The sequence below is a fragment of the Perissodus microlepis genome, chromosome 19, assembly GCF_051167445.1.
Source record: "Perissodus microlepis isolate ML-2025 ecotype Zambia chromosome 19, ASM5116744v1, whole genome shotgun sequence".
Lineage (NCBI taxonomy): Eukaryota > Metazoa > Chordata > Actinopteri > Cichliformes > Cichlidae > Perissodus > Perissodus microlepis.
This window is the reverse complement of record NC_140479.1, coordinates 5,300,151-5,372,239: the sequence shown is the minus strand read 5'-3', so window position 1 is coordinate 5,372,239 and position 72,089 is coordinate 5,300,151. Positions and strand designations below refer to the sequence as shown.

General features: G+C 40.3%; 1 protein-coding gene and 1 long non-coding RNA gene across 2 annotated transcripts; both read left to right on the top strand.

Moving 5' to 3' along the window:
* The first annotated feature begins 13,085 nt into the window (after positions 1-13,085).
* arhgap5 (Rho GTPase activating protein 5) lies at positions 13,086-70,567 on the top strand. Its single transcript, XM_084913957.1, has 7 exons — positions 13,086-13,384; positions 18,161-22,104; positions 24,615-24,768; positions 57,016-57,093; positions 60,003-60,134; positions 63,858-63,963; positions 66,164-70,567. The coding sequence occupies exons 2-7, from the start codon at positions 18,370-18,372 to the stop codon at positions 66,480-66,482; spliced, it is 4,524 nt and encodes a 1,507-aa protein (XP_084770083.1). The 5' UTR covers positions 13,086-13,384; positions 18,161-18,369; the 3' UTR covers positions 66,483-70,567.
* Positions 24,778-44,737, top strand: LOC146365227 (uncharacterized). Its single transcript, XR_014798524.1, has 2 exons — positions 24,778-33,647; positions 35,720-44,737. It is a non-coding gene; the product is annotated as an uncharacterized LOC146365227 (long non-coding RNA).
* Positions 70,568-72,089: the final 1,522 nt, after the last annotated feature.

The window sequence follows — 72,089 nt, the reverse complement described above, 5'->3', positions numbered from 1 at the left end:
TGTTCACATCAATAAAAGACTTCATTCATTTGATCTCACAGACTTTGAGATAAAAAAGAGTGAATATTTTGCCTGTTTGGATCTCCTCAATCCAAATGTTCAGATCATTCTGTTTTGTGTACTATTTTTGGGCACCATACCGAAATTTAGAAAGACCTTTAACTGCTCAGATCTGTGGATTATGAAATAACTCTACCAAATAAAATGTTTATTTAATAATTAGAGTGAGTAAGCAGGTGGATATACGGTATTACATGTTTACGTCCCCCTGGTCCCACCAAGTTTTAAACAAATCAAGATAATTGTCAAAAATAACTAATGAATGACTGAGTCATGAAAATAAGAGTTACTTGCAGCCCTGCTCTCTCCATTCAGACACCAAATTTATGTGGAAGTTCCATCTAACTTGTACAATAAGAAGCAATATAAAACCATAATAAAGATAAGATTTTGCTGGGATGGTTTTGGGGTGACTCAGTGCGAAATCCTGCTGGACTTGGCTCGTTCACAGCTTTGTATTGTTGGAGAAGAGGGAGATATAAATACTCAGACAGCTTCCTGCTTCTCCCTGCTGGGTTTCAGCATTACAGCTGTCCCAGCTGAGCACACACCCAGACACAATAGGCCAGCCCAGACCTTCATAAAGGATTATCAAACAAGTCTCCTTCATAGTTCCATTCAGAGCGTGACAGAACAGGCACAAAGACAGAGACAGAGAGAGTGTTTTCAAGGTTTTAAAATGACTTCATGTGAGTCATGTGAAAATGTGTCGAGAAACAGAAAGTCATGTGAATATTTTTCTTTTTTTTAACTTAAAATTAAGCCTAATGCACTTGTAATGAAACAGTGCTGCCACTTCTTACACTACAATAAGTAAATCATCAGTAACAAACTAACTGCTACTTGTTACTATTATAAGACTACTACTACTTATAAATAATACTGTTTGTTAATAGAATCTTGTACTAAATTATCATTATTTGGACTCAAGGCCCTGACTGAACTGCCATGCTATATACACCAGTCAGTCACAGCATTATGATCACCTGGGTAATTTTATGTTGGTCCCCCTTTGCTGCCAAAATAGTCCTGACCCATCAAGGTATGGACTCCACCCCTGAAAGCGCGCTGTGGTATCTGGCATCAAGATGTTAGCAACAGATCCTTTAAGTCCTATACAGTAACCTGCGAGGTGGGGGCTCCGTTTATTGGACTTGTTGGTCCAGCATACCTGTTGTGACATTAAAAAAAACACTCATTTGTCAAACAAATGCTAGCAGGTGAAATTGCTGTGACTAGTCTTAGCTAACTTAGCTAAAGCTAAGAGCAGATTTCCGCATTTTTTTCTGTTTAATTATGGTTTCCATAATGATACCACGAAGTATTAGGGCCACAGAAGAAGAAAAAAGAGAATAAATTCCAATTTCGAGATTAAAGTTGAAAATGTATTTTGGAGAAAAAAAAAGTCGGAACATAATTTTTAGAAAGTGTATTTCAACTTTTTTCTCTGAAAAATAGTTGTTGTTAAAAAACAAACTTAAAAGAGTTGATTTGTACAAAATGACATGGCTGGTAATGGACAGATGCAGAATTACAACTTTACAAAATTTCATTTCAACTTATTAGGTTTCAACTTATTCTTAATGTGGCCCTAATACTCATTCGTATAATAATGAGGTGACATTAATGATGACAATTTTACAGTTTGTTGCACACCAGCAGCCGACAGCAGCTAAAACTGCTGGTGACAAACAAAACAAGCAGATAACCCCAGCTAAAGATATCTAGCTTAGTTAATGCCAGTAAGACTTCACTGCTGAAACTAAACTAAAGTTAAATTTAGCTGAATACCTGCAGATTACAGCACTACAGTGGCCAATCAGTGCTTGCATAGTTATAGCCTTTTTTCTTACACAGTCCTTTTTGTGAGGAAGGTTTATGTTTATAGTAGTGCTGTCACCGTTAATCTCGTTAAAATGACGTTAACGCCATAACTGCATTAACGCGGCAAATCTCAGTTAGCGAGTTATGGCGAATCGCCCCGTGTGTGGGGCTGCACGGCGTCAACGCATTAGCGCGGTTAGCTCGTTAACGCATCAGCCCCATCCAGCCCCACACACGGGGCGATCCCCCATAACTTGCTAACGGAGATTTTCCGCGTTAATGCAGTTATGGTGTTAACGTCATTTTAACGAGATTAACGCTGACAGCACTAATTTATAGGCATATGGAAATCAAAAATAATGAAAACACTTTAATATTTTAACAAAAATGGCAAGCATAGAAAATAACAAACTTCTTAAAAATACATGTCTGATAATACTTTAAGAAAAAGTTATTATATTTTAGGTTGTATGTGTGCACGCAAGAAATAGGTTCACGGTTTACGAGTCGACCTGCTTAGCACCTGCTGCACTGAGCTGTAGGGGAGGAGAGGGCGTCCTCTCAGCCGATCTGATGTCACTTTCGCAGTTCTCACACCCTCAGGGCTTTACTTTCTGACTGGGTTTTAAGGAGATTCTCCCAAGGAAAAAAAAACGGTTTCATAAGCCCATGAGTGCTGCTTTTGAATGATGTGTGTGACAGAAAGAAAGTTAGTCTGACTCTGAGCGAGCTGTGCTGTTTTATAATCTTTAAAGTGCTCTGAGCTCTAGTAAGAGAGATGCTGCAAAGTTCAGGGTGAGGATCAGGGCAGGATAAACCTTGCATTTAAAAATACTGTGTATTTTTGTCAACATTAACTTTCCATTTTTGGTCATATTTAAATATTTTAGCAACAAAAAGTAAAGTATTTAAAGCATCAAACTGTCATCGTGACTGACTGTGATTTTCCTTGTTATCAGGAGGTTGATATTTTCTGACTGTGAAAGTTATCAACAGCTAAACAGTGAATGTCCAGTGAATTTGACTCAGATAGTGATGTGAATTAATTGTGATAGCTTTGGTTATCTTATGTACAAAGAAATGTAAGGGCAGAAGGTCTTTCTACAGGTAAAATGATCAAAATTTGCTGAATTTTTTAATAACTTTCAAGCTAATTAAACATGTTGTGGAATAAAATCCTGCAGGTTAACTGTCCATATCATAGATTACCACAAAGACCCGCACTCATCCACCGACACCAACCATGAACCCAGACCTGCAACACTTCAGAGCGATCGTTGCACCAAACCTGCTGCTGACACCACGGCCGAGGAGCTCTTCACTAACAAGGATGAGTCACAGTGAGATTTGAAGCAGCACAGCTCCACATCTGATGTAAGGGTAACAATCTCTCGAAAAGTCAGCAAGCAACAGGAGACGGCTCTTGACTTGAGAAGGACCTCTTTATATCAGTGGTGCCACCGCTCGACCTCCAGTTCTTCCATTCAGAGTAGTGGCACCAGAGACACCGCATGCATTGTGAGCGCACATCACACAGTGACACACAAGAATCTCTGTTTCCCAGAGACTGTAAGCGGGCGAGCTGTGATTGCTCTTCCTGACCAGCTGTTACAGTTGTGATTCAGAGAGCATGACTTGCTAAAACAAGATTATGAGAATGTAAATAATCTACTATATATATTTTAGTTAAAGCAGAGCTTGCTCAGTGAAAATTATGAGAATTGCAATTTTAAAAGATGTGAGATAAGGCAGTGCTGTGTCTGATTTGGTGATTTGCAGTGCAGGGACTGTGCTGTCTCCTCTTCATCCTGCAGCAGTTGGAAGTTCTGGTGGAGGAGTACAAAGCACAAGTGAATGATTTTGTATAGCAGTCTGGGTGAAACCATCTGTGAATAAGACCAGAGAGATGGTGATGATCAGCTTCAGAAGGAAGAGGACAGTTATACGGTCCGTGCATCCTGGGACAGGATACTGATGTAGTGGAAGAGTACAAGTAGCCGGGCATCCACACTGACACCCGGCTGAGATGGAAGACCTACACAGAGGCAGTATACAAGAGGGGGATGAGCAGGCTCCGTTTCCTAAGACAGCTGAGATCTTTCAATGTGTGGAGCAAAATCCTGGAGATTTTCTTTTACCCCAGTTATGTTGTGATGTACTTTGGGAGATACAAAGTGGATAAACTGATAAGCAAGGCTGGCTTTGTAATTGGCTGGACACTAAGTTGTGGTGGAGAGGAGGTCACTGATCAAACCAGTGATCCATCCTGATCACTTACTGGACTGACTGACACCTTGGAAAAAAAGACTCAATTTTTTTCACCAGGGCAAAAATATAAACATTATGAAAAAAAAGCCCAGAATTACAGTTTTAATGTACACCTTTGCTGACTTTTTTTTGCACTGTTTATTGTATTATTTTGACATAAGTTATGACTTAACATGAATAATTAACTTGTCTTTTTATATTTGAATAATTTTATGTGTATATATGTCCATGCACGAAGGCCTTTATTTATTCTTTGATAGTGGGAACATGGGCTTCCATAAATGCCAGTTCTTGACAACGCAACATTTGGAGGGTACTTGTTATGTGTGAGAGGAAGGACTGTGAGGTCTGAGGATATTCCTGAGCCCTAATTTGCACAATCAGCCATCAACAAAATGCATATGAATTATTATAATCATATATTATATCATATCCTAAAGTCTGTGGACGCCAACAAATAATCTTTATAAAAACGTATGAAATCCCATTTTTAAACACAGCTAATATTCAAATCAGTTATTTCCCATAACTAATCACGATAATCAGGTTTGATGCAGATGTACCTCACCTTCATTTATGAATCACCATGACTCTTATACTCCAGCACATAGTTTTGTAATGCTAACGATAGGAATCATTGCGAGTGCTGGACTGAAGATGCTTTACATTCGTGTCACTAGTAGAGGAAAATCACAAGCTGTGCAGCTGAAGAACAATATATATATATATATATATATATATATATAGATATATATATATATAGATATATATAATTTTTGAAACTTTAATGATACACTGAGATAATGTTTGCGTTTGAAAAGCTTGTATCAGCGGGCCAATTCGCTTACAATTAGTTTTTGTTTTGTATAAATAATTGATCAAGTAGATGTTATCTCTAGTGTATTTGAACTACTAATTAAAACAAAACAACAACAACAACAACAACAACAAAAAACAGGACAGAAAATATTTTTGATTAGGTTTTAAATTATATATTGCAAACAGCTAAAAATCAACCTGAGAAAACTTGTTGTGGCTGTTTCAATTGTAGAATTGCCAAAATAATCATGACCGCTTTAAGGACAGAGGTTGCTTCTCCAGGCTTGGGAGTGATGATGTCGTGTTATGAAATAAAAAAAAGTGAAAAAGTTTGCAACAGTGAGGCTTCACATCATCTGGGCTCAAACTTAATTTAATTCTTGAAATATTTACACAAAGTCAATATTTCTATCAATAGGATGTTCTTTAGGCATTTGTCCAGTGGTGATGTTGTGTGCAGTGAGAATCCAAATCCTCCAAGAAGCTGGAGAAACAACCCCGGTGCAAACTGATATGTTCTTTTTCTTTTTGGTCCACTCCTTTTTACAGAAACTCTTTCTTCTGTTTATTGGCTGCTATCTGGCAGCTCAAAGCTTCAGTTCCCTCTACAGATTTTCTACAAGACTGAGGTCTGCAGACTGGTACATGGCCCCGTCAATTGGCCCCTTAATGTGGTAAAGTTGTGATATTCCCTTAGCAGAAAACCAACACCAAAGCATAATGTTTCCACCTCCGTACTTGACTGTGGGGATCGTGTTTGGGGTCATACTCTTTCTCCAAACACAGCAGGCTAAGTTGTTGCCAAAGAGCTCAATTTTGGTTTCATCTGACTACAACACTTTCTCCCAAGCCTTCTCTGAATAATTTAGATGTCTCCTGGCAATCTTGAGATGGGCCTGTGCATGTGCCTTTTTGAGCAGGGGGACCTTGCGAGATTTCAGTCCATTTCAGCATAGTGTGTTACCAATGGTGATCTCGTTGACTGTGGTCCCCCCAACCTTCAGATCATTAACAAACTCCTCCTCAGGGCGATTGATGGTCATTTTATATTTTGTTCATTTCTGAATAATCGCACCAACCATTGTCACCATCTCACAATGTTTCTTGACAATGGTCGTGTAGCCCATTCCAGCTTTTTGCATGTCTACAAACTTGTCCCTGATTTTCTTTGACAACTCTGGTCTTTCTCCTGGTGGTGGAGAAATTGATTCTGTGGACAGGTGTGTTTTATGCAAATAAAAACTTAAGCTGTAATTGATTGATTGATTGTGCCACATGTGCACACTGCCTGTCTGTGATGCCAGAATTGGGTTGTGGGGGTTTAAATACACATGGCAGCACAGTGGCATGGTGGTTAGCACTGTTGCCACACAGCAAAAAGGTCCTGAGTTCAATTACACCATCACACTGAGGGCTTTCTGTGTGGAGTTTGCATGTTCTCCACATTTTTGCGTGGGTTTCCTCCCACTGTTCAAAGACATGCAGTTTGTGGGGATAGGTTACTTGATTAGTCTAAATTGCCCATAGGTGTGAATGTGAGCACGAATGGTTGTCTGTCTCTGTGTGTTAACCCTGCGACAGACTGGCAGCCTGTCCAGGGTGTACCCCGCCTCTCACCTTATAACAGCTGGGATAGGCTCCAGCGCCCCCCGCGACCCTGAAAAGGACAAGCGGAAGCAAATGGATGGATGGGTTTAAATACTTATTTCATTCAATAACGTGCAAATCAATTTAGAACTTTGATGTAATGTGTTTTACCCAATGAAAATGATTCAGACCTGTGGCACTCACCCCCATTCCCGCCAAATGCCTGGAGAGACTGGTCATTAAACACATCAGGGCTGCTTTTCCACCATCCCTGGACTCGCACCAGTTTGCATACAGGGAGAACCGGTCAACCGAGGATGCGATTGCCACAGTGCTGCACACATTACTGAAGCACTTGGAACACAGGAACACCTATGCACGGCTCCTCTTTGTAGACTACAGCTCGGCTTTTAATACCATCCGGCCATACAAACTCCGTCCCAAACTCCACCAACTGGGACTTAACTCCTCTCTGTGCAACTGGATTGTGGACTTCCTCACTAACCGTAGACAGAGTGTCAGAGTGGGTAAGAACACCTCTTCCACCCTTGTGGTCAACACTGGTGCCCCTCAGGGGTGTGTCCTGAGCCCTCTGCTATACACTCTCTTCACCCATGACTGTATTTCCTCCTGCGCGTCCAATCTCATTGTTAAGTTTGCCGATGACACTACAGTGCTCGGACTTATATCCAACAACGATGAGACAAACTACAGGACAGAGGTGCAACAACTAGAGTCATGGTGCCACGACAATAACTTGGTCTTAAACACCAAAAAGACCAAGGAGATCATTGTAGATTTCCGGAGGAAGGGTCATAACAACCATCTGCCTCTCTTCATTGGCAGTGAGGCGGTGGAGAGGGTGAGTAGTTTTAAATTCTTGGGGGTAACTGTGACCGAGGACCTGTCCTGGGGCAACCATATCACCTCAGTTGCACGGAAGGCCCAACAGCGCCTCTACTACCTGAGGAGACTGCGGAGCGCACACATTCCCAGATCTCTGATGTTGAACATCTACAACTGTGCCATCAGCAGTGTTCTGACGTATGGATTTCTAGTGTGGTTCCCCAGCTGCACCAAGGCCGATCAGCAAGCACTCCAGCGGGTGGTGAAAGAAGCTGGCAGAATTATTGGAACAAGTCTGCCAGAGATTAGTAATATCTTCCCCACTCGCTGTCTGAGGAGGGTGCATAGTATCCTGCGGGACCAACATCACCCTGCGCGCCACCTTTTCCACCTGCTGCCCTCAGGGAGAAGGTACAGGTCTATACAGGCCAGAACATCCAGATTGGCCAACAGCCTGTATCCACAGGCTGTGAGGCTTCTGAACTCTCTGCCCCCCTCTCACGGACAATAACCATATCCAACTTTTTAATAGCACTGAACTGGTCTGCATTGGTGCATCATATCTTTATTCTCTTTCCCCCTCCTGTCCCCCACCCCTCTTTCTTAAATAGATAACTATCATATCTGACATCATATCTCACAGTACAATAATAATATTGTATGGGTTGCATTGTTGTACTTTGTCATGTTTCTCAGGTCTTTGTCTGAATTTCTTATGAACATTACTTGTCATGTTCTCATGTTGTTGCTAAGGATTGTCTTATTGCACTGGAGTCACACTGGGTTAAATATTTACACTTGGGTTTTAAGGGGTATTTATTATTTTCTTTATTATTGTATTTATGGGTTGTACAGAAGCTCCAAACGCAATTTCATTGTTCTCTGACAATGACAATAAATACTTATCTATCTATCTATCTACCATAAAAATCAGAGACTGTTCACTTCTTTGTCATTTCTCTAAGTGAGAAAACTTACAAATTCAGAAGGGGATCGCGTACAATTATTTCCCCACTTTAATAGTGAATTGGTAATGTTCCTTTTAAGCAGGAGTTGGTAGGTTTAAATCACAGGTACTCCAAGATATTCCTGAATATTGACCATACAAGAAGTTAGATTATTTAATTAGATTATAAAATGGAGAGTTTGTGAGAACATGAGTAAATCAGAATAGTTAGCTTAGAATTTAATTTAATAATGCACTTTTATTGAATTTCTTTCTTAATCTGGCACATCATTCACTCTTCTTTTTTGTGGAACATTCTGGTTTGCTGTACTTGCTGTTTAATTATTGTGTGTTGCCTTGTGGTTCCTTTGGAAACTGCAGTCTCTTCCTTGTAAAGTGGCTAGAGTAACTGCGTTGTGAATAATGCTGCTGTAATCTAAAAAATGAAAATCCTGCCTCTTTATATGCCACTACATCCTGCCTGGATTACCCAAACCTCACCAGCAAGAGTCAAAGAGGAAGTACTTGTTCTTGTGTCCCACCCTCCCCCGACCCCCACCCCCAACACAGCCAATTACAGGCCTTTGTTGCTGCAGTCGAAACCTCATGCCAAGTTTGATGCTGTGTTATAGCAACACAAACTTTGCGACTGAGAGAAATGAAGGACAGTGATGCATGCTGAGGAAAAAAATGCCCCGTGAGGAGTTTAAAAAAAACAGAAAAGTGTGAAACATGAAAGGCTCACAAAAAGTGTAAGAAAGTGAAAAAGCTGCACATTCTGTGTGAAGGTGCTGATCGAGCATCAGCACCTACAGCAGGGGTCGCCTGTGGGCAGTCACTGCAAACTTCTCAAAAAAACACACACAAGTCAAATTTCTCAGCAAATTTGACTTTTCCTTATAATAAAGCTACATTAAACTACATTCGCAGCATACTCCCCCGAAAATTATTTCAGGCTGTATCACACTGCTTGCAGTTGTCCAACAACCATAACCTAAAAGAACCTGGTGATTATTTCATATTTGTCATTAAAAGGGTGCAGAAACTGTACATATGTCTTGTTTATGTTCTGTTAAGTATGTAAGTGGAATAAACAGTGAAAGGGGACAGATAGCAATGAAAATAGGTGCACTGATGTTTCCATCATATTTACATGAACATAAAATGTTTGTTTGCACACTGGTGGAGATTACAGGGCTCTCCAGCAGTGTAAATATTGTTTACTCTATATTTTGTTTGTCATAATGGAAAAAAAGGCCTTCCCCTTTGCACCATCATAATTGCTACTAGAAGGTGCTTGAGCACAAATACAGTATTTTGGGGCTCAAATAAAGGCTAAAGGTTGTTTAACAATGAAATATAACTATATTTTTGTAATAAGCTGCTGCACAAACAATATAGCATGATTTTTCTCTATGCGAGGACGACCTCCATCTACTCTGATATCTACTTTGTTAAGTTCTTGAAGTGGAAAAAGATTATATTTACAAGCCTGAGCTTGCAAAATATGGCCTTCAATAAAAAAATAACAACAAATACAGCCACAGAGCCTGTATAATGCCATGCAGGTTGTCTATAACTGTGGACACTTAAAGCAAACCTTTCCACTATAGCCACGTTTCACTCTGGTCTCTGGTGTCCCTTGGGTTTACAAATTGCTTTCAGTGTTTCTTCTTCTCTGATGGATTTGTCCCTGTGGCATTGTTACATCACTGGTGTGAAATGGGAGCTCTGGAAAGGAAGCTTTCAAAATGGTGATGGACTGAACTCGAAACCAAGTGTGTTTGAGACAGAAACGCTTTGTAAGTGAAAGATGAACAAACACCTGAACTGAAAAGCAGGTCATGATCAATGGCATTTTTTCTTTTTCAGGACAAAGGACGGCTTTCCCTGTATTGGTTATAATAAATTGATATGACTTCGCCGTCTGCTAGGTTTTTCTGACCCATCCCTGCTTAGTGTTCACTCCTGTCAGAGGGAGTGTAGTCTTTCTGAGCTCTGAGGCTCATTAACACACCATTTCACTCAAGGGAATTCACTGGAACCACAGCAGTCCATATTGATCCCAGTCCAGAACAACTGAAATATAAATGAAGGATTTTCATTGTGTGGACTCCTTTGTGCAACCGTGGCTCACCACTATCCAACAGTGTGTGCAGAGTTTCCTTTACTTACTGTCAGTATTTACACAGTAACACCACAGAAAGGACATTTGAATTTACTTTGTTGTTTTAAGCACCTAGAGAGAAAACAGTGCTTAATTCATTGACTAACCTCAACTGCTTCCCGAGGACACGCTGCATCCACTCACTGTCTGAACCTGTATTCCCTGTTGGAATAATCCACAGGCACATTATACATGATTAAACAATTTTCACTGGGAAAAAACAATCCCTAATTACATCACAGAGAGAGTGAGAGCGAGAGTGAAATTTGAATTTGTGTTTAGATGATTTGGCAACATGGTTCATCTAACATTTATGCCAATAAAGAGGATTATTGAAATGAATCAGGGACGAGACAGAGGCACAAAGACGGAAAGGTAAAAATGGACAGGGTGAAAAATCACAAAGAAGGGAGAATATATCTCTCAATATTCTGTTACTACAGTTGCATGCGAGTCGTATAAACACTGCAGTTTTATGGATTTGTGCTCATAGCTTTTTTTCCCCCCCACTTAAGTGAATTTTAATTCATTGCCTTATTTTTTTATTGTGCCAGCACGCACGCTTTTATCTGCCAGCTGTGTGGAAACAATTATTTGATAAGTCCGACTGAACTTTTTCATTGAACTGAAAGCCAAATCACAATGAAAACCCCCCTAAAAACTCAGAAAAATAACTATTATATTAGAAAAAATGTGTGGTAGATATTCATCATTTGGTTGTTTTGTACATTTGTAAATGCAAATTTGTCACCCTTCATTAGTACCAAGCACCATGTAATGTCATAGAATAGGTAGAGTAGGTACTCTATGCTACACATCCTTCAAAAACTTCTATTCTAAAGTAAATAAATACAATATGGAAGATATTGATGCCAAATAAATTGATGAGCAGGTTATATAAATAGATAATGTTTATACTGAATGAAAATTACATTGATGTAATCAGTTAACTCAAAATTAAAGTTTGAGTTCTGCATGCAATTTAGCTGCTTTGCTCTCAGTGTCCTGGTATTACTTATGTTGGTTCAAGCAATGGCTGGTTGTTAAAGATTTTGGGGAGTTTACTTTGGTTAAACAATGTAATGTATCTTACAGGGCAGGAAAAAAACAAATCTAAAATCAACACAAAAACTTTATGATTGAGTCTTTGATTCTAGACAGAATGTGGTGATTTTCTGTCACTTCTTCATTGTGCTTTCTTCTGCCAATTCGATAGCCTTTATCCAGCTGTTCTACTATGCTAAGGCTGCCAAAAAGCTTTCATGCTATTGTTCAAGTGGCTATAGCTACTCTTGTGTCTTTCACACTTTTCTTTCAAGTGCTTTAAGTACCATAAACCCACAGTGGTTGACACAGCAAACACAGAAAGCAAAGGACGCATTGCTCACCCCATATCCAGTTAGCCAACTCTGCTTGTCATATAGCATACTGGAGAATTTCTCTTTTTCATCACATAACATACATAAAAAAAACGTGAAAGTCAGATACTGAAATGTAAAAATCTGGAATAAAACAGATGTGACAGGTGAAGTTGAGAAACTCAACATAGAAATAATATAAAACAAAAGAAAAAGATGAAACTTGCAACATAGAAGCAACACAGAACTCAGTGGACAATTTAAAGGCAAAAAATATGAGAAGGATGATAAAAAACAAAAATCAAGATTCAATTTGACATGAAGAGTCAGGTGTGATGCTATTTTATACTTGCCTTTTTATGCTACAAGGAACAAAGGAAAATGAAGCTGATCAGCTTGTTTTACCAGTTGTGTTATTGTGAATTAAGAAAGCAATTGATAAAGCTATCGATAACTTAAGTAAGTGTTAAGTTATCCAAGATCCCATCATTAGTCTGATGCAAATAGCTTCATATTTGCACATTTCTCCTTTCAAAATGAAAGTCTTAAATGTTTTTTTGTTGTTAGTGTAATTATATTTTTCATATGTTGTGTTAAAATCTGAGCATGTTTAACGTTTTATTAAAGCTAAGTTTAGAAATTTAAAGATACTTTTTGTAATCACCCCCTATAGATTTGAACTAAAACATTTACCACCAGGGGGAAGCATTTTACCGGTGGGTGTGTTAAAATATATTTTTGGTTGGTACTGCTGTTCTTATTTCTTTTTAGCCTTGTCACCTTTTCCTCAAGATTAGCCACCAATGTTAACACAAAGGCTAACTGACTAGCTTGGTTGACCCATCTCATGACACAATTTGGTACTAATGATATTATTATGGTATTATAATCTCATTTGATAAAATCCTAAACATTTACATAAATTAATTGTTAACACGAGGTAATGGTGGTCGTTTCTTAAAATTCTGTTCATAATAATATAAAACTGAATGAATTAGCTTTGAACACAAGAATTCCAGTTTCCAATTGGTACCTTTAACTTACTCTGTGCTCTTTTGCATGCCAGTGAAATTGATTTTACACCTCATGTTACATATTATTAATGTGGCATAAGAGAGAGAGAGAGAGTCAGGTGGATCAGTGGAGAGAGCAAGAGAGAGAATGGGAAAGGTAGAGCGACATAGTGTCAGCAGAGGGAGTGGAAGAGAGAGAGAAAGTCGCCATTACTGCCTGGCTGTGCTGCTGAGAGGGGAGGGAGCATACAGAGCCAGGTTTCGGCTTTCAACGCATACCACACTAACAGCACCAAAATACACTAAAATACGGGCTAACCGGGCTTGTAGGACTACAGTGGACTACACCTTCAACTAAAACTGACTTCGGATTTTGGGGAAGTCGCCAGTGACCACGGATTGTGGATTATGAAAAGAGTTTTGATTGCCTTTTAATGTGGGAATGCTTTCTCCTCTTCTCCGTGGTATGTGGATCTGGGAGCGACCATGTTATTAGGTGGGTAGGGGAATGTATTTGGACTGGGATTGGTACTTCATTAGCTAAACTAGCACTCCTTTTTTGTGGGTGAAGGGTGCCCGCACCACTGCGCCATCCCGAGTCAAAAGAACCTGGGATGGGGACGTGAGTCGGGCTTGTTAAATCAGCCAAGGTTGTAATTTTAACAAGTCTTCCCAATGTGAGGCTGTTGCTAACATTAGCCACTAGCTAACTCATCCTCCTGGCATGCTAGGCTAACAGTGTTCGGCTAATGCTAGCTTGTAGGATTGGGAAAGGTGGGTTTTTCCTCTCCTGGAGGAGTATCAGGGCCAAGGCAGGCCGAGCCGGGTATCGCCTTTTCTCTCTAGGGTAGATTCATAACCGCCCTATCAGTTCCCGGGGCTTCCAGCATTAGCCTCGAAGGATTGACGCATTAACTTAATATAAAGGTCTGCTGGTTTTAATTCCAGCATAACTAATTCACGTTAACTCCTCTAACTCACTCTCACTCCTCTTTTCTAGACTACTTTAATGTTTTATGTGATACCCACCCGTTTTCAGTTGGCTTTATAACACTGTTACACATATGTTAAAGCAGAAAATTTGAAGTAATCACGGAGTAGGGAAAAAATCGCAGCTGTCGTCTGAGTTTATAGCCTCCACGCCCGCCTCGCATTAATAGGTCGTTTAATTGTTTTTGAGTGCTTTTGGAAGTTGCTGGATTTTCTGCGTTAATATCCTGCTAACATTAGCTCGAGGGGACGGAGGGCTGAGTGGAGGGTCACATCCAGGAGTGCCGCTGGGCAGATTATTGAATTTTCCCGACATTAGCGAGGGTGTGTTTACACATACACACCCTTAACGTCTCAGCGGTGCTGAAGAGTTGTAACCACATATGTCATTAGGTGCTTTTTAACGCCTTTCCCCCCTTCGGTGCCTCACAATACGCAGGCAGGTCAGTGGGTTTGTCCTGCTGCAGCAGCTCTGCATGCCATTTGCATCGACTCAGGCTGCTGCTTCTCCCTTTGCCCCTTTCCCAAACTCTCATTAAAGGGGTAGTCCGGCTTTTATCCAAGACCCCATCATAATGCTTCCTCCCTTTTTTGCAGACCTCGCTGCAAAAAAACTGCCCTAATGCTGAGTTACAGAGATTTTTTTAAATTTTTAAAAGCATCAGTTATTAGTGGGACCCATTTGTGTTGAAAATGGCAATTAGGTTCTTTGTTGTTTCCACTTAGAATGTGCTACTGTGTCTTTTCAGTGTCCATAAAACCATAAGGGTTCACTAAATGATGTGATGGGGCTCTTATGTCCATCATTGTCATCAGTGTCAGTGTGTTTCAGGCTTTTCTCTTCAGCTTTTTCTCCTAAATGGCCTTTTTGGAGAAAAGCTAACGATCCGGTTATTAACAGTGGTCTGAAAAGTCGAATAAATCCTAGTCTTTCCTTAGAAGATATCAAAATAATATATGTATTGTGTCATAGTGTGAAACCTGTAGGGATTTGGTAGAAAGAATGGTAAAGTGGAGTTCCCGTCTTTATCATTTTAACATTTCTTTTTCTGTTAGAATTGATATTCATGGATAGGCAAGTCTGGAAGGGTTTGCAGTTTTGTCTGCATTGCTCCCAGGAAAAAAGGGATATTGGTATTGGCATTATGCTAATATACTGGCAAATATTCATAGCTAGCATTGGCTTCTACAGACTGCATAAAGGCACTGGCACTGACAAGCCCTGCAAGTGATGACGGGGGTGATTGTGTCAGTTGGCCTATAAACTGTTGTTCTTACATCATTCATACCCACAGGGAGGGGGAAGTCAGATGAGTGACGCCCAGGTTCAGGTCTGTACCTGACTTTGGAAGAGGGTGACACAGTTTTTAAAAAATGAGCGTCTTGCAAGGAAGGCACTGTACGGGAAACACCACTGCATACTCTGACACTTGAAGTCAAATTTTTAGATTTTGATCAGTGTCACAGTGACGAGTTTCCTTTTGATACTGATTATTTCTGGATGTGGTAGATCTTTTGTAGCATTCTGCGGTGGACGTTATGCGCCTAATAAATTGGTGCTTTATATCAACTGTAGTTCTTCTGATGATGGCAGATGATGAATGGTTTTAAAAAGTTATAATTCAGAAATTTGAAATTCAGAAATTCTGGGAGTTAGACTGTAGCAGTCCTTAGGCCTTAGTGTGGAGGACAAGATTCAATACTTGGGGGAGTCAGTTCCTCCTCTTTTAGGAAGTGGTTTCTGTTTTGCTTTTGAGTTCTGATTCTTCACTTCTTTTGGGAGGAGAGCTGTCTGTACCCAGGTCAGTAGAAACTAGTTGTGCCTCATTTTAAATGATTGGCACACCCTTCTCTGGTATAGCACCACAGACTTAGGATGGAATAATAATACTAAATAAATAAAGCAATAAAAAGTTTAATTCTACTGACAAATTCCAGCCAGTGTAGCTTTAAAAGGTTTATCATCATTGGCAGTGTGTTCCGCTGTGTTTCAGGGCTTAACAGCATTTAGTCATCTCTAAAACCAGCTTGCCAAGTGATACCTTAATCTCCCCCCCCTGCAGCCTCACAGTGAATGGACTAATCATGATGCACAAGGCTACTTTGAGCTATTAGTGCAGCATAAATGCAGTTTAGGCTCTAGTGTTGGCTGTTTGCAATAATAAAACCATCACCCGCCCCTTCTGGTTGTCTTCAGTGTGAAGCTAATTGCCCATCACTGCCACTGTTTCTCATGTGTGGCACTTATTCATTCATATTGACCTTGTGGATTGATAACTTTGATATCATCTGAAATTAATGCAAAGCAGATGCTGGAATTTGGGTGACAGATCTCAAACACTGAGGTCTGGATAGATATCGTGCCAGGAATGTAGCATTGCAGTGATTAATTTTCAAAACCACGCGAGTAGATTTTGCAGTTTGTAACTGATTGTTTAAGTTAGTAACCAGGTGAAGATTCCATATGTATTCCTGGGTGGAGTGTCATCAGTCAGTAGATGGCCTTAGTTTGATGTTTATTGTCATTTCTATATTTAGGCTTGTTTTGGCTGCTGGGGAGACAAACTGGATTTAGTCTATGATCAGTCAATTAATGTGGCACTAAAAGTAGGATCAGCAATAAGTCAGTTAGAAAGACAGGAAAAAAAATACATAGAATAATTATAATTTCTGCCTTCAAAATATCTATAAGCTCGTATATACTTCTATCTGACTGCTACTACAGTCAGGTGTGGCACAGTAGCATGTTGTAGCATATAGTACATAGGTTTGTAAACCTGACAGACTAGCTGGGTGGTTTTGAGATATAAAGATCATGCAGTTTAAAGCACATTTTCTATCATTAAGCCAGTTTCTTCCAGTTTATGCTTAAGTTTGGTTTGTAAGTTAGGTTTGGTTTGTAGTCTATCCAAAAAGGATTCTTGGAAGGTGAGCCTTTTAAAATCTTTTTTGTCATTTGACATGAGCCAGTTTACAGCCATGTCCCCTCCTTATTTTTAAACCAAGTCCTTTTTTTAATGTCTTTGTTTCTGCTGAGCCCTGTGTACACTCCCATCCCACAGGTGACATCATCACCTTGGTCTCTGTGGAGAGTCAGGGGAAACCTCGTCATTTCATGTCAGCAAACCAGATTTCTGCTCTGGTGCAGTTTCTCAGGCTCAGCATGCCGTCGTTCTGCATGTAGAAATTCCAGCACACGCAGGCAGATTCACTGACTGATTGCAACTGTTCTGTAAAAACAACAGTGACTCTAATTGTCTCTGCAGCTATCACTTATCAGCCTCGAGTTAGGTCATGGAAGGTTTCAGCTGTATTTGACCGTGTTAATTTAGATAATATTTACAGAAAGATTGCCCGGTCAATCACATGTAGGCATTTTCTGTTTATTCAATCAGGAATTGCTGATTATCCTGATTGTCGACAGTGAAATGTTTAGTTTCACTTGCTTGTTAATGCTGCTAGTCAAATAGTCAACAGTTATAATCAGGATTAATAGTCAGAACCGGAATATCAGGCAAAATCTATTATGACAACAGCAAGCAAAGTAATCAGGATTATACATTTACTCTTAATTATGCAAGGCTGGTTTGTGCTGGTAATGGTAACAAATCTGAGAACTGATTTATTTTCTGTTTCTTTCTCAGAGTAAAGTAAATCATTTCTAGGTCAGTGGCTATCAAAGGGCTGGAGTTGCATGCCATTTTTATTCTGCCTCGGCACAAATTGGTTGAAAGCACTTATTTTTCTCAGCAACGGGAAGAGTGACATTGCTGAGCCCTCCGTGACTGTACTACTCTCCCTCTCTTATATAAATGTTGCTGTCACACTTTGGTTGTTGTCTTCCTAGAATGCCATTTTGATATTGCAGTTTTGATGACAAAGTTTTCCCTTTTTCACTTTCAAAATTGTTGTAGGCCTTTGCATCACATTTTTACATGATAAACCTATTGTAGTGGGGTTTTTAAACCAGTGTAGTTTATTATTTACACATAAAAGGGCTGACTAAAACCTCATCAAACCCACGAGTGAGCTTTCTTTCCCTATTCATATATGATAAAGTGTATTTTACCTCATTTTTTGTTAACACAATCTAATTTTAGATGAACATGTATGATTTTCTTTTATTGCTTCACAATTTACATGTCCATGTGTGTTCCAGAGCATGATGTAGACAAAAAGAAGCTGATTATATTTTTTATAGTAAGTACAACAGAAGGCTGAAAATGTGGATTTGTTTGATTTGCTTGTATCTTCTCCTAATTTTGAATTCCATATCTTGCAGGCAGGTGATGAAAGGAGCCGTGGGCTGCTCTATCCCAGCTTGAATAAGATCCAGGATAGAAACCGAGATATATATGGAGAAGAGCATTCACTGGAACCAGGGAAAATGAAAATGAATGCATCTCTGTATCACTGACAAGCAGACCTGGGATGATATCATGACCTTTTCTTCCTGAGAGTAACTAGTTTAGCAATGAGTGGGGGGATATAATGGCCAAGAACAAGGATGCACGCCCCCCAACATTCGCCGTCAGCGTGGTTGGCCTCTCGGGGACGGAGAAAGAGAAGGGAAATTGTGGCGTGGGGAAGTCCTGCCTATGCAACCGATATGTGCGTCCAGATGCAGACAACTACTACTCGGAGCACACCTCAGTGCTCAGCACGATAGACTTTGGTGGTCGTGTAGTTAACAACGACCACTTCTTGTACTGGGGAGAGGTGTCGCATCGAGGGGATGAGGGATTGGACTATAAAATCCAAATCATTGAACAAACGGAGTTCATCGATGACCAGACGTTTCTTCCGCATCGGAGTACGAACTTGCAGCCATACACAAAGCGGGCAGCAGCAACCAAGCTCCAGTCAGCAGAGAAGCTTATGTACATCTGCACAGACCAGCTGGGCTTGGAGCAGGACTTTGATCAGAAGCAAATGCCTGATGGGAAGCTAAACATCGATGCCTTTGTGTTGTGCATTGATGTTAGTAAGGGTTGCAACAGGAAGTTTGATGACCAAATGAAATTTGTCAATAGCCTTTACTCTCAAATTGTCAAGTCAAAGAAGCCTATTGTTGTTGCTGCCACAAAATGTGATGAGTGTGTAGATCAGTACCTGAGGGACCTGCAGGGCTTTGTTGCCAGTAAGAAGAACCTGATGCTAATTGAAACGTCAGCACGCTCCAATGTCAACATAGAGCTTTGCTTCAACGCCCTAATCCAGCAGCTGGATAAAACAAGAGGGAAGCCAAAAACTGTGCCATACCTGGAGGCCTATAAAATCCAACGTCAGCTTGTTGCCTCAGCAACAGATAGATTTGAGAAATTGATGGTACACTCAGTTAGAGATTATCACATCACTTGGAAAACTGTGATGAATAATCTAAAGGGGCAGTCTGACTATCATGAGTTCATTACCTTGGAGGGCACCAAGAAGGCCCGCAACATGTTCACAAAGCACATTGCACAACTGAAACAGGAGCACATTAAGAGGAGAAGGGAGGAGTACCTGACGACGCTACCGAAAACCCTTAACAACATCCTCAATAACCTGGACGAGATTGAACACCTTTCATGGCCCGAGGCACAGAGTGTGATCCGGAACAGGTCTGATTTCCAGTACTGGTTTGTGATACTGGAAAATACACCGTGGGACGAGACGGACCATATTGATAACAGTGACCGTAGGATACCCTTTGACCTTCTTGATACACCGGACGGTGAGAGAATTTACCATAATCACGTCCAGCACCTTCTGTCTGAGAAGAGGAGGGGGGAAATGAAAGAGAGGTTCAAGAAGACATTGGAGAGGGTTCATTTTATCACTCCAGGGCAGCCTTGGGAGGAAGTCATGTGCTTTGTCATGGAGGATGAGGCCTACAAGTACATCACGGAATCAGATAGGAGGGATGTTTACTGTAGGCACCAGCAGGAAATAGTTGAAAGGGCTAAAGAGGATTTTCAGGAAATGCTTTTCGAGCACGCCGAGTTATTCTATGACTTGGACCTGAATGCAACCCCCAGCTGTGACAAGATGAGTGAAATTCACAGTGTGCTGAATGAGGAGCCCAGATACAGAGCACTGCAGAAACTTGCCCCAGATAGAGAGTCGCTCCTCCTCAAACACATTGGGTTTGTTTATCATCCCACTAAGGAGACATGCCTGAGCGGGCAGAACTGTGTGGATCTGAAAGTGGAGCAAGTTTTAGCAAACAGGCTGGTACAGCTCGACCACGGACGCTCTAATCTTTACTATAACAGTGCCAACATCGATAAAATAAACCTCTGCCTCCTGGGAAAGGAGGGTCTCTCACAGGACCTAGCCAATGAGATCCGAGCTCAGTCTACAGACGATGAGTACACTCTAGATGGTAAAATCTATGAACTGGAGCTTCTTCCTGTGGACGTCAACTCCACTTTGCTCTTCAGCCACACATGGGTCACCACTTTTAAGCCACACGGCTGCTTTTGTGTGTTCAACTCAATAGAGTCGCTTAACTGTATTGGCGATTGCATAGGCAGGATAAGGGCGGAGATAGCACAGAGTCGGCGAGATAGATTTGCTCAGCCGCTCCCTTTTATTCTCATCCTGGCAAATCAGAGAGACAGTGTTTGTAAAAACATACCCATCTTGAGGCACCAGGGTCAGCAGCTGGCAAACAAATTGCAGTGCACCTTTGTCGACATCCCCTCCGGAGCCTTTCCTCGCAAATTCACTGAGTTCCAAATTAAGCAGGGTCTCAGAGCAGTGCTGGAGGGGCTAAAGCATAGCTTTGAGGTCTTGGCCCCACTGCCATGTATCAAAGACATGTCAGAGATGGACCTTAGAATAGTCATGTGCGCCATGTGCTGGGATCCCTTCAGCGTTGACCTCATCCTCTCGCCGTTTCTAGACTCGCATTGCTGTAGCGCTGGACAGCCTGGTCAAAGCAACACACTGATATTGGATAAGATCATAGGGGACAGCAGGAGGAGGATCCAGGTCACCGTCCTCTCCTACCACTCTGCCATTGGTGTTCGTAAAGATGAACTAGTGCATGGCTACATTTTGGTCTACTCTGCCAAACGCAAAGCTTCCATGGCGACCCTGCGAGCCTTCCTGGCAGAAGTCCAGGATGTAATCCCTGTGCAGATGGTGGCAATCACAGACAGCCAGGCGGATTTCTTTGAGAATGATGCCATCAAGGAGTTGATGACCGAGGGGGAGCACATTGCCACAGAGATTGCTGCCAAGTTTACGGCCCTCTACTCGCTGTCCCAGTATCATCGACAGACTGAGGTTTTCACCCCTTTTTTCAATGAAGTGCTAGAGAAGAAGCCTAACATTGAGAGCTCCTTCCTGTTTGAAAGCTCGTCACGTGAGTGCACCACAGGAGCCAGTGAGGATGTCTTCCCCACCTCTCCCCATAGCCACTCCCCAGCTTACAACACTTACTACCCAGAGTCCGACGATGATAATGAGGCCCCCCCACCTTATAGTCCAATAGGCGATGATGTTCAGCTTCTCCCCACACCCAGTGAGCGGGCTAAATACAGGATCGACCTCGAGGGCAATGAGTACCCAGTCCATAGCACACCTGTCGGAGACCATGAACGCAACCACAAAGTGCCTCCACCCGTCCGGCCCAAACCAGTGCTCCCCAGGCCTAATGTTAAAAAGCTGGACCCCAACCTGCTCAAAACCATTGAGGCTGGTATGCGAAGTAATAGAAGAATGCCACGTGCCCCAGTGATGCACACTGAAGATGTGGAGCCATCAGACAACTATGCAGACCCTGTGGACACCCTGCTCAGACCCAGGGGCTTCCACAATGACGACATATATGCTGTGCCTGAAGATGCACACAACCGCCTGATCAAAATAAAGAACTCTTTTGGTGGGTTACACATTCTCCACGGAGGAGGAGAGGAAGAGAATGGGTTTGATCGGAAATCCCAGGCTGCAAGGCGGCCATCAAAATATAAAGATCGCTCAAAAATCCTTTTCAGCAAGACGAAAGCCTACCAAAGACGATTCCACTCGGACAGTGATGGAGAGGAGACTGGCCCGGCCACTCAGAAAAAGAAAAACAGAAGAGCCCATCGAGGCAGTGAGGAGGACCCGCTGCTCTCTCCCGTCGACCCTTGGAAGGGTGGGATTGATAATCCTGCAATCACCTCCGACCCAGAGCAGGAGGACAAGAAGCTGAAAAAGAAGAAGACGCCCAAGACGCCAAAAGAATCCAAGAAGGTGAGACTTGTCTGTCATGATAGATTGACTTTTGAAGAATCACATTTATTTTGTTTCTTTTTTTTAGGAAATAAGATGCTTTGAAAATGCTTTACAGAACAGGGAGGTCAAACAAAAGATTTTTTTTCTGTCTGAGAATGAGTGAAATTGCACTTTATTGCACTGAATATGGGAGAGAGTGAGAGACTGATAGAGTGCATGGGTAAATGAGCACAGAAAAGACTGCATATAGTAGGGGGTGAGCAGATGTGTGTGGGTGTGAGTGAATTTTGTTGGCCTGAGACTCATCTGGAGAACAAACTAATTTGATAATTTATTGATTGGCCCCATTGCTAAAGTAGTTTATGAGCCTCCACACCTTGCAGGCCCTAGACAAGCAATAAAGGTGCTTGATAAAAGACACACTGTTAAAGACAGTTGGTGTCTGCATAATTTCAGAGCAAAGACTGTGTCTTTGACAGCTCTTTAAAGGCTTGCCTGAAACTTCTGACGACATCCAGACATGGTGTGTTCCCTAGAACCAAGAAGAAAATGCTTTGTGCACATTATTACTGTTAGAGCAACATTTTATTGTGGTGAAAAGCTGAAAATTTTAAAATCACGCAAGCACAAATCAAACAGCCGTGTTTAAAATGAAGTTAAAAGCATGCATTAGTATGCAATGCATGCTCACGCCCACACATGAACATACTTCAGTATATAAATTCCTAGTGAATTACTTACAGGTATAGTGCTATTTGTGATATATTACAGACGGGAAATGGAGGTACTGTTAATGTCATTTTGTGTTCCAAAGTAAATTTTAGGTGATCAGAGTGGATACTTAATAAATATTCTGCAGACATGTTTGAGAACTGTTAAAACAAACATTGTCATTTAAAAAAATTCTTAGCAGGGACATCTGCTTTTGATTGAAGATGTTTGTAGTCTTGAAAAGAAGGCAACTGGACTTGTTTAGGGTTTTTTTGGAAGATGTTTCGCCTCTCTTCCCAAGGGACTTCTACATTTTTAGAACATCTAATGGAGAGTTCCAATAAACCCCTAGTGGGGGCTGTCCTCCTCAAGTTAAACAGCATAGTGTATGTGGTGCAGTGCAGTGAGGAGTGCTCAGACAACTACATATGAGAGACCAAACAGCCACTCCACAAACAGATAGCACATCATAGGAGAGCCACCTCAACAGAACAGCTGTACACGTCTGCTTAAAGGAGAAAGAACACACTTTTGTGTTCACTTTTTGAATAGAGAAAACAGATGGTTTGAAAGAGGAGCAAAGGTGGAAATCTACACCTACTTTTAGCGACCATCACTGAACAGAGGTGGTGGCTTGCGACAGTAGCTATCAATCATCTACAGTGCAGTCCTGTGATGCCTTCCCCTGTGTTGCAACCCCCATTCACACCTTGCCTCAGGTGACCTCAGTGACTCACTTGATGGTGCGGTAGGGCAATGTCTCACAGTGGTTTCACCTGTTGGCTGATAACTTGAATGACCCACACTTTTTTATTACACCTTGGAAACAAAAACGTCTTGAAACATCTTCAAAAAAACCTAAAGAAGTTGAGGGTTTTTTTCAAGCTCTCAAGACTATTTGCACAGACAAAACACATAAAAATGCTTCAGAGCAAGTCAGCAACCATGGAAGCACAGATCAGATAATAAAGTGCAAATCAGTAGAGGAAGAGCCACCGGCGCTACATGGGCATCATAAAAGGGAATTGTTGGAATATTCAAACCATCTTAAATAGTCAGAGAGGAGAGCGAAAGCCAGACCAGGAAGTACAAAACGGAAGGTGTTTAGTCACCGTTCTGGCCAATTAGAGTGAATCTCGAACTGCTGTAGGCATGACAACACTTTGAAGAGCAGAAGAGTGTGGGAAATCAAAGCTAACGTTGCACCTTGTTACACATCCCAGCTTCAGTCTGAATGACTTGTTTTGTCTCTTCTTTTTATCTTTGGTGTTCCTTGTCTTCTTCTACATGCTGTCTCCCACTCGAATGCCCTTCATCCCACTAATTTTCTTTCTGATCTATTCCCCGATTACCCTCCTCCTCCTCCACCTTTTCTCCTGTGATAATGTTCTGCCTCCTCTTCACCCTCTCTCCTCCTCCATCTTTGTTGTCCCTGGTGTCTATTTCTCAATTGCCCCTTCATTCCTTTACTGTTTTTTTTATGTCATTTTCCCGGTTTTGTTCCTACTGTTCCTACTGTTTTTCCATTTTGTTTTTCCACCCCTTGTCTTCAATCTCTTTTTTAAATCTTTTGTTCACTTCTCCATTTTTCATTTTCCTCTCTGCTTCCTCTTTTCCTTCCTCTTTTCTTCTATTGAATTCCTCCTCTTTTCTCAACTTGCTCTTATTTATTATCCTCTCTTCTCCCCCATCATTCCTTCCTCACCCACTACTATTTTTTCTATTTATTTATTTTATTTTGCATTCAATTATCTTCATGCACCCTGTGATCTTTGCCATCTCATCTCTGTTTTTCATTCTTTTATTTGCTATCTTAGCCAAAATCCTCCAAGCCCCCCAAACCGCTGTACCCACCCACTCGAAGAACCTGGGATAGCAACTACTTTGGCGTTCCCTTGCAGAACCTAGTAACCCTGGATCGCCCCATCCCACTTTTCATCGAGAAATGTGTCGACTACATAGAGCGCACAGGTGAGTCATGCGTTTTCTCTATTTTTTCTTTCCTTAATTCCTATAATTCCCTCTGTTCTTTCATTTTCTACCTCTTTTATGTCATTTTGCAATCATATTTTCTTTTTTATTTTATTTTTTGGGTTGTTTTAGAACTCTTGCAAGGCATGTATGTGTTTTTCAGGCACTGATTTCAAATGAGTAATTGAGCAGGATGAAGGATGGAGAGAATGGAGGAGGTGCAGTGATATATGGTGGGAGGTCAGCCAGCCTGCCAGTCAATACAAGTTAACTTAAATTGAATATGCTTTATTGCTGTGGCATTTGATTTCTTGCCAAAGCGCTGCTGGAATGATTACAAATAAGACGGTGAAAGATTACCGAGATCAAAAAACTGATTAAGGAATGGCAGTGGAGAACTGTACACCAGTACGTGCAATCCATTAATCAGCCTTGCTTAAGAAAGGAGAAAAGAAAATGAGATGTTACCGGTAAGAACATGCACGGATAATTGCAGATGTGAAAAATGTTTGATTGCACAGTGACTGGTAGAGTGTGTTTGGGTTATTCAATTTTGTTGTGTCTCAAATAATTGGTGTAACAAAAACAAGGTTAAGTATTAGCTGCTTATATATCTTTGTTGAGATTAAGTTCGTTGATTAATAGGGAAATGGTTATACTCGTTCATCACTACTTAAAATGGTCATTAGGTTCAACTATAAATAGAAATACTGACTCACTGCAGTCAGTCAGCCTCATGGTCAAAGGTTCATTTTGTTCATTTTGAATCAGTGGAAAATAACTTTTACAAGCCAACTGCTCTCAAAAGCCCCCTTAAAACCTGTCAACTACCCAATCCCAAAAGTCCGTGGTTACATCTGAAGCAGCAGCTGCTAGTGACCGATGGGCTGACCGATGCAAATATCAATAGTATCGATACCGAGGCTGATATTTTATTGAATCAGTACCAGCAGAATAAAATCTATACTTTGTTTTAGGGCTGGGCCATATCATACTGTTCACGGTAATACCAGTATAATGTTGGGCAACGATAAGAAAATGAAATATTGCGATAGAATATAGGTAAAAGTGCATGCGCAGTGCTTTTGTTTTCATACGCAGTAGGGCTGCCACGATTAGTCGACTAGTCACGATTACGTCGACTATCAAAATCGTCGACGACTGATTTAATAGTCGACGCGTCGTTTGAAGCTTTGTAAGATGCCAAAAGACGCAGGAATAGGTAGTAGGATTTAAGAGTGTAATAACGGACTGAAACAGAAGATGGCAGCACTGCATGTACAAGGATGCCAGCTGCCGCTAAACCCCGAAGAAGAAGAAGCTGTGTCCCAGAATTCATAGCGCGGTCCAGCGCGGCCCTGCTCAGTTTCCAACAATGGCGGCAGCTAGTTAGTTTTAATATTACTCTTATTATTCTTTCTGGGTCACAAAATAAACGTTTAACATATTTTCAGGCAAGAATGTAGCTGTGTAAATCTCAAATATCTGCTCAGACACCACATATTTTCAAAAGCGCTCCGACGTTTTCGGAGACGTCTGTTACCCACCAGCTCGATAGCGAGCCGGGGGCAAGGCTCACTAGAGCCGGTGAGAACACCGGACTGCCGGAAAATCGTTTTCAAACCCACCGCCGTCTTTCGCTACTCAGGTTAAACATGATATATAAGTCACTTAGGCTACGTTCACACTGCAGGCGAAAGCGCATCAAATCCAATTTTTTTTGACCCATATCCGATCATGGCATGACAGTGTGAACGGCACAAATCCGATATTTTCAAATCCGATCTGGGTCACTTTCGTATGTGGTACTGAATCCGATACATATCCGATGTTTTAGAAAGCGACTGCTGTTTGAATGGTCATGTCGCATTAAATCCGTCTTTTACGTCACTGACACGAGACAGACGCCAACTATAATGTTATTTACATTATTATGTAAATAACAAAATAACTTAAAGCAAAAATTGGGAAACGTAAAGTCCGAAGTCTTTATATTAAGGCCATCAGTCAAACAATATTGTTTGCTCTGGGTCTAACAAGAGCGCGTTGTGTGTGACGTCTTCTTTTGCGCATGCGGGCCACTTTGAGCGTTCACACGAGAGCGCGTTTGCTGTCACATTTTGTTTGTAGTGTGAACAAGCAGACAAAAAAATCGGATTTGATAAAAAAAATCGGAATTGAGCATTAAGACCTGCAGTGTGAACGTAGCCTTAGATAACTTAAAAATGTTATTGTTTGGCTTTTTTCAGTATTTTATTTGCTCCTGAGTAAATCGGTTTGGCTGAGGTTAAAGTTATAGTTTTTACACAGTTGAATAAACGTCAAGCAGACAGCTGATTATCAGAAGTGTGAGATGCTCGAGAATATACTCCGGTGTCCTGTTATATTTTAGATAGCAAGGAGCAGACGGCTGAGTTTATTAAACTCCAATGAATAATCTGCAAATTTCATTAAACTTCAATAAACTGTCATCTTGTCTTTATTTTTAGTTAGCACATACCTTAAACACTTAAAGCTGTAAGCTAATGATAGTTATATAAGAGCAGATGCTGCTGGTGCAATAAGCTGTAGTTGTACGTCCAATGGATGCATGATCTGATTAGGCGACTAATCGCAAAAATAATCGGTGACTAGTCGACTATCAAAATAATCGTTTGTGGCAGCCCTAATACGCACATGGCGGAAAAAGCATGGCGGCGACGGAGAATGAGAAGGGCAAAAGCGGATCGTTGAATGAAACGGATGAACCAGAATTGGTTTGTAAAAATGCTGCAACTTCAGTGGTGTGGAACTAGTTTAGCTTTTGTCCGTCAGATACACAACAAAGCACTATTTTTGGTAGAGCATGCTAGCGGGCCGTCGTTGTTACCGTGTTATTTGGAAAATACGGCACACTTAAAATCAATCCTTTGATTTTTCTGAAAATCGACAGTGCCCCTTATAATCCCGTGTGCCTTATGTATGAATTCTGGTTGTGTTTACTGACCTCGAAACGATTTTATGTGGTAAACGGCGCTCGAAAATCTGTCAAATGTTTTAGTACGACTTTGCTAAGCTACGAAGCCGCACCGCTTGATGGATTGTCGGAGCATTACGGCTATCGTAGGGAGGAGCCTCGCGGAGTGATACGTACTGTGCTTCAACATAATATTACCGTATTGTGTGTGTATAACCTCTTTAAGTTTTGTGGATATTATACATGGTTATGCTGAGGATATGTCGGCCAGTTTCCACTGGAAATGCCTTTTGGTTAAACTGTCAGCAAGGAATTTGCATTTGCACTGTTACATTTTTATATAACTTAATGGATATAAAAAACAGCTGCTTGTTTAAGTGAAAATACATAGATTTTTTTGTTTTGCACTAATAAAGTTGTGGAGTTGTAAAGTATTTTGTCTAGTGTCAATTATATCGTCAGTTATATCGTTATCGCAAATTTTCAAATGTATATCGTGATAAATATTTTTGGTCATATCGCCCTGCTCTAGTCTGTACCATGTATACACCATGTATCTACTTGGTATTGGTTCGATAATAATATTTGAAGTATTGCGCAGCACTAGCAGCCACTCTTGTAGGAATCAGCCTGTCTAAATGAAAGCGTAAGATAAGAAAGGCGACCTGTCTGGACATGTGTAGGTTCAGCTGGTGACATGAGCCCCAGTGCATGCTGTGTATGCGCCTGGCTTCCTTCCCAGCTGTCGTGAAGAAAGCCTCTCCCATAGTTTGGGGAGATTCCTCTGTGAAGTCATGGACACATATTTATACAGTCCTTTAAACTCTGACCATTTTAAAGGTTTGTGTGCGCTGATTGATTACAGCCTGTTTGTCCATATTTAGCCTCAAGGAGTAAGATTTTTCCTGTGCTTTTAAAGCCCCCTTGCAGTTAGCCCAAGTGTGAGTCTTTTCCTTCTGACCACTGAAATGAATATTTCAAACAAGTTTCATATTTTATAGGTTTGTTGCATTATGTATTTACACATGGGCTAGTACTTTTCCATGTTTAGTGCTTTGAATGAAGTCTAAGAAGTGAAAGAGTCTCTTGCTGAATGACCTCAAAAAAACTTTCCCCCAAGTCTCTAAATTACTGGGACGTCTTCCCCAGAAATGTTTCATCCTGTTTGTTAACCTCAAGCATCCAAGGTCAGTTCTGTTATCAAACTTTGAAGTGTCCTTATCACTGTGTCAATGTGGAAACGCTCTAGATTTTGACATTAAAGCGGCTTCAGTACATTAAACTGAGAGCACCTTCTTCTGCATTTTTCCCCATCTACAGTCATATGTGTAGCTAATCTATAGTATGTACATTAAAAGGAGGTATTTCCCTGTGTTCCTAACAGTAATCATTGCGTGTGAAAAAGCCGTTGGTCCTACTTTGGAGGTAGTGTTTTTATCTGAGCTCTTTTAGGTTCTGCGGCTGTTAATTCCTGTCCTGAAAAATCCCTTCCAAATATGTTTTGATATTCAGCTGGATCTACATGAGCCTGCTGGTGGATGCCAACCAAATGCAGGATTAATCCCAGGGCTGCTTGTGTGTGTGCGTGCAGACTCCTGCCAGCTGACAGTGGTGTGTTGGAGATTTCATGGCCAGTGCTGTGAAACCCTCTAAGTCCAGACGGTCTGTTGGTGGATTTAACAGCTTTTCCCATCCCTCCTTTTTCTGGAATATCGTTTCTTAACACATACAGCCAGAACATCTTTGTGCCTTTATTCCTTTCTTTCTTTCTTTTTTTAAAGCCTCCTGCTGTATAAGATGTTTGGTATCTATACAGTTTAAGAACAATTTTGCAATTCGATGTTAGAGAGGAGTTTAGGGATTTAGTATGTATGTTTGCCTCATTAGATGCCTTGAGGTTAAAACATACTGTATAACTGTTTAGTTTATAGTTGAGAGGGTGGAGTCGTTTGAGAATGACTGTGGGTGTTGGCGTAATAGTACAGAGTTAAAAAGACCCTCCTTTATTGCAAAAATGGTTTCATACCCCCTTGTCAGCAATGATCCACCCTGTTAATGTCTGCTTAAGTAAGATTCTGAATGTGTGCCAGCTCCAGAGCTGCTGCTCCATCTGACTCCTGACTCCTGAGCTGACAAGCTCCAAGTGGGAATCATTAAAACATCACTGTGATATTGTGTTATTGTTGGTTTTCCTCCAGACACCAGCCACTTTTCACATTAATGGGGGTGAAAGTCTAAAAGTACTCCTCCTGTTTATGGTGGTCCTGTTTTAGTAGTGTTTCATCTACTTGAAAGGAACTTTATTAGGATATTCAGAGTATAAACTAAAGCTATCATACTCGTTTACCTTATACATGTCTCCAGTATATCTAAATTGATGTGTGGTCAGCTTGGGCATCCTGTGTGCATACTTTTTGATTAAGTATTTAGTTATTAGTTACTTTCTGTCTTTTTAAGTTCTGTCTAGCAAACATTTAAAAATGGTTAAACAGAGATGGTAATCTGATTACTTTTTTCAGGTAACGAGTAAAGTAAGGGATTACTATTGCAAAAACGGTAATTAGATTACCGTTACTTGCCCGTAGGAACGCTGCGTTACTGCGTTACTAAAACCGTGATTTTTTGCAAGAATGTCTCATGACAATGACGTAAGCAAGTGCGACGTTTGTGACAACAGCTGTGTGCAGATCAACAATGGATCATATATCGAGTGCAGGAGAGAGTATGAGCGTGCAGCGTTTAAAGCGTGGAAGTACTGACCTTACTTTGAGTTTGATTCCATAAAAAGTGACAAAAACATTAGCGTCCGTTGTGCGTGGGAAGAAAACTTCTTTTTACAGTGAAAACTCCCCCTAAACTTCCAAGCAAGCACCGAGTGCGCTACGAGGTAATGGGAAATTCACAGAGAAACTCGCGGATTCTTCAACTGACCGCGGCACACCTGCACCAGGGTAAACCTCCGCCTACGCCACTCCTGCTTTACAGGTGAAAATAGAGCAACAGGACCGCTGAGTCTTTGATTTCATTTATTTTCTGCTGTGTTTTACTTGCATCTATTTAAAAGAGTGAGTGTAAACACACACAAAAAAAATATTTTATGTGCTGGAATGTGCAGAAAATAAGTTTAAATGTTAAACAAATTTCTTCCAGTCAGAGAATGGTGCATATAATTAAATGTTTGCTTGATGCATAAAGTTAAAAGATTAAAACTAATAAAACAAGTTTTAAAAAGAGACTTTTCCATTTGATTACATTTTGTATGATGGATTATGCAGAAAAAGAGAAATTGGGCTGAAAGATCTATCGCTTTATCACCTATTCAGGTTGTAAATCGTGTTTTTAAAAAGTAACTAAGTAACTAAGTAATTAATTACTTTTGAAAATAAGTAATCAGTAAAGTAACGGGATTACTTTTTTGGGGAAGTAATCGGTAATTAGTTACTGATTACTTTTTTCAAGTAACTTGACCAACACTGTGGTTAAATTGTTTTCAACTAATATAGACGTTCAACACTTTTCCCAGTGTTTCTGTTTAGATTAAAAAATGTACTGTTTTCCCTCTTTTTTTTTTCTTTTTCTGTCTAAAAAAAACGGAAGTTCAGAATTTCAGAAAAAGAAGTATCTACTTGTAACTAACAATTTAAAGGTCTCTTGGATCTCATGATGGTAGTTTTTGTTTCAGCTGTATTTCTAAATGACTAAATAATAAACCGACCAACCACAAAGTAGCACTGGTAACTATTATATACATTCTCTGTCATTATGCTTTAGTTGTCTGAGCCTTTTAATTTATTTAATTTACCACCTTAGGAGATGTCTGTCATTAAAAAAACAAAACAAAATTTACTTTTGCTCATATACAAATGAACTCATGGCCTCTCCAGAAAATTACTCAGTCAATCAATCTAAACTCAACATGTTCCTGGATAATAGTTACACACCAAGGACGGTCGCTTTCTGATTTTGGGTTCTAGCATGGAGGATGGAGATGTACTCTCTTTGGGGGTGGGGGTGACTGCTGGATGGCTGAGTTTAACTACATGTAATAAGCTGCCAGACAAGATGCACAGAGGCAGAGAGGTGATGATGGCTATTTGTGGTGCCTGTGGTTTCAGAACAGAACGTGTGAGTGGAAAAGCTGTGACTTTGTGTGTCTGTGAGAGAAAAAAAAAAGTGTGTGTGTGAGACAGAGCGTGGCTGTAAATGTGACTGAAAGATGTGATTCAGTGGGTGACATTTATTTGGTGGGTTTGTGTAATGTTAAGGCTGTATTGCGTGGTTCATACACGCACTCTATCCGACCTGCTAGATTTAATGCGGATCCTTTTCTGAAGTTTCATGGCGTCAGCTCTACATGCTTGTTTTGTAGAAATCATCTAATTAAGTGTGATGTGTCAAAAAGTTTTCTGTGGTAATGTGCAGTGCCAAAGAACTCTTAAAGGAACTCAGATAAAGTGCCTGCATTAAATAAGGATGATGTTTGCTCTGCACTTGCTGCCTCTGTTTCCTGCAAGGAGAGATCTGCTTGTTATCCCTTTTTTTGTGTGCTCCAGTCACCACATTCTAATAAGAATACAACTGAGAGGCATCACAAGGGCCCCAGGAACCCATAAAGGTTTTTAGATTCAGAAATAATGAACCAAAGGCTTCAAGGTTTCTGAAGCTTCCTGTATCATCATCATCATCATCGTTTATTTGTATAGCACTTTAAGAACACACCAGGCAGACCAAAGTGCTGAACAACACAGATCAAAACAACTACCAAATTAAAAATACCATAAAATCATTACATAAAATAAATAAGAAGGTGTCAGTTTCCTACAGAGTTAAAAGCCAGGGAATAAAAATAGGTTTTCAATCTGGACTTAAAGACCTGCACTGATGACGCTTGTCTAATTTGGAGGGGAAGGTTATTCCAGAGCATCGGAGCCGCAATTGAAAAGGCACGGTCTCCTCTGCATTTCAGCCGCGACTTAGGGACCGACAGCAGCAGCTGCTCAGCTGAACGGAGCGAGCGAGGAGAAACATGTGGCTTCAGCAAATCAGATAAGTAGACAGGAGCCAGACCATTTAAAGATTTAAAAACCAATAAAAGGACTTTAAAACGAACCCTAAATTCAATGGGAAGCCAATGCAAGGAAGCCAGAACCGGAGTGATGTGATCGAATTTCCTACTACCAGTTAAAAATCGCGCCGCCGCATTTTGCACTAACTGCAGGCGTGACAAGGTGCCCGACCCGACCCCTATTAAAAGGGAATTACAATAGTCCAGACGTGAGGTGATAAAAGCATTAATAAGAGTTTCCAAATTGGGTTTAGAAAGGAAAGGCTTAACCTTCGACAGGCGTCTGAGGTGATAAAAAGCTGATTTTACCACCCCATTTACATGACCTTCAAAAGTAAGCGCAGAATCAAGTTTAACACCAAGATTAGTGATTGAACTTTTCAGATGAGAGGTCAAATCACCAAAATCAACATCTGGGGTATCAGTAGAACGATGCGGGCCATATAAAATTACTTCCGTTTTGTGACCATTAAAATTCAAAAAATTATTTGCCATCCATAATTTAATATCGCTAAGACAGTCAAGCAGTGATTGACATGGGGAGATATCCAAATGACTAAAAGGTAAGTAAAGCTGACAGTCATCGGCATACAAATGAAATGACACTCCGTGTTTACGAAAAATCGCACCAAGGGGGAGTAAATACAGCGAGAAAAATAATGGCCCAAGGATAGATCCCTGGGGCACACCCCAAAGCAGAGGGGCCACAGAGGAAGCGGCCAGTCCCAGCTTGACGCAAAAACTCCTTTCGGAAAGATATGATTTTATCCATGACAATGCCAAACCAGAAATTCCCACACAGTGGTGTAAGCGGGAGATCAGCAGGTCGTGGTCCACTGTGTCAAATGCAGCTGTCATGTCCAATAACACAAGCACAGCATATTTACCACGATCAGTAGCAACAAGAATGTCATTCATAACTTTAACAAGAGCTGTCTCCGTACTGTGAAAGGGCTTAAAACCAGATTGGAAGATTTCAGACAGTTGCGAATCGTTCAAATAATCCAACAGTTGGGTATGTACAATCCTCTCCAAGATCTTGCTTAAAAAGGGAAGCTTGGAGATAGGTCTAAAATTTGACATAGTAGAACTATCAAGGCCAGGTTTCTTAAGTAAGGGGTGTATGACTGCATGTTTAAACCCACTAGGAACTTGACCGGTTAACAGACTAGTATTGATAATTTTCAGGATATAAGGTCCAATGATGGGAAATACTTTTTGGAGAAAGCGGGGAGTAACAACATCATTCGGGGAGCCACAGGGCTTAGCATGTAGCACCAACTCCTCTAAGTCGCGCAGAGAAATCGGTGCAAAAGCAGGGAATAGGCTTGAGCAAGGAGGATGCATGGCCGGCTCAACAATAGGTGGAATCAGAGGCCTCAGGCTAGCAATCTTGTCCACAAAAAAGGTAATAAACTTATTGCACATAGCCTCAGAGGACGGCAAAAGGTTGTAACCCTCCACGTTAAGTACAGAATTAATCGTATTGTATAAAACACGAGGGTTGTGAGAGTTGGCCGAAATAAATTGAGAAAAGTAGGAGTGTTTATCGGCCTTAACTGCCCTCTGATAAGTTTTCCAACTAATCTTTAGGGCTTCCAGGGAGACATGCAATCTGTCTTTTTTCCATTGTCTTTCACATTTCCTACATTGTCTTCTAATAGCTCGGGTACGATCTGTTAACCAAGGACTAGTCTTAGATTTACATTTTCTTAGTCTCAAAGGGGCAACAACATCAAGCACAGATTTACAAGCAAAGTCAAAAGACAAAAGTAGGTCATCTGCAGTGGGCAACTCAGGGGCATAAGACATTAATTTGTCAAACAGTATAGAAAACCGTTCGGCAGAATCAGAGCCAAAGGCACGATAACATCGAACAGGTGCAGCCTGATTTGCAAAAGCGTTAGAAGGAGCAATATCAAATAAGATAGGCATATGATCAGAAAATACTGCATCTTCAACCCGTACATTGCAAACAGATAAACCATGAGATAAAACTAAGTCCAGTGTGTGACCACATTCTTGAGTGGCACCACTAACAGATTGGACAAAATTAAAAGAGTTCACTAAGTCCAGAAAGTCCTTGGCCAGGGGCTTCCCCGGACAGCAAACGTGAATGTTAAAATCACCAAGCAGGAGGATCTGGTCATACCGTGATGCACAATCAGCAAGAAACTCTGAGAACTCTGATAAGAACACCTTGTTATATTTCAGCGGGCGATAAACAATCGCACATAACAACGAAGGCGAGTGGCCCAGTTTACATAAACAGAGTTCAAAACTGGTGTAGCGAGACGAAGGGAAAAGCTGCTTCAAGTCCAAGTCAGCCTTAAAAACAACAGCAAGCCCTCCTCCGCGACCAGAAGCTCTCGGAACATTAAAAAAGGTACAGTCAGCGGGTACTAGTTCAATGAAAGCGCTTAACTCACCGGGAGAAATCCAGGTTTCAGTCAGGAAGAGTAAATCCAGAACACGAGAAATAAAAAAATCCTTCAATATGAAGGTCTTGTTGGCCACCGACCTGCTATTTATTAGACCCAGCCTGAGAGGAACTGGGTCCAAAACTTCCGAGGCATTAGCAACCAGATCCACCGGTCGAAGATTTTTCTTGTCAACTCCGCGCCAGCGCATATGTCGTAGAGGAGAGAGTTTTGCTGGACCATTTTCGAAAGACCCAACAACAGGAACCAGCCAGGAGTCCACCGGATCCAAGGCACGCAATGGCACCAATAGTCGCGGACAAAAGCGGCGGATGCAGCGGAGCTCATGGGGAAAATGAGATATCCAGGATTTCAGCTTCACAAGACGACCTCCACGGTTTCCCCGTCTCCTGCGTCGCTTCCGCAGATCCGGTGACGGTGGTAGGGAACGCCAGTACGGTGGTATTGGTTCCAGATAGGGAGGAAAAAAGCCTTGGTTGTCATATTCAGGCCGGTCAGACATCCGGATGGATAAACCTATTTCCAATAATGTCTGGCGATCATAGGAAAAAGTACAACACACATGTAACACAAAGTTAACTAAAAACAATAAAACAAAACAAATAAAGGAGAGCGATAGACGGCGTGCCGAACACACAGGCGCCATCTTGCATGTAAATGTGTAACATTAAGAGTGCCATAACGCTCTTAAAGTGAGAATTTAAGAGAAAAACCCTGAGAAGTTTTTACTGGCGTCTCATCCATAATATGGGATCTTATACCATCTATTAAAAGGACAATTTTAAGTATCCTTTACATTTAATTAAATGCCTAAAAAAAAGCATTGTCCTTGACTTAATAAAATCTTAAACCATCTATTGAAACAGATAGTTGACACAATTAGGTGCTGTTTCAGTGACAGATCCTTTTGTTGCTTGTCACTATCCTGTGGTTTTCAAGACTTGGGTTTTTTTTTTTACATGATTTTTCTTCAGGGACTCATGTACTGATGTTCTTCTGTGTGAGGTATGTAATTAAAAAAACAGCATAGAAAGATCTGAAGACAGAATTTATTGTAAACATATCAGAACTGGTATATTTTCCTTTGTCTAATAAGAGCTTTATATTGGGACAGTTTGCTCCAGATAGGGATTTTCATTGGACTGTTACAGGATTTGAAACTGTCACCACATGATGTCGCACAGCTGTGACGACAGAGAGTCTAATCTGTCTTAAGGTATAAATCTGCGGCGTTACAATTTCGTTTATGTTCCATTGTGTTAAATGGAAATGTCTAAAGCCCGTTAAAACATCTTTATAATAGATGTATGGGCTGCTCGACGCCCACTTTTGTCAGCTCTTTGTTTTGTTTGCCATTAGCTGACAACAAGGCCGCATTAGAACGGCAAATAATTAGAAGCAAATAGATGAAAAGTGTTAGTTTCCCACTTATAGCTTCACCGTTAAGTCAACTGGAAACACTTTGCTGAGATTTTTCTTTTTTAGTATTTAAATTAGGATTTATAAACCAATTCCCAATCCTTCATTTTGCAGTTTACCAGCTGTCAGATTTGCCTTCTGAGACCATTCTGGACTCTTCGACTGTTCATCATGCGCATATATTTTTTTTGCAAGGCCAATGATCCCAAATATTGTGTTAGTGAAAATGAAGGAATATTTGTATATGAGAATTTAACTGAAGGCGAGTTTGTTTGTTTGTTTCCCAAAGTGTAAATGTGCTTCTTCTGCCGTTCTCTTTTGTGTGCAAGTGTGTGTAGCCTTTGCAGTGCACAAAAAGGCCCTGACCGTACATGTCTCCAAAATGCAGCAGTCAAGGGATCAGGCTTTCAGTTGGCTGCAGTCAGTACAGAGTTTCGCTTATATCTGTAGTCTGTACCCTTTTCAGCATTATACACTGTTATCCAGAATGACGTACACTGAGTCTGCAGCCCCCTGAGAAGTTCAGGTCCCGCTAGCATTCAGTAGGGAGGAGGCGAAGGGTCAGAGCTGCAGCGACCTGATAATACATCTGAGAGAAAAGTGCTGTGGAAAAGAAATGAAAGCTAAAACGTTTTAAAGAAGAATGCACAAAATGGGGCTTTTAAAGGAAGGTGAGAATGAATAGTAAGAGGAGAGAGCGTGAGGTACTTCTTAAAAAGTTTACACCCACGCACTCGACAACCCTTCACTGTGGAAGAAGTGAGCTCACAGATATTCAGACAGCAGTAGTAGCTTTTGAAAAATGACTGCTTCAGCAACACATGCGGTGCGTCGGGTATCATTCAGCAGAGTCTCAGGCGGCTGAGCATCTCAGCAGCTTACAGAAGACAGATCTGTTCAAAGAGAGTCACTCGGTCCAGCTGTCCTAGAGGATGACACGAGCACCGCCTTTGAGTTTGTCGTCATTCCAGTTAAATTGCAGACCTTTTAGTGGCATTAAAATGAAGCTATTTTCAAACTTTAAAACAGCTCAGTTAAAAGCTACTGCTGCCATTTTAACCTCTCTTTTAATAAGCCACCCTGAAACCATTTTACCAATATATACCACAGCGGTCAATAATTAACTCTGAGTACTCGCTGATGCTGGATGCTGATGCAAATTCTTCATATTTTACATGGCGAAACACCGGCTTGCATATTTTCTTCTTCCAAAATACTCTTTGTTAACCTAAAATGCTGACATCTTGGTATTTTAACATGGCAAAAACACACATGCTCCAGGCTCCAGTGTGCACCAGTTCAAGATGCATGTATTTCCACATGGTACCAATGAACTGCTGCGTAAATTCTACATTTGGTAAACTTTGCGTTGAATGAAATGGCAGTCAAATGAAATGATCAGGCTTTGTGTGTAGCCCTGAGCTGTTCCTGAAACTTTATATATTTTTTTGGGCTTGAAGCCAAAGCGTAAAAGGCACAATGAGGTCAATTTTTGTCAGGTCTACTTACATAAAAAACCCCAAAACATCAGTTTGGCCTTGGAGAATAAAACCGTTTGACGAACTGGGTCTCGCAGAAGAAGTCTTTGAGAGATGACAAGCACAAAGCGAGGACACACAGCTCTTTGCCGCTGAACTCGATTAGAGAAGTTTTATTAAATGTTTCCTGCTCCCCAGAGACATGAAATGGTATTTGGCATGAGGGCTGGAGGAAGGAGAGAGAGAGGGAGGCAGAGCAATGATTAAATGGCTTTTTGATGCTGATGCATTTTGAAGTCCCATTGGTTGTTATTTTCCCCAGCACTTAGTATAATGTGAGGAGGGGAAGGATGGAGGAGGGGGCGACGACGGTTTCTCAGCGCTTCAAAAGAACCATCGACATGTGACATTTTTAAGAAGTCACATTTTTAAGAATGTGACTTCTTAAAAATGTCACATTTTCTTGCATTTTTTTTTTCGTTTTAGCTTTTCAAAATATATTTTGTTGTCATTTATTAAATCAGTCATTCAAATAAACTATTTCTCAATGAGGAACAATCTTAATTAAGAATATGACATTTATCAGCAGCACAATGAATGGGCTAAATTTGCTCTAATAAGAATATATCAGATTTTTGCCAATTTGACTGACTATTATAAAAAATAGGTTTAGAGATCGTTTGCAGCCATTAACTGCTTAAAAAAATGTAAGAACACATAATTATACAGCCAGAGCAATTTTGTTTCAATAAAAGAAATCCACAATACTTCCACTATAGCACATTTTTCACTTGCAAAGTTTATTTTAATCTAACTTTACAACTTTTAATGGTCAGTTAATGACCGCACACGTCAGCGTGAGCTTCGGTGCCTCATTTCTCGCTCCAGACATTGTTTTGCACAAGCACGTGTTCCTCAGTTCATTGCAACAATGCCAGTTTTTGCGAATAGCCAGCTGGAGCAACTCTGGAAGTGGCAGGAAACCCCAGTACACTGGTTCTTAACTTCTACTTTGAGCTCTGCTGGAGAATTATTCAGCAAGCATGTCAACCAGGCTTCACACAAAGCTGATTATTGGCTATTTTCAGCCTTGCTTTGAAGTCAGGTCTCCACTCCTGACTTTGCAGCGGAATGAAGGGATTTTCATTGGAGTGAAATAGATTTCATAAAAATAATTCATAGATTTTGAGTACCTCCTTTGAGTATGTGCTTGAAAAATATAGTCATTCAAAAGAGCCAGGGGTTGCAGAAAGAGAGTTCAGAATGATATAAGAGGCTAAAAAACACAGCTGACAGGAGATGAAAAATAATTCTAATATAGCGTGTTCTTCTACCCTTTCCTGCCAATCATTCTCTCCACTTCTGTTTATTAGATATGCGCCTCCAGCTTTCTGTGCTCCAGTAGAAGAGTGAGGAAATCGGCCAAAGTGAGAGTTCAAGTTGAAAATTGATTGGCGGGTTGGCCTGCTTCCCATTCCCTGTGCTGGGATTCTTTCTGTGGGCTGTGTTGTGTTGTGATCATGCACATGTTGTTTTCCTGCTGGCAGCTGGACTTACGTCATGTCCAATGGAAACACAAAATGAGCTTCCTGTTCAATGGTCAGAGAGCCAGTGCTCCCAGCTGCCTGGTCCCCATTGAGACTGGTCTAACTGTCTGACCTGTGACCTTCTGGTATCACTGTCTGGGAAGAAAAAAGGCTTTCTGTTTTTAAAAAAATAATTTTTATTCTTTTACTTTTGTTTGAAGACTAGAAGAGAAACAATCTGCAGCTGCAGACAGGCAGAAAACAGCACTTTAAGATTAATCTGCATGGTATTGATTTTAATTTATATCACTTAAAGAAAAACAACAATTGTCCAATCAAAACAGCCAGTCTATTGATTTCTTGTTAATCAGCTGATTGACTCTTTGTTCCAGTTCTAGTGTTTACATTCGCTGTACACATCACACCCTCACATTTGCACTTAAATCATGCAGGTGATTTTCTGAGTACTGAGCTCTACAAAAAAAACCTCAACAATAAAAACACAAGAGCCATAGATTTAATTTGGGATGTTCTTGCCTCGAGGGTCGCGTCCTTTTGTACCTCTGGGCTGCTTCCAGTGCTGTCGCTATTTTTAGATCGCCCTGGAAGTCCCGTTACGACCATTTGAAAGCAAAACCGAAATTCAGATTTGGTTTTAGTTTTAACACAGTGGAGAAGCTTAAGTACATATCCCACAGAGCACTCTAAAAAAAGGGGTTGAGACATTAACATTTATGATCATACCTCACAGGATCAGTGGAAAGCAGTGTAATCCAAACAGATCCTGGCATTTCATGTTTTGACTCCTTCTGCCACACAAACTCCTGAGTGAGAGTTTATGCTGGATCTTGTCAACTGTCAGCCAACTCGATAGCTCACCATCGGTAATCAATGAACAAGAGTCGTTTGCACTCTTAAGCTTTCTCTTAAGCTTTTGTTAAATTACACCAAGCACTTCCTGTTTCCCAGGATACACTGGAAGGCCATAATTAGGCCACCAGAGGATGTAGTAGCCATTTCCAACACAGTAGCTTGTGATGATGGTATTTTTGCGTGTATCAACAGATAAAGTTTCAATATTGCAATCATAAAATGATCCAGTGACCCAAAGTATCAAAACAGGACCTGTCAGCAAGTTAGATAACAGACTCACGCTGCTGGCTTCTGGTATAATTGTGGGATTATTTGTGTCCATTGATGTGTGGCCATTAACAAACTGTTAACCAGGCATAGCTGTAAGGCCACTAAACTATATTATTTTTGTGAGGCTAGGCGTTTAATTGGTTTTTAATTATGATTTTGCCTTATAGCGATTTATAAAAACAAAATAATTAGGATAAAACAAATCCTCTTTTGCATTAATTTCCCTAACAATGCTTTTGTTTTCTTTGTCCTGGGTTTCTTTCCAGTTGTATTTTTTTTCTTTCTTCATATCTCTGAAAGCTTAAACTCATTGGCTGATTAGTGCAGGTCAGGTCAAGATGATGGAAAAATAGCCTTTGGCCATCAAACCAACTGTTGTCGGGCTATCTGTAGCTTGCCCTGAGGCTGCCATGTAGCGTTCTTCAGGCATGCGAGTCCTCTGCTACCAGGGGCTCTCTTTGCCCCTGTCTGCACCCTCAGACAGCCGGCTGGAGAGAGACTGGCCCTAACCCTGGAGTCAAAAACTTCCCAGCGGATGAATATAACCCTCCACCACCCTCAACTCTTTTTTTTTTCTTTCATTTATTTATTTAACCATTGTAATTGTTGTTGTGTTGTTCGCTAAAATTGAGCAGGCTTGCTTTTTTCCATGCATCCCAGAGTGAGTAGACACTTGATTTTCCTGTTGTATCATCACAAAATTAGATTTATAAGTTCTTTGTTTACCAGGAACTAAAGTCTTGACCTTTTATAGTTATATCTGGGTCGCTGGTTCTCTTTCTCACACGAATGCATTTAGTGAAACTCAGAGGTATGTGATATTTCAACCCCAGCAGCTATTTTCTTCAGTACTGTTCAGATGACAACAGGCTGCAGTGACTGACTGATTAGCTTTGTGCTGTTCTGAGGGAAATTATTCATTCTGATTAGTCTACTGCAGTTACCTTTGACCTTCATTTGTTTATTCATATTCTGCTCTTATAACCGAAGACCAGCGTCTCTTTTTTTTTTCCCCCTTCTCTGTCTAACTCACAGCTTTAGCCCTGTTTCCCAAGCTTATGAGTCACTGGCTGGTGTTTGATTCCTTTCCCCAGTTAGAGCGAGGAGCTGTGGCACAGTAGCTTGTGGTTGGATGAGCTCTAACCACATGTAATAAACCACCAGCTGAGAGGCGGAGAGGTGATGACAGCGATCTGTGTTTCTGTGGTTTCTGAGCAGATAATGGGTGCGTGAAAAGCAGATGCCACAAAGGCTCGCTGTTCTTGTGACAGGTCGTGTTTGCGGTTACATGTGAGGCTGGATCAGGCGGCTACAGAGCATTTTATTGCTTATGCTTGATTTGTTTGTGACACTTTACAACACCCTCATTTTTGGTTCTTATAACACAGCCTTACATCCTGCTATGTAGCCTCGAGTCCTAATCTCTTCCCTGTGGAGTTCCTGGTCAGTGACACACCAAGAGACAGGAAAATGTGGGTGTGGACTTGACTGTGGGTGTGTGCGTGCCTGTGGCTGAGTATCTAAGCAGCCACTCCCTTCTCTCCCATCCACCCAGTTTATGATTTTTTTCAGTGAATAGGTGAAGCAGGGACTCTGACCTCATTCATCCCATCACCTTATCCCTCTGGGCAAGCTCTGCACTTTCTGCCCTCCTTCCTCTCTCTCTGTATATTTCTTCTCATTTATCTATTCTCTGTGTGCTGATCATCCCCAGTGAGAGACAGAGGATAGAGTAAAAAAGGACAGAGTTGTTTTTTGGGTTTGTTTTTTTTTTAGCTTGGTTAATTGTATGTGATTACCTGTTTTGGGCTTCAGGAATGTTCAGACCTTGTCTCTGTCTGACTACGTCTACTACTACGAGCTTTTCTCTCTGTTTTGTTCGTTTCTCAACCCAAAATTTAGAGTTAATACTTTTTGTTGTTCTGTATTTGATTTAGGCCAGGGTGTAAACCATTAGTACCTAAGAGGCACGATTAAGTAATCATACTATTTTTAGTGCTGTCAGCGTTAATGTGGTTAAAATGACGTTAACGCCATAACCGCATTAACGCGGCAAATCTCCGTTAGTGAGCTCGACCGCCCTGTGCATGGGGCTGCATGGCGTCAACGTGCTAGCACGGTTAGCTCGTTAACGTGTTAGCGCCGTCCAGCCCCACACACTGGGCGAGTTAGCGAGTTAGCACAGCACTAACTATTTTATATACAGTTTTCTTTATTTCATTACTTGTTCCCTGGCAGCTAAAATGATGATAAATCATGTGTCAGCAGTTTGTTTTCTGGTCAAAATCCTTTTTTTTTTCACACGGGTTGTAGCCTAATCTATAGTGAGTTATGCCATCACAGGATTTTGTGTCTTTATTAGACTCTTATATTGAGATAATGATCTAAGAGCTGTCTCTTTTTTGTTGCCATACACATGTTCGCATCCCTGACCTTTAGCTGCTTTTAGAGAAATGTGCTGCTTTCAGCGCTACGTGAAGGACTTGCTGTTTTCCTGGTAATTATAGAAGCAGTAAACTGACTTTCTTTGCATCTTTTTCCCTTCTCTTTGTCAACCAAAGCAAATCATTTGACAATGTCTCCTCTGGCTCTTGAAAAATGATGAAGAACATGTTTCTGTGTTTTCTGACAGTCAGCTCTCTAGTAGAAAAGGATGGCTGGCCGTAGAAAACATTAAACAAAGTGGGCGTAGTCTTGTTTGAGAAGAAGCTGCGTCAGAAATTTCCCTGTTATTCCCACTTTTATAGTCCATCTGTAAATGACCTAAACGACACACAGATTGTCTTATTCAGTTTCTGATCGTTTATTGTTGTTTCATTGAGAACAAAGAGCTTCTTGCTCTTGTGAAAGTGGAATTTTCCTCTCTGATACGCTGATATGGTATCAAAGTGCTTCTGGAAGCAAGTCTTGCAGCCATTTCAGTGACACCTCTAGAGATTTATTTAAAATTGCCAGTCTAAATGAGGGGAGATAAAACCATACTTTTACTGTGGTCACCGTGCTAATTTGCTTTATGGATACATTGAAAATGCTACGTAAACTAAACTTTGGGATTTTGTCAGCAAACCAAATCCGTTGGATTGGATTTCTCTTTTCAGATTTTTATTCGGCATTCTTTGATTGACACATTTCTTCCTTATAGTGTCTCTAGACTGAATTACTGTTGCACAGCAGTTTATATTTCATTATAAATAAAGCTGCGTGGACATCTGCTTTCTGCACTGGACCCCATGAATTAGCCTCATGGCAGAATATTGGGTGAGGCAGTTCCTGCTTAATAATATTTTGGCTGGGATGAACATTTTTCTTTTTATCTTTTTTTTTGGGGGGGGGTTGCTGAAAGAAGAGGATGAGAAGGTTTATCGGTTTCCTGCTGTTCAGATCATCTGTGTGGATGTAGGGATTTATGAAAACAATCTGAAAGACGATTGCGTTTGCAGAGCGTTGTCAAATGTAGCTGTATATGATGGACTCTCTTTCTGTTGCTTAAAGTGAGGCAGGCTATGCAAGGATTAGATTAGGGCGATTGGTTATGGCTCCTAGAATGTGTCTGCAGCACAGTATCAGGGCCCTGTCTAACCTGGAGGCAAGGACAGACGAGGCCAGCCTGAGCCGGGCCGGAGGCGGCTGCGTGTGTGCGGTAAAATAGCATACTGCAAACTGTGTTTTTGTCTTGGGGACAGACTGTGCAGATAGAGGGGAAAAAAAGGCGAGAAAGAGAGAGAGGCTAGTGCTATGCCACCTGGCTCTAAGGCAGTCATCTGGTCTAATGGGGCTTGTGTGCAAGTGTGTGTGTGTGTTAGAGCGAGAGTGTGTCCTGTGGCTGTAGTTGAGCAGTCCAGTCTTCCATTAGTTTGCCTTGAAAAGCCCTTATGTTGCCCTCCTCTCTCTTTGTGTAAATCTCTCTCGCTCCTCTTTCTTGCCAGGATGCCGCCAGCAAACATGTGAGGGAGCGGGGATGAAAAAAAAGGCAGTAAAGTGAATATTAAACAAATGGCAGAGAAAGGGTCAAGCAAGCTGGCATGGTGTCATTTTGAGCAGTTTAGCTTTAGTTTTTTTCATTTAGCTCTGGTGGTTTCTTCTTTCCTCAAACCTCAAACTGCACCCCCGTACAGCTGAATTAAATTTAGTTTTCTTACAGCACTGAGTAATTACATATAAGTCTAATAGGTATTCTGTAACATCCACAGAGCGCACAATGGGTTTATTAGAGAAGTGAGAGTTGCTCAGGAAAAAAACATGTCCAATTCTGGTGAGTTGCAGGTTCAGCATTCATAGGACAATAATTTACTACACTTTCAATTTAAAAAGTCACTTTTAATTTGAAGGAATGACTGTGGCAATAATTATGTCCCATAACCTGATGGATCATTGCATACCACTCTGAGTTATTGAAAAAGAAGTTATATAACTAATGTAAGGCAAAAACATTTGACATGTTCAGTCAGTCAGTTGTGTGAGCGCCAAGACAGTAAACGTATCCGTTTTTGACATTCAGCAGAAATTGAACTATTAAAATAAACTGACGTCCTCGACTTCTCAGTGCTAACAAGACAGCAGTGAAAATGTCCTAGCTCATTGGTATTGTCATCCTCGTCTGAGCCAATCACGAGTGAAATGTCACCTTGTTGTAGCTGTAACTGCATCCCAGTGTCATTTTGAATGCTTTGAGCGACCATTTCCCCGAGCTTAGTGGAAATGGGATCAGCAGTTGGTGAGGTCTGCTGTACAGATTCTTTTTCCTTCTTTTTTTGCCTCAGTGTTGCTGGAGTTCCTGCTCATTGCTAATGGTGTTTACAGCTTCTTTGTATTTCCCATCTCCAGTGATTGGATGATGATTTATGTGATGGTTTAGATTTGTGAACAGCGCAGTGACAACGTGTAAATATACAATTCTGGACATTGTGTCCCTGGAAGGTTCCATCAATACAAAATGTAAAAATACATGAAATACACGTACTTTCCCTCGTTCTCATTAAAAAATGTATCACTGATCAGCTCATAAATAAGTAATATGTAAAACTGATCAAGTTTGATCATTCTAGAAAATGTGAAAGCAGAAATTGTGAACTGAAAAAGCTGATTTTTGCTATAAAGAAGTGATTTTAATGTCTAGCTGCATCACACATCACAGCTCGACACTGAAGGAGATCCACTGCCTCCTCCTTTATTCTGACTCCATCCACTAATCCCTCTCTTTCTCCATCCTCCTTTCCCTCCTTTCCTTCCATCTGAATATTTTTCCTCTCCCTCTTCCCTTCCTCCCCTTTTTCCTCCAGTTGCTATTTCTCTCACACATCCCTCTTTTCCCTCTTCATCTACACCTTCTACACCTACTGACTTCTCTCTTATTTTTCTCCATTCCCTTTTTCCTCTACTACAACTTAATTGTCTTGGATTGATTTCACCTTTTCCTCCCTTTTCTCCTCTTTTCTATTGCAATCTTCAATTTCTCCCATTCTGTTCTGTTTCTCCCATTTCCTCGTCTTCTGTCCATCCATCTCTCGACCTTTATCCTCTTTCCTTTCATCCAGCCCTTTCTCTGCCCCCTCGTTCCTTTTCTTCTATCACTTCACCCTTGACCTCTTTACCCTCCCCCTACCTCTCCCTTCTCTTTTATCTTCTCTCTGTCATCCATATCTCCTTTTATACCTTCAGCTTCTCTTTTCCACAGTCCCTTATCATCACCCCATCACTCCCTCTCTTTATCCTCTTATCTCTCTTTTCTCTCTCCTCTCTCTCCCCCACCTCTCACACTCACATCTTTCTCCTCTGATTGCTCTCCCCCTCTTCCCCTTATCATCATTATCTGTTCTCTCCATGCTCTCCTCTCCTCTCTGTCATCACTTACCTTCACTAAAAATAAATGCATGCTGTTAGTGTGTGTGTGTGTGTGTGTGTGAGTTTGTGTTGATATTTGTGTATCTAATAGAATGTGACAGATAAGAAGTGACACATGTTGTGTTGTTGCGTGACTCATTAAAGCTAGCATTGTCAAAGTGCCCCCACCCACAGTTGTAGTAGATGTTTGTAGTTTATATTTGTAGTAAATGTTACTTTGAGCCTTTAAAAATGTAAAGAATATTGCACAATGTTTCAGTACCACTAAGCCTTTATTTCCTTTTGTATAAAAGGAAATATTTATCAAGTATTTTTGGAGGGTTTGAGGTCATGTGGTCTGTTATTGTACATAATAACATATACATTATCTCTTCATATCCATTTTAACTGGCAACAGAGAAAAACATTCAAAAATTCTGAAGATTAATTGATTTTATTGTTTAATTAAATCTAAATCCAGCACCACAGGTTCATTTTTAATTACAAACCTGCAAATTTAGCCTTTTCAACCTCATGTTTTTCTAAACAGTTTTCTCTTTCACATTTTAATTTTTTAGTAGGGCTTGAATGGTTTCTGCTAAAATATAATTTATTAGATGTGGTTATAATTTATCACATTCTTCTGCAGGATGACCGGATAATCAGTAAAAAAGTATTATAAAAGGACAAACTGAATATAAGTGTGTGTGTGTATATAAACAGAGCAGTAACTAGGTAGCTATAGCTTGACAACTCTATTTATAATACTGCCCATCTGTCTCTGTTACATTAGAAAATTAGTGTGCATGCATGTGTATTTGTGTGTGTGCACGCGCTGCTGTCTTGGCTTGCTGAAAGCTGGACATCTGCCCTACTGTCACCATACCCAGTAACACACAGTTCAATACACAGAAGAGTTCAGATTACGAGGCTGGACTGTGAGGACACTGTAGTAATTAGCGAAACTTTAAAATATCGAGCATAAATAGAGGCGCCTGGGAGACATCTGGTTGTAGATGTAAATGAATTTTATAATGACGTCACACTGGAGTAGTTGACATTCTTTTCGCAGTTTCTTATGCCCTGATTCAGCTGTATGTTCAATGTGAAAACCTACTTTTGACTCAAATGCAGCATTTTAGTTACTTAGAAGGAATTCATTTTAATATCAAGGTAGTTTTATACCTTTATTTTTTGTATTTTTTCCTAAAGTTTATTTAAAATTTAAAACCTTTAACAAATTTAAAGGAATGTTTTACCTCAAGACATTGTACCCAAATACATTGTAAGCGAGACAACAAATACATTATCTAAAAAGAAAGTATAAGAAAACATCTGATAAAATCAAGTTGTTTAAGTTTCAAGCTAGGCTTGTGCAGCTGGAGGGGAGAAAAACTGGATCCATTCAGAGGTCTCATGAGTGTTTTTGTTGTAAACGGTCTGGATGGTAGATAATATGGTACACTATTTGTGATTTACATAGATTCTGTTGTTTGCAGCTACTTATTCTGTCACCTTTGCTTTCTTTTCCATTACCTAAAATCTCTTCGATAAATTGTTATGGTGCTCGCTGCAGTGTTACATTTGGGCTACAGATGACTGTTTATTATAGAATCCAGTTCCAACAAATCAAAGTGAAGATGATGCTTAACAGCTGAAGTAGCGGCAAGGAGCCAAAGGGGAGATAGGGCCGAAAGAAAGACAGCATGAACAGAGAGAGAGGCAAAGGAGGAGGAGAAGTTGAAGCCTCACCTCTTTGGCCCAGTACTAGTGAGACACCGTGAGAAAATGTGTTGTTGTTTGCTTTGAATTGTGTTAGGAGCTGCAGTGTGAATGTGAGCATGAATGGATGTCTGTCTCCATGTGTTAACCCTGCCATAGATGTGCTATCTGTCCAGGGGATCCATTGCCTCCTGTCCTATGACAGCTGCGATAAGCCCCATGTGACCCTGATCTTGATACATATTTAAGAGGATGGATGGATTTATTAAAGTAAAATACTTTACTCTGGAGACTTAGTATTGCACTCCTATAGAGTTGCCATCAAAGGCAATACATCATTTCAAGTGAGATCCTGAATGGTACACTTCTTGCGTCTTTAATAATATGGGTCAAGCTAGTAATGCTGAGTACTACAGTTGCCACAGTGTTGGTAGGTTCAGATTTCTGTATCCTCCTTATCTGGTAAAGACCCATGGCTTTTAAACCCCATTGCCTCTTTAACAGGGTTTAGGTTATAATGTCATAAAGCCTGTGTAACTGTATAACATTCTAATCTTCCATCCCTTATCTCACACTTTATTGGCTGATCTTGTAGTCTTGAGAGTTTCAGAGTCTCTGTGTAGGTCATTGAACCATAACTGGCTAATTTAAATGTTGCTTATTTCCAGTGTGTGTCTCTGTGTGCCATGTTAGCTTTGCATGTGCCTGTTATGACGAGTAGGGGAAACTAGGGGTGGGGGAAAAAATCGATACTGTGTAGTATCGTGATATTTTGTTTGCTAATAATGTATCGATACAGGGACAGCAGAAATCGATATTTTGTTACAAAAAAAGTTTTTGTGCTCTGACTTCAGAGCATGTTGATCCTTTTTCTGAGCAAGAATCCTGACATTCCTTCACTGTCCAAATGTGTTTAACTTTTTTTATGGCAACAATAAACATGACAGTTTACTTATTTTAATTTAAGACATGTTTTATTTTAATTAAGTTTAAAACTTTTTTATTTAATGTAAAATTATATTTTGTTTTAATTTACTTTCAAATTCTTCAGTTGCTGAAGGGGCTGCATAGTTTTCATAAATTGCATAGTTCAGAATAGCTGTAATTGTACCAGATGGTTGCATTCAGTTAATTTGGACTAGACTGTAATACAAACCGTTCAGTTTCTCAACAATAAAACTGAAATGAGAGAAAGACTGAGTGCGAGACTTTGATATTAGATAAAATGAATATTGATAAAGTTTACCTTTATGTACAGAATCTGAATATCGCAAAATATTTTAAAGAATTGCAATAATATTGTATCGTGCGTTAAGTATTGTGATAATATCGTATCGTGGGATGTATGGTGATTCCCACCTCTAGGGGAAACGGGGACTTAAAACATTGTGTGAACAGTGTTAATTGGGGTGCCTACTGCCAGCTCCCTGCTGTTTTCCAAAAAGCTAGGGTTTTTTTCTTTTTGAACATGAATCATTTGTTACCGAGATGGACCAGGAAACTGGCGACTTGGAACGCTCATTTTGCTAACAGCCATGGGATATCCATCTGGGACAGAGAGCTGATTGATTTAATCAATCACAGCATTCAGTGTGCTATAATAATTTGTGTACACCAGTCAGGAATGCCTTGAGGGATTTTCATTATATCTGGCACAAATGACCACTCGGATTCAAGGATGAAGCTATTAAAATTTGGTATTTAAAGGTGAAGGTCACTTTGACCTCATGAAACCACAACTGAAGAATTCATTCAGTGTTATCACAGCATTTCAGGATAAGTTAAAATGATTAAGTGTTTGGGAATTTTATATCCAAAAGGTCAAAGGTCAAGTCTGGATAGGCTTGGGTATGAAATGCCGTTTGAATGGTTGCTGTGGGCGTAAAACTGGGAGGTGGTATTTTTGTTACTATTTGGTCAGAGAAGTCTTGGTGTGTTGATTTGCTCCAGGATGATGGTGTTTATCACAAGTCTCAAAGCTGGGATTATCAGCTTCCATTGAAACATGGTCTGGTATTAGCGGATCCAGTTCTTTTCAGCAAAACACTTCCTTTTCAATCTGCACAGCACAACAACTATAAACAATGAAGAGAGCGTGTGCATGGAAGCAAAGTTGTCATATCAACCTCCAGGCTGATCATTTTTGTGGTTTCTTTCAGCCAGTCTCGAAAATGAACATCAGATTAATTCATGCAAAAATGACTTCAGTGATCATGTTCATCATTCCAGTATAACTATTATCAAGAATATAATAGTTAGAAGATGAACAACAAATGTAGAATTTAAGAAACAATCTTTTAGCAATAGTTACCTTTGTGTGTGTTAATATACTCTGCAATCTCTGATTGAAAGGAGACTACAGCTGTGGTTTTGTTTCCTGCTGAGACCGTGTGCATGTGTGGGGTATGGATCTCGTTACCTAAGGTGCCCAGATATTAAATCATACTCACACACGCGCTCCTCGCAGCCTTCATATTGATTTATATTGACCCATGGTTGTGTGGTGGGCCGGTCGTTAAATTAACACACCGTTGGAGAAACTGATGACTCCACCAGACCACAAACTCAGCCAAGTGTGTGTGTGTATGTGTGTGTGTGTGAGAATAAAGGGTGAGGACAAAGAAAGTGCTCACCTGAGGTCATGCTCCTTTTCCGACACACACACCCTCCACCCTCTCTTTCTGGATGAGTGGATTGCCCACAGAATGACTTCCAGACCAGAAAGCTCAGCTCATTTCTTAGCTGAAGGATTGTGGGAAACGTTCCGGCTCCTCTGGGGAAAACTGAGCACTTTTACCTGCGCATTCATCTTCAGCGCATGTTAGCATGCCACGTCCCATTTATAACGAGCAGGATAAGAGCTAAGTGTCCTGGATATGAGAAAGTGGAACATGAGGGCTGGGATGTGCTGATAGGAAGCAGCGTGTTTGCTGCTTAGTTCAACAAGCGCTCTATGTCTTTCTTTAAGTTTAGGATTAGAGAAGCTTGGATGGGCTCGGGATTGGATAAGCAGAAAAACGTGTGTGGTGGATGGATGTTACTTACCTATAAACCTTAAATATGTGAATCTAAGCAGCTGATTGGGTCTTTGTTTTGCTAAAATATTAAAACTTCCTCTAGATCAGTGTATGCTGACCAACCCCCACCACTGGATATGAGTCGTCAACATAGACGAATTTTTCCCAATAATTCTTTTAGATTATTTTATTTAAGCATCCATTCCAGTCCTGAAGAGGTAAAACACAACAAACACAGCAAATATTAGAGAGATGTCAAACTAACATTTTGCTAGCAGAATATTCTTTTTTTGTCCCATAATCTTTTCAAAACGCCTCAAATTTCTATTGCCACATCTTGAGGTTCACAACTCGCGGCTAGTAAATGTTAATGTAGAGTGCTGAATAAAACATTAGTGACTTGCAATTTAAAGACACAATCCCCAGAGCTTTATTTATCCCTCTTCTTGAGTGGACGACAGTCTGTGAAGAAAATATTCCTCATTTTCCCCAGCAGCAGACTGTTAACGTCTTTAGCGCCTTTAATCTGATTTCCTCGATCCTGCCGATATCGCCGCATCAGCACCTTAATTATCTTAATGGGAATAACATGTTTAACAGTGAACATTTGTACCCAGTTTGGTTGCTTTTCAGGACAAGTGAACGCCCCATTCAGGCGTCTTTTTATTAAACTGCTCAGGCCAAGGATCTCCACACATAGTTGCAGATTGCTGTGAATCAATCCTGAAAGAACAGAAGGAATATTTATTTCTTTCTTTTTTTGGTTGTGACTTTGGGTGTTTTACTCAGTGCAACAATCCTCATGTGTGTGTTGAACAAAGTGGGATTTATTGGTTTTTTTTCTTTCTCAGAGTTATTTATGTGTCTTTGTTCCATTATTGAATGCACCAGCTTTGCATAACTGGAACACTTAATATTGTTTTTCACTGCAGCTTTTCACAGTAGGAAAATGCTTTTGATTTGGGATGCAACAAAATAAATCTAAGCTTTTGAAAGGGTAAAAAAAACCCTACAAACAAAATAACAAATCACCTCCATGATAACTGTTTAGATGACTTTTATTGGATAGAAAAATGACCAAAACGCATTGTTAAACAGGCATGGAACACAAATCGTTGTGCCATTTATCATCGTCAGCTTCGACTTTCACAGGGGGCAGAAAGAAAATAACGCATGTCCCTGACTGGTAAAATAAGAGTTAAAAATAGCCAGTGATTGACTTTCACTCATTGAACTAGCTTCCTGTCCCCCTCCCACAGCAGATGGTTATCGTGGCAATAAAATGACTGTGGCAGTTGGCCAGTGAGCAGAGAGACAGGTAGCAGGAGAAACTGGGAAACTGCTGTGATAGATAAGAAAAAGAGAGAGAGAGATCGAAATTGAGCAATGTGAGAGGAGCTGAGCTATAGTAAATGGGTGTGTGTGTGTGTGTGTGTGTGTGTGTGTGTGTGTGTGTGTGTGTGTGTGTCAGGATATTAGATCATATCACAGCAGGACGAGTCCTGTCTGATCTCAACATGCAAACATGAACTCCACTGTTAACTTCCTTTCCTTCAGGTCCTGTGTGTGTGTGTGTGTGTGTGTGTGTGTGTGTATTTTGTGTTCCATCCTGTTGAGAATCAAATGTCCTCACAAGGACGCACAGATGTACAGGGTGGTGGCATTTTTGGCAAAGGCCTTTAGGGGTTATTTTAAGGTCAGGTGATGAGAGATTCAGGGCACAGAAAAAAAGAGTAAATATGAGTTGCATCATCATCAGCTAGTAGAGGAGAAAAATGTCCAAATTATTTATCGGATTGGACTTCAAATTAGAAAGAAAGTGTACTTTATTGATTATTGATTAAATTACTGTCCTAAAAGTTACAAAGCCCATCACTATGTTCTACATAGATCGATTTGGCAGTTTTACGTTGTTACGGATGGTCTTCCTGACACAAACCCAAAGAGGATCTGTGTCTCCAGCTACACTATGGAGCCATTACATATAAAGATCAAAACTAGTGTGGAAAATGTATACAGCAAAATATTGGCAAACACTTTCACCACTGGACAAATTGCCAGGCTTTTTAATGATATTTACTAATCTTTAAGACCCCTAAAATATTTGGTGTTATGAATATGAACACAGTGAATAGATCAAAAGAAAGGAGAGGATTTCTGCTTTCATACACAAAGTACCCCCCAAATATTTTATTGTATATTCATTCATTTGTTTTTAATCATCACCTGATTGTTTCTCATTCATTAAAAAAAGAACAAAACATCAACAGCAACAAAAAAACAACAGCTTAAAAATGAGAAAAGAGCATTTTTGTCAAAGAATAGCTGAGCTGCTCAGTGCATTCAGCTTAATTATGCCGTTCCGACATCTCAAAATTCAGCAGTTTGAATCAACTTAAGATATTATATCTGCTTCATTTCTCATGAAATAACAAGGGAACAGGCACACCTGGCCATCAAACTGTTTGTCAATTGTCTGATTAATTGTGAGTCCAATTAAACGTGGGACTGTGTCTAAAAATTGCTTTTATAACCAATTTGTTTAGTAAACTCCTCCTTGAATTAAAACTGAAAGTCTGTACTTCAATCACATCTTGATTGTTGGATTTAAAATCCTCAGTGGTGATGTGCAGGTGTTGTTTTCCAAGAAAGAACACATCCAGAGTAGAAATGCTTCATGCTGTCAATAAGAGACGTCGGTAATGGTAAATGCTAACAATGCTGATGCTAATTTGCTATTCATGATTAATTTTTTGGATTGCAGAACTTAAGAAGTATAACCCAAAACGTATGCTTCCATATCCAAGAGTAAAGCAAAAACATGTAAAGTTGCGACCCTGTCAACCTTGACTAAAACCTCATTGACATAAATGGCTTTGGTAAATAGTGCACATAGAACTTTTGAGACCTTTTTAGCTCATTTCATGTTCTGAACCATTAAAATTCCACTTCAGAAACCGTCATCTTTCCAATTTTGTGCTTTTTGTTCAGTGTTTCTGTGAAACATGATAGTCTGATGTGTCGCTGCCAAGTTAATGTGCATTAAGTGCAGAGAAGCAGATCAGGAACACCCAGCGTCTGCAGAGGAGTTATATGGCTGTGACTCAGAGAAACATTCGGACGAGGCGTTGCTCTACCATGTAATTTATTTCACAACAGTGTGTCATCAGGCTGAAGGTCGAAGCTTTGAGTTGTAATGTGGAGGTCCAAGTGAGTCCTCACAAATATAGTAATTGGAGCACATTGAAGGTGCAGCAGCAGAACATATTTGAGCTTTTCCACCCACTCTGTTTACTGAGCTTATACATCACGCTGTGTGTGTGAACACACACACACACACGTATACACTCGCATGCACAAATTAGGTCGAGTGGGTTGCTGATTAGACTGTGGTGATTTGGCACAATCACCACAATTTGTTATTAATTTAAGAGTTACCACATGTCACACACCTGAGTCAACACAAGCATGCATACATTTTTAACAAAAACGCTGAAAGGTGCAGATCAATGCATGCGTACAAGCGGACACACACATGCACATCCACACTTGCTCACAGTTGACACGATTTACTTGAATCCATTAAAGCTGAATTTACATAATACTGTCTCTGCTTAACTGCCTCTGCAGGGACACAGCACACACACACACACACACACACACACACACACACGACAGTAGTTTTTGTGTAGTGGCTGCTGCAAGGTCATCCACACTGCAGTATACATACATGTGTGTGTGTGTGTGTGTGCCTGTGTGTGTGTTCTTCCCTGCAGGCAGAACACACATTATTGCTCTAATTAAGACACTCTGTCTCCGTATGTGCTGGTCTGAGATCAGCTGTCAGGTGCCAGCTGGCTGTGATATTTATGGTCCGAGGTTTTAACAAAAGCTGCTCTCAGACCAGCTGAAGTCTGCAAGCAAAATTGTTGATCTAGCTGTTGCTGCTTTGGATGACTGGTGCTCATGTTGCACTGCGATTTTCTGTGACGTTATTCGTCTCAAATTGGTCTCACACTGTTGAATTTGTCATTTCTGAAGACTAAAGGTCATAATTTATACTTGCACTCATACATATACTTGCAGTATATGTGATGTATATTTTTTGATGCCTAATAATGAATAACATAGTGTGGGTGGCCCAAAACTTGTCATATTTTGTGTGTGTCATGTTCAGCTGACATTTAGCTAGTAAGAGAGATGTTTAACCTACCACTTTCATCCTCCTCTGTCTGTGTCCCACTCATAAAGGTTTTCATTTCAAAATGTATGTTTAAAACAAAAAGGAAAAAAAGAAACTAGTAATATTAAACTATTGTCACACCTTATTAACTGCATCCAGAGGGAGATGGTGGTTTATAAAAGATTAGATTATAGCCAATCTACAACACATGCATGTCATAGTTTTGCAAATATCTAATTACATCGCATTGCAGCAGCAGTTTTATGCAGTTACACATGGATTGAGGAAGAAAGCTGATTTAATTTATGTCGAGCATGGCATGGTTGTTGGTGCCAGACAAACTGGTACGATTATTTTGTAAACTACTGGTCTACTGGGAATTCTCCACACAGCCATCTCTAGTTTACAGAGAAAAAGAGAAAATATTCAGGGAGTGTGTTCAAAAATGCCTTTTTGATGTCAGAGGAGAGTAGTCAAACTGCTTCGAGCTGATAGGAAGGTAACAGTAATTCAAATATCCACTTGTTACAATCAGGTTATCAAACCTTGAAGCAGATGGACTACAGGAGCAGACGACCACACCTGGTCCTGCTTGTATCAGCTAAGAACAGGAAATCTTGGCTACAGTTATCACAGCCTCGTCAAAATTGGACAACAGAGGATCAGAAAACCTCGCCTGGTTTGATGAATCATTCAGATGTTAAGATCTGCAGCAACTATGTGATGCTATCATGTCAACACAGACCACAATCTCTGTGGAATGTTCCAGCAGGCTGTTGAATGTATGCTGGCTGTAAAGGCAAAATACTAGCAGAGTGTAACTAATGGAGTGACTGGTGAGTGTATGTTTGACAAGAAATGGGGAAAGGTGTAAATGCCTCCTTTAACGAAATGCACTCCAACTAAAGTTTCTTTCTGTTTTCTCTGTTTTCTCCTTTGATCTACCTTTTGTGGATTAAGTACAGCTGTATAATATTTGCTGCCTCTGGTTTCAGGAGATTGTGATGCAATATATGTCTCTGGTTGTTTCTGCAGTGCTGTTCTCACCCTTGTTCAGAGCAAATGAATTATATGTTTAAAAAATGTGTAAATGTTTTCTAGGAAGTGAGACGTCTTTTTGTTTTTCTTTCTGCTGCAGCTTGTGGCCTAATTACATCATAACCAGTGTCACAACAAGCATTTACAAGTATTTAAAAAAGAAATAAAAGAAAAGTTCTAATTAAATGTAACATGTCTAATGTGAATATTATTAGAGGCTTTGAAATCCTAGAACGAGGACATCGTTTTTAGCTTTAAATCCAAATACTCTCAGTATGTTTTAATGTGGAAAACCACATTAGATGAAACAGTGCTTCTATTGGCCCATCTGTTTCAGCTCAGCACTTTAACAGTTTTTTTGTGTGTTTAATGCTGCTTTAAGTCCACATGAATGAAGTCCATTAGAGCTGTTGCTGAAAATGGCTGTATGTGTTTCCAGGTCTGACGACAGAGGGCCTGTATCGCGTCAGTGGGAACAAGACAGACCAGGACAACATTCAGAAACAGTTTGATCAAGGTAAAACACTCATCTGCACAGACACATGCTTGTAGTAGTAATAGACCTATGAATACATATTTAACTATTAAGAAATCGGAAGAAAGAGCGTGCATAGCTGGATTTTCAAAGCATGGAGGCAAACAGTCTTTATTAGTTTCACAGAATGTGTTTCAAAATTATTTTCCCATAAACTTAAATCGTGCCGTTATAAGAACCTGGGAGTTCTTTGGAAAACATTTCCAGAATCAAGCAGCGCATGTGTGATGTGTGCAATATATTTAACCCACAGAGAAAACTCCAAAAGACCGATTCCAAACCTGACCACGCAGCAGAAGTGCTTAAAGAGAAACACATGCCCTGTGGAGTACAGTCGAAACTGCTCATGATGGTTGGGGAGCTGCCAAACGGGCTGTTAGTATAAATAAAGTCACCACAGGCAGAAATCACCAGCACATGGTCAGCAGCGTCAGGCATTTTACAGCCAGGTGCTGAAATATGGAGACTTGACTGAGATGAAGCGTGCAATGATTATTGAATCATTTCTGCATTTCTTATTTTTTTTCTGCGTTATGTTTCTTCTGGTCCCCTGTTCAGGAGAAGAGCTCGAGCATATTCTTGGTTATTCTATGATTATTTCATATTAAAAAACATTTTTAATATGAAAGATGACGTGTATCTACCAGGAGGCTGAGGCTTTGGTGGCTGCCACCATTTTTTTGTTTTGAAATTCCTTCCTTTCCTCACCTCCTTCACTCGACTCCTCCTTTCCCACCCTGTCCTTCCTAAATTCATTTGTGCATTTCCTGTTGTTTATATCCCTCCGTTGCTCAATGCTCTCCATTTCCTTCAAGTGTTTCTAGCTCAGCGTGTTTGTCAGCATGCGTTCAGATTCACTGTGACAGCTGTCGTGTTACCTTAGGGCTCTGTCCTCTTTCTCACCGTTTCTCCTCCCTCCAAATGTCATTTGGCTGTTGCCGAGTGTCATAACAGCAAGTAATACGCATTTTTCTTTCTCCACGTATCTCCTTTGAACTGTCATTACAGAGTATTTTTACCCTGGGTTAATGAGAAAGCTGATCGATTTGGACCCAACCCACTTTTTTTTCTCCTCTGATTTGTGAATGAAACAGAAAGTAAAACGTGATGGAGCAGAAGCATCCATTCTCCCTCATCAGAAATAATAGAGCAAGAAAAAGCTTTCATGAGCTGGCTGTGTATTCTGTTCCAGTCCCGCCGCTCCATCAGAGAAACACTTGGCCCTCTGTGCCTCCAGACACACTCATGATAACCTCTGTTAGCTGTGATCAGAGAGGAGCTCTGTTCTCCTGCTCAGACACAAAAACTGAGCTGTGGGCCTCACTGCTGCATCACCACAACTGACAGGCTCTTTAATATCCTTTCAAACTGAAACATTGACCCAGCAAAATCCTGTTTGACTCGTATGTGAGGACACGAGTGCAGGTTATTGGTCCCGGATCCACAAATCTGCTCCACACTCAGGCTTAACATGCATATAACAGGCTTATACATCTGTGTGGCTGCAAGTGTCTCTGGGATGTAATTTTGCCATCTGTTCCCCCTAACCATTGAATGTGTAGCCATAGATGTCCAGATGACCTCCCTCCATTTCAAACGATGGTCATCTAGTCCAGAAAAGCAGTTCGTATCGAGTTTGTGTCATTGCTAAGCGCTAAGCTTAAAAGCTGAGTGTTCAAAGGAAGGATACTTTGGTTAACTAATAACAAGCTGCTAGCACATCTTGTTTTTTTAGCATTCTTTAACAGACGGCGAAACATGAACCATAGCCAGCTCCTCTGAAATACTCAAATAAATGCCTCTCATTGTCTTCTACCCATTTGTCACATAACATGTTACATATTTATTTTCATGCTTTGCAGTGCAGAAGTATGCTACATATTAATTTGTATTTGAAGTGACTTACTAAAATGTTATTGCACGAATAGTCTTTTGTTAAAGCAAAAACACCAATACACCTTTTCAGGTTCATATATGTACACTGGTAATGTTGTGGTGACCCGAGACTGTGGGATTGATCTTGAGCAGCTTGCAATGATGACAGGTGAAGCATCCATTAGTAACGTCTGGTAGATGGGTACTAAGGTCAACTAATCTCAGGCGATTGAATCAACAACCAGTTCCACTAAAGTAATAACATTGACTGACAAATGACAGGGTGATAAATACAGGTTATCTAACCATAGTCTTACCTCAGCAATCAGTTGGTCGCTACTATACATTCCATACAGACGCTACCATGCAGTCCCTCTACCACTTTTTAAATTACAATATTCTAATAGGTTATAATGGATTTTTACTCCAGTGATGCCAGATACTGTTGTTGTTTTTGCTCGTAATCATGAACAGTTTCTCTTCCAGAAAAACAACAAGTTATGCCACACATGAATAAATTTGAATGACATTACACTCGAGGGAACTAGATCAGAATATTATATTAAGATATTGTCAGACATGCATATTTAAATGACATTGCATTGTATATAGGGGTGCTTTGCTGTTTCCCTTTATTGTGTAGAAAAGATCAAATGGGAAGGATGTGATTTATACTTTCTAAGAACAGGGCTGGAGAACTGTGTTGGAAGTTTTCTGTGCAGAAAAATGTAATTTGATGCTACAACAGCAAGGAAAAGAACAAATGTGCTGAGCACAGTGACAAATGGTTTAAGGAGAGTGCTTTAACTGTTTGTGAGGTCCTAAAGGGAGACTTTAGAGGACAGTGAGTTTGAACGTATTAACCAGAAGCTGCGTGTGGGTGGAGTTGTTTTGCTGTTTTCCTGTTTGTGATGCAGAGGATGAAACAAATGCTACAGAACAAGCTTCAGAAACAGAGTGACCTTGCGAATCTGCTGTTGAGCCTCTTTTCTCTCTCTCCCTCTCTCTCCCTGTAGATCATAGTATTGACTTTGTGGCGATGGATGTGGCGGTGAATGCCGTTGCTGGAGCGCTGAAGGCTTTCTTTGCTGACCTGCCCGATCCGCTGATCCCCTACAGCCTGCACCCAGAGCTGGTGGAGGCCGCAAGTAAGAATGAACACACACCTGAGTCATGAACTGCAATTTTGTAAGCCCTGATAGCAAACACACCCAGACAAACACATTAAAAACTTGGTGCAACTTTTAAGTTAAAGGAATTGTTAAACACGTAGGAAATTATGTAATTATGTTAAACACAGTCAAAATAGTGAATGGAGGGTTATGTTCACTGGGCGGCAGCATGCTGGAATATTCCTTTATCCGCTTACAACTCAAATGTGATACATTAGAGTAAAATGACACCATAGCCTCAAAATAAACAAGAAGCACTCTACCTACACCCCTAAAAAGTTTGATCAGCATTGCTTCAAACTTTTGAGTTATTGTGCTATTGCGAATAACATAAAGTCGTACCACGATAAAGGCAGGCATGCAGTTAAAAAATGAAGAAGTTAAGAGGAGACTGGAGAAACACCCTTTAACCATGTAATGAGTGTTGATGTTGCATAGTTTTCCCACCAGAGGCCTGCAAAGTTAAATTGCCAAATATCAGTATCGGCCTTAACAGTCCTCAGTCCAATCAGTCAGGCTCTACTTTGAACCTCTTGTCTGCTGTAGCAGCTGGCCTTAATGCTGCAGAAGTTTAGTTGTGTTTCCACATGCTCAGAGCTTTGAGTCACATCATTCACTTTTAAGAGGCTTTTTCAGGCCTAGGATGCTGTCAGACATCCTGTGTATGTGTGTGTGTCGCTTGTGTGTCTATAATGCTGAAACCATCAGGCTGACTCCAGCAGATTAACGAGCCAAAATTAGACACAAGGAGAACTGTAAAAAGTCTCATAGACTGACAGAAGAAGAAATATGGAGGGTGGTGCTGGTTTTTCTTCTCTAGAAAATGACTCGTATAGAGCAGGAACCAGGGCTTTATATACAAATTAATGACCAGGAAAATAACTGATAGTTGGTAAAGGAATCATTTAAATCAGCTCTTCTTCTCTGACTTTCTCTTTCTATCTTTTTGCTCCTTACGTGACTAAGGTCTAGTTTGAGGTGCCTCTTTCCTGTCTGTTTCTTTAAACTTGGAGCAGTTAAACACGACAGTATATTTCCATCAGGAGGGTAACCAACTTGTCGAGCAGGTTTGACACCAGTGTACTTATCCTGGAGCCTGAATTGTTGTTGCTGGTTTCAGGTCATGTTGAATAGGTGTGATAACAGAGTGAATCAAGACACATGGAAAAGTTCCAAACATTGTAATCAGAGAAGGAAAAAAAAGACTGTGAACATAAACAATGCCATACAATACATATACCTGTAAATAAGCACTTAGCCTTTGCAGTTTTGCCTGGATCAGCTTCAAACTGCTGCACTAATTTCTCATGTAATGGAAACTGTGTTAGTTTTTCTAGTCAGTTCTAAAGTTGATTTAGGCTTTCTGCCTTTTCTGTTCAGCATATTTTTAATAATCCTTTCATTTATTTTCATTCCGTAACAACAATAACAACGACAATAGCTTCCTGGAGCAGCAGGGTCTTTTCCCGATGGGGATAATCAAAGCTTCGCCTAAACACATGTGCACACTGAGCTTTATCGCCTTATTGAACCAAATACATTGTGAGATGCTGTCAGGCTGACATATATTTAATAAAAGCTGGAGTCGGTCGTTATATCAGTCCCGTGGTGTACTGTGTCGAGCTGTGACTGCATTCATTTAACGACCTTTAACCTCTTCCAGCCATTAGAGGGTCAAAGGCTCCCGTTGGCTCCTCGTTAGGATGATTGATGGCGTGCAGGATGAATAAATCTGTGCATTGGTACATGTTGGCCTTTATGTTTGTGTCTACAAATATAAATGGCGTCCTGCTGGTCCTGGAATGTCTGGAATATCCTGGAGAATATTCCAGATAGGAAAGGCAGGGGTTTTGTTGAAGCGGCCTTGTTATGACAATCCAAAGGTAGAAGCTCTTATTTCACATCTGCTCTTTAAATATTTAATAAGTAAGTGGGGCGTTTCAGCTCCATTGAGCATTTGCCGGCAGGAAAGTGATGCATTCCCTGGAGAGGCTGTGGAATACTGAAGAATTTAACAGACAAATTACCTTCTAGGAATATAGCAGGATCTTTCTTGTTACTTGGTAATGTTTTGTGTTTTGTTTTTTCCCCGATCAAATTTAACATTTAACTAAACCAAATAAGGGTCTGATGCTAAATCTGATTACTTAAAGTCACACTTTCCCAGACTGTTCTCTTTTAACGACGCAGTCAAGAATCCAAAGATATGCATCATGTAGCGAACAAACACACTGTGTCCTTCCACTTAGGAATTTTGTGGGAAAAGGCGAAGAAGCGGGGCATCCTGAAGCCTAATGTTTAAAGCATACAGATGTTCTGTGTAGTTGTGTGTTCCAGCTGAGGACCTGTGCTATACGTCATCCCCTTCGCTCTTCCTTTGTCTCCCGTCTACCCAAATGATTTATCAACATTTCCTCCTGCTGTGCAGAAGGGAAGTTCATTTGTAACCAGAGTTCTTCCTCTTTGGTATCCTATCAAAGAGTTTTTAGAAAATCACCATCATCCTAATGAAACATTTTTTCACAAGTCCCTTTAATTGCAGTTTAATTTACTCAATAATAATAAATACTCTTGTTTGACATATTGTCAGAAAAACAGAAGATAAGCTTATTGCCTTACACTTTACGGTAATGATGCCTGATGATGAGTACAGTCGTGCTCCAAAGACATGTTGTGATCCAGGGGAAGCCTTACAGCCTCACTAACATACACCCCTCAGGCTTCATATAGCACAGCCCTCACAGTCTTATCAGTCTCTAAACTGTCATACGTTCTCAACTGATTGGTCTTATACTTGGTTATATAATAGCAATAATAATTTGTCTCTGTTTCATTGAATTGCCATTGTTAATGACATGTCTTTGCAGACGAATCAGTTTGACAGCTCTGTGGCGTGAACTTACCAGGTATCAGACAAATTGCTGATATTTGATTTCCCAATAGCAAATGAATCCGTAGATGCTCGTGCAGCTAATCAGTCTACAGTGACTGATCTTTTCAACTTTGCTGAAGTCAGAAAGACAAAAAATGAGGCGGAATCAGAAGAAGGAATTGATTGATACTGTGGAAAGTTCAAGAAATTCTTTCAAAAAGGAGGCTGTGGTTTGAAATCGCTTAAATTGCACATTGATCTAATAAATAACTGTGTGGTCCCTGCTGCATCTGATGATAAGCTTCTGTGACAGCTATGGTTAGTCATCAAACCTGTCTGGGTAATGAGACATAACATCTTGCAACAAATAATAGTTCAAGCAGGTGACAGTGAAGAATTATTGAACATATGGGAGGGAAACTGCTGCTGCCCAGTGTGTTTTTGCCCAGCTCTGTGCCTCAGTTATGATTACTGGGTCTTTAATCAGATGCTGTGTTTCTTTTTTTCTCCCCTGAAATCTGAACAGTTGAGAACAAATGTTTGTTTTCCTAATCTGCAAAGGCTGATCTGTTTTGTCTTAACCAGTGCACAGTCAGACCTTATACAGGGAAGGCTAGTTTTATTTCTGCCCACAAGGTTTAGTGTTGTTGTGTGTGTGGTTGCGTGTGTATTGTTTGTGCACAGCGTGGGAGCTGCTTTTGGCAGCGTTTCAGCCTTTTGTTTTCCATGGAGTATAATTTCCTTTCCCAAGAGAGACTGTGTGTAAAATGTAAAACGCTCTGTGTCTTTTCTCCCTCTGTGTGTGTGTGTGTGTGTGTCTGTGTTAGAAATCATGGACTACATGGAGCGTCTGCAGGCACTGCGGGAGATTGTGAAAAAGTTTCCTCCCGTCAACTACCAGGTCTTCAAATACATCATCACACACCTCAACAGGTAAAAATGAAAGGCAACACACACACACACACAAATGCGCGCACAGAGTACATTCCCTCTTGTGTGTGTGATGTTCTTTATCCATGTTTTTTTTAAGTGAAATGCTTGCAAGCTTCAAAGTCAAAATGGCTGTATACCTGTGGTGACAGTGAACGCATCGCTTAAACTTGAAAAGAGCCGCTTGCAGATATAATTTTAACTTCCTTTGAGTTGAGACCACAGCTGTACTTTGTAACTGCTGCAGCGACTGAATGCTAATTATTTCTTAGCAAATGTCTACATAGTTTGCAGATATAGAATGAGTATGAATCACTCTGAAACATCAAGCAAAGTTTGATTTTGTGCCAAATATCGATCATGACTGACAGGACATGGTCAGAGATGACATCTAGTGAACGGCAGCGCTACAGTTAATGGATAAAACACACAGGAGTGAAATGTTTGTCTTCTTCTCTGGTTATGTGTTAGTTTTGTTGACATCCAGTGATCATTACTTAATTTGTTAGCTTTCACTGATAGAGCAAGCAGCCCTATTAATGTAGAGACAGCAGCAACATTTCTCTCAGAGCTTTGAGGTTCATTGGTCGTCATGCAAGAGGATTTTTGTATTTTTCACTTCTTTATGGTTTGGTGTTTGTGGGCAAGACTTAAAAAAAAAATAGAAGCCAAAACACAAGTTTCAAAGGGTCAGAGTCATATGAAAGGACCTGAACACATTTGAATTAAACAGCAGTGTTATCCTGTGACATAAATAAAGAGGGAAAATGTCTGACATGAAATGAAATTCTAAACAACACCCATGAGTAATATAAGAGGCGGACAAGGTGACCTAACATTAAGCGAGACATGAGATGAGAGACTATTACAGCCTGTAGCTGCAACTCAGGGTGATGGTGAACAGACACAGACTGCAGAGCAGCTTTAAGAGGGACGGTTTTTCTACCAAGTGCTAAAATGAAGTCACTCTGAAGCTGGGCAACGACATGCAAATCCCAAAAATTAAGTTGGGGAGGACACAAGTTGTGATGAAGTGACAGTTTCTGCGACATAGATGGTTGAAAATTAAAAAAGAGAAAATAAAGAACATGAAATTCACACAACATGAAGCAAAAGCTGCAAATAAGACATTAAACTAGGAATGCATCGATAAGTGCAGACATTCCTCATGCTGATTGATGTCGTCACTCCATCACAGAATGTGGCTTTTATCCATGTCACCAGCACCATTCGCTACACAGCACTAGTAAACCAGCAAATAATATCTTGAAGTTTAAAGGAACACTTCAGCTTAATGGAACAGCAGCTGTCAAAGTTTGAAACACACTAAGAAAGAAGTCGTTCTCTTAATAAGCACCGAGCTCCACTGACAAAAACAGTCCCTCAGAAAAGTGGGTTTTTGCTTCGATTCTGTTCACAGCTGTACATTTCTCTGCTCCTGTGCCATTCGGTGCTCCTGTCAGCTTGGGAGCACGCCTGCTGCCATTTGCTGAAGATAGCACACTGACAGTGAGCGTGTACCTCACGTAACCCCACTTCAAAGGAACCAGACTATCCCCTAAATGAGTGAAAAGCAGTGAAATGGCATAAATCATGTTAGAATGGTCTTACGAAATTTACTGAATATTGCAATAGCTCCTGTAACTGAATACATTTAAATGTGATATAAGAGTCCCACATTGTTCCCACTTTATAGAGAATATAGCGAGGTATGTGTTAATATCATGGAGTGCTAAAATCCCAATGCATGGCTTTTGGTTCGTTGGTAATTTTGCACACAGGTACAGTAACCAAGCAGAGTATGACAACTTTAAGACAAACCGTTATGCTTTTCCTTCTTTCCTGTCATCTATATGCTGTTTCAAACAAGCTCCACCCACTTATTGTTTAAACTTTCTGTTTATGAGCAGCAGTCAGTCGGAAGGAAGTTGGCTATTTAATTAATAAGGATTATTTTGAACTGTGAATCATGCTAAGCCACTCTAGAGTCCACGAATAAAAATATGGAGGCTGAAATGAACATCACGAGTCCACTTTAACTGACAAACCTTTATCTGCTTTCTTATGTTTTTAGCAGTTAAAGAATAAATAAAAAGTCAAGGTATTTTTCATTTCCTTACATGCTGTCACCTTAGACCACCTGTTTTCTGGAGCTGTTGTTTCCAGTGTTGATTTAACTGTGAACCTTTTTATTTCCCCGCAGAGTGAGCCAGCATAGCAAAACAACCCTGATGACAGCCGACAATCTGTCCATATGCTTCTGGCCCACGCTCATGCGGCCCGACTTCGAGAACAAGGACACGCTGTCGACCACCAAGCTGAACCAGGCTGTCATCGAGTCCTTCATTGTACAGAGCGACTACTTCTTCCACGGCGGTGAGGTGGCCGAGAGCTCCAGCAGCGAAGGGACACCGCCCCCGCACTGCCACAACATGGTGGAGGCCCTGCTGCCGCTGCAGCTGCCGCCCCCCCTGCAGCCACAGCAGATCCAGCACACCCTGCCCCCTGACCCGCTCATATAAGAGCCAGAGGAGCATGCTGGGAAGTGAAGTGGAGGGTGGTTGTTTGCCCGCGCTGCCAGCCGCTTACGGCCGACAATTGCAGGTCATCCTCTGCTCTACAAATAGCTGGCGGGCTCATAAAAATGGAAAATAAAACAACCTGGTTGCTGATTTTTGGGGGATTCATCAGCTGCTGTTTGTCATCGACTTGGAGGTGAATGAGCTTTGGGGGTTTAGAGGCGCATCGACCATTTGTTGGATCAAACCTAATCTGTGAGACCTGCTCATCCTGTGAGGAAAATCCTGGATTAGAGAATTACAATCGCACGTCACCTTTTGGAACTAATTTTTGTATCTGACTGCCCCCCCTTCATGATACAGAAGCTGAAAACGGCAAATGAACCGCTTTGATTTGGCACATAGTGACAACACTAATCGTTCCACAGGGTCAGACACAGACTCTTGGGATCCCAGGACACACTCCTACCTTTAACCCAGACGGAATAGCACATTGGGGGCCAGAAGTCCCTATTAAGCACCGCCCTCCTCATCCCCGCTCCGAGATAAGAGAAAAGGGAAGTTGAATCCCTGCGACTGCAACTCAAATGTGAAACGATCTGATACGGACTGATTGGCGGACTCATTAGCTGACTTGACCGGCTACCTGACTAACACACATGCTGACTGTGAGGATTTCAGTCTTCCTGCAGGTTTCAGCACAGGAAAACATTTCTTCTTCTTTTGTTTGACCCCGTTCATAAGAAGGAAGGAGGGATCAACAAGACACTAAAGGTCAAACACACTCATGGGCGCGAGATGAAGTCAAAGCCTTGTAGAAGAGCTTTTCAGTTTCGGTGAGGTGAGAGATGGGTGCGCTCTCACTTTTAAATCCTAAATGACAAAAAAAAGAGAGAAAAAAACAAAGAACCCCCTTCCCGCTACATGAACTTTGACCCTCATCAAGGACAGCACATGCACGATTTGTGTCAAAAGTCCACATGCCAATTTCATGTCTGTTTGCTTAGCTCTTTTTTTCTTTCCATTATTTTCATTTTTTTTTTAAACAAAAATATTTTTTGTAACGTCAGATATCAACCCAGCTTGTGTGTTTGTGTGTGATGATGCTGATGATGTGTGTGATGGTGTATCTGTGTGAACTGACCTGTGGTTTGTATCGCAGCCACTTTGTACCTTCCCATCATGGGGAAGGAGGGGATTCAGAAGGGAAAAAGGAACGGAGAATGTGGACTTTTGGATTTGTGATGCTCCATGTGAGCGATTCGTCACACTAACTGTTCCTGAGTGTCTCCATAGAGCCTCAAACTGTTAATGCACCGCCTCTCAATCGGAAGGGACGGCAACCCCTCGACGATGGCACATGAATAAGGAAACCACTACGTTGCGATGCATTCTGGACCTGTTTGGTTCAAGGAGGCGTCTTCCATGTTGGGCTTACTTCCTAGAGGATGCTTTACATCTTTTCATTTCCATTTTTTTTCATTCTCCCCTTTCTGTTGGTTTGTTGAAATCAAAAGTTTGCATGTCTCTGTTTTTGCCACTTAGCGAAAAAAAAAGAGCTTTAATGTTAAAAAAAGAAAGAAATGAAACTAAATGAGCTCCTCTTCAGATTTGCATTGTTTTATCTGAATCTCTTTGGGTTAACGGGAACGTTTCAGAAAACATTTTCGGGGTTTTTTTGGCATTTGTTCTTTTTCCGCCATGCAAGAAATCAACACTTAATACCATATTTTTGGTTATATAGTTTTCCCTAAATAGAGGAAAGAAGTATATATAAGTATATATAAATATATAAAAAAAAATATCAGCAGCAGAAGTTGCTGATTTAGTGAACTACCACGGGGTACTGGACTATAATCTGTCAGAAGCTATAATCATATTTCTTTGTGGTTTGGGTGGTGTGTGAGTGTGAATGAGAGAGTGGGCGTGTGTGTTTACACAGGGGATGGGAGTGGGTTTGATAACAGATGGTTAGTTTTGAACTCCTCTTTGACCTGTCCAACACACACACACACACACAAATAAAAATCTCATTGCTTTCTTCGTCTGCGGCACACTGAGGGAGACGGAGGCACATAAATGAAGCCTCTCGTGCTGAACATAAAGCCCCGTAGAGGATATCTAACTCCTTATTTCTGGTCTTCTGTCCATCTGGATCCAAGTTCTCCTGTCTGCTGTGTAATAATCATTTTTAAGCTTTTCCATGAGCTGAAATGTACAAGTTGGTAACAATTTGGAATAAAATTCTCATGAAGCGAACAATTACATTTTAAAGGTATATATTGCACTTTTTGTAATTAAAATATGCCAATAAAATAATGCTACGTACTACATAATAGTTACAGTATTTAATAAATAACTATTTTTGTAGTCGGGGGGGGGGACTAAATCTGAATGCATCCATTACTGTTGATGTGTTAGAAACAATAAAGAAAATATCCACACTTTTAATCTGCACATGCCATGCCAGCAAAGTCAGAAATATATGTGTGCAGGTCATTTCAATTTTTATAGAATATAGTTGTGTCTTATAAACAGTAAGTGAATATTAATTTGGTTTATTTGGAAATTTAATTGGCACCAAAAACAACATCTTTCCAGGTCGTGTCCTAAATCAGCCCCTAAAATGCTTCTGTATTGTGTAATTATAAAGTCTATATTAATGGTACTCTCAATTAGTTTATCTATTTATACACAATAATATGTAAATATTTGTTTTGAGTGTGTTTAAAAAGCTAGCCAGATGTGTTATTTGTGGTCGCTGTCTGTGAGGATGACAGATACAGGTTCAAGGCAGGTTAAACTTCCTGTTAATGGTGCAACACGTGGATTCAGATGGACAGAAACACATTTTAGGCAGCAGAAATAACCTCAGTTTAAAAGCAGCAGCCAAAAACTGCCGGTGAGCTTGGTGAGCTTGACGAGCAGACACAGAGTGAATGTCGGTGTAGGTACTGAACTGAAAATGTCTATTTTTAAAGGGTTTTACTGTGGTGAACCTGAGACTTCCACTAAAATGTCCAGCTCACGTGCAGCTGCTGTGCTCCTCATCATTTTTAATTCACTTTTAATAAACTTTTTCTCTTTTTTTTTCCTTTTTGAAGAACCTTTTAAAAAGTACTTTCATTTATAATTTAACCCACTTTTATGAACTTCCTCTCTGCACTTTCTGCTGCCTTCTCCAGCGCTACAGCCAAGCATTATCCCTCAGTGAATGTCAGCATTGAGAGACGAATCAGTGATATAATGTCGTTTTGTCCTGTTTTGGACGCCCGTCTCCTTCTGTGTCCTCGTTGCACTCTTTTCAGACCTCATAATGGCTCACTGCTTTGTAAAGCAGTTCTCAGTTGAGTTTTTTTTTTCTTCTTGAATTTCAGTCTTGTTATTTTTTAGTCGGTGCTCAAAAAACTGGTCTGTTATACATTAAAAATGTCATGTTTTTAATTGTGGACAATTATGCAATTAACAGAACCAACTTAGATGATTGGTTTCGCATATGACCTTGAGATAAAACAAGTTTTACTGAGGGGAAAGGAATGGAGCCAAACGCCTGTCTAACCTCACATCACAGGTCTGATTGAGAGGGCACTTTGAAGGAGACTTGCATCTATAATGGGGCAAATATTTTCTTCTCAGATGTGAGCGATGAGGTCAAAGCTGTGCTAAAGGAAGAAAATATTCAGAGCGGAAGCCAAACCCTTACTTTACAGATTTTATGATTTTGGACAGAGGAGGATTTTGAAGGGCACATTGAAGCAAGTGAATAAGTGAGGCTGGGAGAGAGTGTGAGAGTGTTTTTCCTGGGGGGCAGGGCTGAGGGAGGGTGGGGTTCAGCTGCTAGATGATATAAGACTAAGTTCGTCTGTAGTTTTCCATGAATCAATCGACTCTTCTTTTAATTTACCTTTTTTTTCCCAATAAGATCTGCCTTTATCCAATCACACCGGTGTACAAACCAACTGACTTTTAACATCCGCTGTATTATAGTAAATAAAAATGATTTTCAGAAATGGAAAAACTCTAAAAGATCTTTTTTTTTCTTTGTTTGCTCTCCATAATGTTTCCAAATAAAGATTCTTTTTTCCAAAGTTGTCAATCTTTGTTTATATTTCTGTATATTTTTATAGTCTTATAATAAAAACCAAAACGTGACATGTAAGTGTTTTAATAAGGTTTCTTATCGTAGGAGTCGAAGCATGTCCAGAAAGATGCTCAGAGACACTAAAGCAGAAACGAAATGGGTGCTGGCATTTCCAGCACCTTTTAAAAAATAATTTTTTTTTAAATAAGACAACGGCTTAAATGAAGTACAAGTAAATTAACCCTGTACTTCATAAAGTGTGTTTGTGTATTCATTTGCATTGTGACTGGTCACAACCATGCTCTTATTCGGTGATGGTGTTCTGGTGAAGGTGTTTTAAATTTAGCAAAAATAACAATTAGCAGCGGTGCAACGTAATGACTAAATTCCTCCTCACAATTTAAGCGGCGGGTTAAATTACAAAAAATATCTTTTTCAAAAAGTAGATATTTATTCTGTAATTCCATAACAAACTGTAGCTTAGCTTCAGCATGACTTGTATACAGGAAAAAATGATAGTAAAAGAATTAGCTGATAGCAGTGATAAATGTTTAGCTTTTATCATTAATAATTGATTAAAAAAAAAAGTTCTTATGGAATATAGAAATCAAATTATTGAAGTGTAATTTGAGTAGAATACTTTTCTTTCTTCATATTTTTGTTAATATTTTTTTTCCCTTTCGGTCTTCATGCTAAGCTAGGCTAAACCTACACTGACCTAGCTCACAGATAAATATATATGCTTTGAATAAACCTGTCAACTACAATGAAGCTAATGCAGCTGAACTCCCTTGTTACAGTACTTGTCAGATTAGGGTTATATATAGTAAAGGTGATGTCCCTTTAAGTAAAACAAGCAATTAAACATTAAACTTGGGGTTCCCAGGTAAACCATAAACAAAGCAAAACAAACAAACAAAGGCCTAAAGAATTGAATACAATTGTATCAGAATGGTTTAACTAACGACTAACCATTACTGGACCATCAAATAATAATAAAAATAATAGTGTGTCTGAAGGCTGAGGGCTTTGTGTACTTTATGTTGTGCTGATATATATTTTTTTGTATTTTCAGTAGAAATTTTGAATTCAGGTCCTTGACATGATGTTTTAACATGAATATATACTAGTACTTAAGCAATGAATTATTCTCCAACCTCTTAAGCATTAGTCCAAAACCGTCCCTCCAAACAATGTTCTTATTAGGCTGCAGGGTTACCCTTATTTACTCTTAGATTATCAAACAAAATCTGAACGTTGTACTTGACAAAGTTGGAACTTTTTATGAGACATCCTGGTCTGGAATTGAGTGAAAGGAACTTTCTTGAAATCTAATGGAGTTAAAGTGAAAAGTAGCATAAAATGAAAGCACATATAAAATTGTTACAGTGCTTAACCTCCTACCTAGGACCTGCCGTCCACATATGTGGACATCACATTTTGGGTTATTTAGACCAAAATACTCAATTTTGCTCTACAAGGGCCTGATATCCACTTACAAGGACATTATACTGCTACTGTTCTATCAA

Coding starts and splice junctions, on each gene's coding strand:
- arhgap5 (XM_084913957.1), top strand. CDS start 18,370: ATGGCCAAGAACAAGGATGCACGCCCCCCAACATTCGCCGTCAGCGTG. Junction 22,105..24,614: donor CGCCAAAAGAATCCAAGAAG/GTGAGACTTGTC, acceptor TTGCTATCTTAG/CCAAAATCCTCCAAGCCCCC. Junction 24,769..57,015: donor CGACTACATAGAGCGCACAG/GTGAGTCATGCG, acceptor ATGTGTTTCCAG/GTCTGACGACAGAGGGCCTG.